Here is a 68,929-nt window from a genome sequence, read left to right as displayed (position 1 = left end):
ATGCTGACCGCAAGGGTACGGAAGTGGGCAGCAACAGGCCTGAGGCAGGGGTGGGAGGCGTGGGCAGGGGAGTTACCCTGGGGGGACCCCAGGGGCCAGGCTTCCCAATCTGTTCTCCGGGGAGGAGGCCTGCCGGGGCGATATGGGCGAGAGGCCGGGCGGGTGGTGCCCTCCAGGTTCAGACCGCGGACGGAGCGCAGGGGCTCTCTGCTGGCGTCAGCAACCTCGGGACGTCCACGGCCAAAGCCGCTCCAGACACACGTGATCTCTCGTTAGGATCAGCAGATTGCGGCCATACCTAATTATCTTAATTAAACCCAAGGTGGCTTCCAGGCATTTTGGATTAAAAAAAAATTAAAGCATGGCCTGCCAGCTCCAGGAGGGCTCGACAGAGGGGCCTTCCGGCTCTCTGCACGAACACCTCCCAGCCTCCAGCTCTGCACACAGCAGATGCCCCATAAGTGCACAAGCTCTTAGGCTCCTTTGGGGCCAATAACCCAGCTGAGGTCAGCTCAGAGTGAGGGACATTCCAAACGCTATCCTCTGAAAACAGAATGTCACCACGAGAAGCCAGCACGGCCTTCTGGAACAAGGGGGACAACATGGAGGCCTCCGGGCTGGACGGGCCTCCGGCTCTCCAGGACCACGGAGGCCGGAAGGCCCTGCAGACCGGACTTGCCACAGAACACAGGCACCCACCGTGCACCCCATCCTCCCCGTGGCAGGAGCCATGGAACGAAAGTCAGCCAGACGGCTCAAGGAAAGCTTGCGGAATCGAATTCGCTTCGGCAATCCTACAAGGGAGACTTAAGCTCGTGGCCTGGTTTCCCCTCTTCTGACCTGCGTGACCTGAGGCCACCGGATCTGAGCGTCAGCGGCCTGATCTATGAACAGGAGCGGCGCGGCCTCCCCAGGATCCTCCCCAGTGAGAGACGGAAGCCTGGACTGTCCTTGGGATCCGAGCATCGGGGACCAACAGGACACCTTTCGTCCCCCGCTCTAGGGATGGTGAGCTTCCTGAATCACAAAGACCAGCCACACAGAGAGGCCCCCGGGCTCTTCCCCCAAACCGGCACGGCCAGACCTGCCAAACAGAATGATTTCCTTAACTGTGAATATACAGACGGAGCCAAGGCGTAGACCCAACGAATACAGGTTCTCACGGCGACAGAAAAACAAAGATGGGGTGACCCACCCCAACCCCTCCAAGATGACCGGTGGGCTGAGGTCAGGGAGAGCAGCCCTCAGCCTCAGCCAAGACAGTGGTCCCTGCCAGTGTCCAGAAGACCCCCCTAGAATCACTAACATCAGCTCTGCGCTGCACTGAGGACGTTTCCGCCCTAACCTCGGGGAAACCTCAGCAGGCAGCTCTAAGGCGCCTACTATTGCTGTTCCCATTAAACAGATGGGGAAACTGAGGCCCCAAAGGTGGTCACCTACCTAGAAGGCGACGGTGCCAGGCTTCAGCGAGCACACGTCCACGAAGACACACAGACGCTCGCCCGGCTGCTTCTCCCTAGCACCGAGTCCCCCTGATACCCTTCACCCAGGCTGTGACACGAGGGGCTCAAAGGGACTGTGCTGCTGTCAGGGTTGCTGTCCCATCGACAGCTCTAGGGACCCTAGGATGTCTCTGTACTTCCAGCACAGCAGCTGAGCCAAGCCACCTGCGCAGCCGCGGTGCCCCCACTTCCCCCGCCCTGCCCAAACCCCAGCTGGGAAAGGGCAGCCTGGGGACCCAGAGGCCAGCCAGGCCCGGCCTCCGTTGTGTGGACCCGCCCACCCCAGGCTGTGTCCCGTGCCCCAGCCTCCCTGCCAACCCACCAGGAAGCCCGCCAGGAGCCAGCAAGCCTGGGCAGCCCCTGTCGTTGACAGCGAAAGGCAGACACTCCCGCCCGTGGCCGGCTCTGCCCTCTGCAGTCCTTCCTGTCCTCAGTTTCTCTGGCCCAGCCCCTTCCCCACCCCCAGCAGAGGACAGAGGGGAGGAAGGGATTGACAGACTGACGGACTGATGACAGCACCATGCAGCAGGACGTCTGGCCCGGGGAACTCTGGGTTCCTTGGCATGAGAGAGCCTAAGGACAGCGCCGGCGTCGGGGGAGCCCTAAGACTGCACCCCGGCACCGCAGAGGCTCCCTCAATAGGCTGCCTGCCTCCGGGGTCCTGGGTCGTTATCGCTGGGTGGGACAGCAGCCCCCTACCCTCTCAGGGTTCCTCTTTGTCAGCAGCCACCCCCCTTCCTCCCTGGAGGAGGGGATGCCCTCATCTCCTTGGAAACGCAGTCCCAGCCAAAGGGCAGAGGCCGTGCAGCCCAGCCTGGAAAAGCCGTGACTCACTCCTTCCCCCGTTCTCCCTGGCGGGTTTTCCAATGTCACACAGGAATCGCTGCTGTCCACGAGGACTTGCCGTGGGCCACAGAGGAAGGGACTACAGGGCTAACAGGAAGGTCGATCCTGGACAGGGCTGGCCCCCCTTGGGCGCCCAGGACCCCTTCAAATGGAGCTGGGCCGAGCGATCTGTGTGACTGGAGGAGGGCAGGACCCGAGCTTCATTCTGCTCAAGTCTTAGCCAAGTTCCCTTTAAGGGGACAGCCAAGCAGCTCCTGCCGGCTGCGCAGACATCTTCCTGCCCGCCGGCTGCCACACGCCTCGGCCACGACAAAGGCCACACTCCACGGTGCTGCCGAAGCCACGGGAGGCTGCTGCCGCCCGCACCAAGTGGCCCGGCCCTATCCAAGGGGAGGCGGCCAGCCAAGCCCTCCCGCTCCCTCCGCCCTCGGGCGACCGCTCCTCGCCCCGCCGGCTCCCCCGGCCGCGCCCCGCGGGTCCCCCACGGGTCCGCCACCAGGCCATCAGGCGCGAAGCCGGGGGACCCGACGCCCGATGAGGCCCCCGGGCGTGGCGGGCCCCCCGGGCGCGGAAGGGATGGGAGAGGGGGCGGCAGCGGCGGGTCTCCCCTCACCCGGGCGCCGCAGCCCCGCGCGGGGCGCTTCCCGGCGGTGCCCACGGGCGGCGGCGGCGCGCCCCGGGCTGGGGGGACTTTGGTCAACTTCGCGCCTCCCGGGGCGCGCCCCTCCGTCCCCGCGGCCGCCGCGCGCCCGGACCCTCACCTGGGACATCTGCGGCCGGAAGTTGATGTCCTTGAGGTCGATGGAGCCGGGGGCGAGGTTGTGCAGCAGCTGGCAGAGCAGGACGCCGTCGCGCAGCGCCTGCGCCAGGTCGAACGCCACCGCCGAGGGCCACACGACCCGGTGGTTGGGCGGCAGGACCTTGCAGTCGATGAGCCAGCGGCCGCACTGCCGCCACTGCTCCATGGCGCCCGCGGCGGCCGCTCCGCCGGCCCCGCTCAGGGCAGCGCTCGAGCCCAAGTGCGGCGGCCGCGGGGCATCCCGCCCGCGCGCGCGGGGCTCGGGGCCGGGGCGGGGCTTCGCGCGGGCGGCCCGGGGTCCCCGCTGCGCCGCCGCGCGTCCCCTCCTCTTCCTCCGGCTCCGGCTCCTCGCGGGCCGCCGCTCCCGCCCACGTGCGGCCGCGGGGTGGGCGCCGCGCAGCACGCGGGACCTCCTCACACGCGCGGGCGCCCCCGGGCCCCGGGCCGGGCCGCACGCCGCCCGCCGCCGCAGCGCCCCGCCGCCCGCCCCTCCCGGCGCCGCATGCTGCGCTCCGGGCGCCCCGCGGCCGCCGCCGCTCCGGCCCCGCCCGAGACAAAGGGCCGCTGGGTCGCTCGCTCCGCGCGTCCGGGGCCTGGGCCGGCCTCGCCGCCGCCGCTTTGTTCGCCCCGCCCGCGGGCTCCGCGCTCTGCGCCCGGCGCTCGGACTCGGCGGCGCGGCGGCTCCGGGGCTGCGGGGGCGCGGGGGGCGCGGGGGCGCGGCCAGGGGCGGGGCGGGGCGGGGGCGGGGCCGGCGCGCGGGCCTGGCGCCGCCTCCCCCCACTTCCTGCCCCGCCGCCCGCCAAAGTTGCGGAGGGCGGGGGCTGCGGCGCTGCCCCGGGCCCGCCCACTCTGTCCGCGGGGCGCGGGGACTTTCGGGGAGCGCTGCGCCCGGGGCCAGCGACCTCGCGGGGGGAGGGAGGGCCGGGTCTCGGTCGCTGCGTTGGCGCTGCGTTCCGCCCGCTGGCGATCGGGCGCTGGCCCCTGTCGCGCTGGGCCCCTCCGCAGGGCCCTTCTTCGGAAAGGGCAGATCCAGGAGGGGGCACCGACTGGGCCGAGGGCCCCCGCGTCCCCTCCGTCCATCAAGCCGTCCCGGAGGGATAACTCGAGGCACACACGGGCGGGGGGTGAGCCCGGAACCCCCATCCCATCCTCTGCTCTGGCAACGGACCCGAAAGCAGCCCCCTACCCACCCAGACCCCGGACCTCCGCACAAAGGCCGGGATTCCCCTCCTTTGTGACCCAGAGGCCTGGCCACTTGCAGCTGCCCAGCGTCTGAGATGGATGGAATATGTGAGATTAGTAAGTGAGAGAGAGGGCTGGTCAGGAGGCCAGAGCTGCCTGGGCCCTGGGTCCTGGCAGGCCACTGGCTGACTGCAGGGTCCACTGACCCCGCCCTGAACTCCTTCCTGAGCCGCGCCCTGGGGTGGGGGCCGTGTTTTCAGCAGCTGGCCTCCCCCGCGACAGTGGCACGGCTTCAAGGACATGAAGAGCCAATCTGGCAATGAAATGATGTGGATCCTGGCTCAGCTCGGGACCTGTGGGTTCCCATCATGGGTGTGCTGGGCCACCCTGGGCAAGGCACAGCCCCTCTCTGAGACTCTAGGCCACCGCTGGGGGGGGGGGGTGAGGCCACCCACCTGGACAATCGTGGTTGGGTTCTGGACCTGTGTGTGCTGGGGTGCCTAGCCCCCTCCTCCGCTGAGTGCCACCCCCACCTCGTTCTGAGCGCAGAGAGGATCCCCCAGGCCATCTGCAGAGCTCAAACCTGCCCCTTCCCCAACTGAGGAGGAAGCCTGGCAGTGGGGGGCAGTCCAGGGTCCGGCCCACGGAGAGAAGCAGGAGAGGAGCTGGCCTCCCGGACACCCCCCAGGTCACCCCCCATGAGTGGTCACAGCCGGAGTCAAATCAGGCCAAGTGGTCAGGGAGCTCCAAGCCGCGGTGCAGGTGTCGTTCCTTTGAGGAGGACACCCCTCCGCGGGGTGCACTGAGCCTGCAAGCCTGCGTGACCTGAGGCAGGAGCAGGTAACTCCCCCCCAGCGTCACCCCAAGAAATTGAACCACGGGACATAACGGGAACCCCGGCTGCTGCGGCCCCGCTCCGAGAGCCGGGCAGGCACCTTCCCCTCAGGCCGCCCCCTCCCTCCGCGGAGAGGGGAGCCCGGAACTCCACAGAATTGTCTGTGGGGGTCAACAGCTCCTCGCAGGGCCTGGGGCGCAACGGGGCGCCCGCAGCCCTCCACCTGGGGTGCCCTAGTCACGGCGCCCCCTTAATGCCCATGTCTCTCTCCCACAGGTAAGTGCCTCCGCAGAAAAGGGTCTCTGTCCTCACCGCCCTTCGTGACCTTTCTGGCTGGGCAGAGACCCAACCAAGATGATGAGCCCAGACCCCGGCGCAGGCTGACCCCGCAGACAGTCGCCTGCTGCCCCCTGGTGGGCACAGAGGGCACTGTCGCCACCTGCCTGCCCTGCTGCCGGGGAAGCTGGGGTTTAGCCTTGAGAAGGGTCCCCTCTGGAGGCTCCGACCTGGTTGCCGCGTGGTCCTGAGCCAGTCCCTGTCTAGCATCCCCAGTTTCCCATCTGGACTGGGGACGTGTGTATCTCACAGCGTCCTTGCTCTCAACAGGAATGGATGGATGGATGGATGGATGGAAACTTGGTGGAGACTGTCTCCCCGTCTTGGTATGGGTGTGATGAGCAGGTCCAGACTGCCAACTCGAAGCATGGATCAGAAAGAGGGGACACTCCTCCAGAAAACGCTGCTGCCATCCTCATGCCCTGGGACCCAGAGCCGTTGGCCAAGACTGCCTGTGGCACACCTCCGGAGGGCGGGGGACGGGGAGCACAGCTCCCATCACATCCTGTGGACATGGTGCCCTGGAGACGCGCTCACAGACAAGGAAATGGTTCCCTCGGGGCTGCACCTCAGCATGGCCTGCCTTTCGCACAGCCAGTGATGGCTTCAGTGGGAAGGAGAAGTTCCGTGCTGAGTGTGAGGGCAGCCCACAGGAGAGGCGGGGAGCTGGGCCCCCAGTCCAGAGGGCGGGGAATGCCAATACCAGCCATGTACCCCAAAGTAGAAGAGGAGGGTCAGAGCCCCTCTCCCTGCCTCACCCACCCACCGTTGCCCGCTTCCATCCATCCTTGGCAGACAGCAGGGACCCAGTGGAACTTGGGTGAGACCCTGTCGCTCTCCTGGCCAAAGAGGTGAAAGCGAACTCCTTCCCTAGAAAATCCCCCGTAATGTGCCCCCTCCCTGGATGGCTTCATTTCCTGCATGAAGGAAGGGAGCAGCCACACCCGGCACGCTCCTACCTCAGGCCTTTCCACTGGCCATGTCTCTGCCTGGGACTCTTGCCCGCAGAGCTCACACCCACAGATCCTCTGCGACCGTCTCCCCCATCCTGACTCGATGAGCCTCATGCCTCTAGACAGTGAGCTCTGGGGCCACAGGGACCCTTCTGCCCTGTCCCCAGTTCACACCCGGCACAGCAGACTGGGCTCCGCCCGTGGTAGGGGCTCAGAAAGCACTCATCGAACGAAACACCAAATGAATAAAGCGACAATTTGGCAGAGCACGGCAGCTCGGTTTTTAGAAGCCCCACAGATTCTCTCCCGGAAGTCACAGACGTGCGCGAAGTGGTTGCCAAGGTTTACAAACCAGGCGGTGCCATCCATGCTCGGCCGCCTGTTCTAGCAAGGTCTATGAGGATCTTTAACATCAACACGTGCGTGTGTAACAGCATGCGACGGGCGTAGCACTCTCAGCCGGGTTGGTCCCGACCACACTGGTGATCGTAACAGATGCCCCGTGTCCTGAGAGCCAAGTGGCCGGCCGGGTCCCAGCACCAGGCCCCCCCCCCACCCCCGTGCCGGGCGGCTGCTGCCGGGAGGGGTTTCCATGCCGGGACTATCCACCGTTCCTCGGCTGACTGATTCGGGCGGGTGGGGGAGGAGGGAGGAGGGAAAGTGCTGCGGTGTCTGCGACACCCAGATACTGACTCAGCAACGGAAGGCAGGGCTTGAAGACGCACACACACGCACACATGCACACACACACACGCACACACCCCATTGCAGAAATGGGGCGGTGGTCTGGCAAGAGCATCAGGTTGACCGGAAAGTAGCTGCTGGGAGACGCCCGGGCTGAAGTGGGGGGAGCGGGTGGGGAGCACCTCCCGGGAGCCTGGTGGCTGTCAAGTCCCTGGGCGTCCCGGAGAGGAGGGCTGCGGAGGCTTTGGGGCAGCTGAGCCGGGCTTCTGGCTCCCGGGGCTCTCCCAGGACAGTGAGTCGTGCGGGGAAGGGCGGCCCAGCTGCGGTGGGGTGGGGGGGACACCCCGCAGGCACGGCAGGCTCTGCACTGAGGCTCGTCCGCCCTAGCAGGGGGGCCCTCAGACCAGACCCGCCCTGGAGGTGAAGTCGCAGGGCTGAGGGACTTGCCGGGCTCGGATCCCCGTCTGAACCAGGAATCTGTCTCCTGCGACGCCTCTAGCCAAGGACTTTGCTTGCCCTCTGGTTGATTCGGTGGCCCCCCGTGGCAGCGCAGGGGGAGGCTACCCTCACGAAGCCCCCCAGGCTCGCACCTCGGCTGGAGCTCGGAAGGGGAGCAGCGCATCTTCCTACGCCGCACACGGGGTGCGCCGGGCCCTGGAAGGGGCCGGGGGACTCTCTGCCCGTCTGAACACCCGGGCGCTCTCCCTTCCACACAAGCCTCCTCGGGGAGCCACACGCGACCCAACCGGGGGCTCTCTCAGCCTGACCGCCCGGCCAGCGCCCGGAGCCGCTGCGGGGTCCCCGTGCTTCTCCTCAACGGGACCAAGGCCCAGGGGCTACTCCATAAGGCGGGGTCCCAGACACATGCAAGGCTTGTTCCGCAAAGGCCTCCACAGAAGCCGGGGTCTGCCTACCCGCACTCAGCCATCCACCCATCCCTGCTTCCCTCCCTCCCCGCCTCTGCCTATCCCTCCCTCCATCCATCTCTCCTTCCTCCATCCCTCCACCCCTCTACCCCCCCATCCCTCCAACATCCTCTTTCCAGGAGGTTGTGTCCATGGGGGAAGGGGAAGTGGATGTTTTGACTCTCCCCAGCACGACTGGGTGAGGGACTTATTCTCGTGTCCAGAACCACATGAACACACATTTTGCAAATTCCATTTGTAGTTACATCATGCAAATTCAGCTGTCACAATTTCCTGGGAAAGTATAGGTGTAGAAAAAGACCATCTGGCCCGCCGTGGACTCAGATTATGCCCCACTGGGTTGTTGGGTGTGGGTTTTCTTACATTACATTTAAAAAGGCACAACACAGACTTTACACGGCTTGTCGTTTCGACGATCACAATTAAGTGTAAGGCCATGGATTGGACCCCAGACTGCCTGCCAGATGGCCCTTGTCTGGGCACCACCTGAGACCGGTCCAGGAACTTGCTGGAGGCCCTCCCAAGAGGGGCTGTGAGCTCCGGGGGCAAGCTGCCACTCCAGGCTCTCCGCAACGAGGAAGGGTCTCCAGGACTTCCTCCGTTTGTAGGCATGAAGCCAAGAAGGAGGGATTTGGGGGAGATTCCGGATTTCTGCAGGAGCCCTCACCGGGGCACTCATGGCCACCTGCAGGAAGCACGGAGGTGGACACCCAGGCCGTGGCGGGGAAGATGCGGGCCCCGTGCAGCTGCGTTATGGGACCTAAGGGCTGACCCAGGGTGCCCGGGGCCACTGAACGTGCTTCTCGGCAGGCTCGGCTGTGACACTCTGGCCCCGGGCAAGGTCTGCTGCCAATACTGATGTTCATGCTGCCCTTGGACCTGGGCCGCTCTGGCCCTCCTGCAGCCCTACCCCCTCACGGGAAACTAAGACGGCAAGGGGAGGTGCCTGCTAGACCCCACCGTAGACCACAGCACAAGTGTTCTGAATCTAGAACAATCCCCATAAGGCGTCCTGTACCCGTTAGCTGTCATCCCCAATATACCGCCTAGCCCAGACCTGGACGGTTCTTATCCATGGAACCACGATGTGCCGCCCTCCGACCTGGCTTCTCTCGGCCAGCAGGATGCCAAGGTTCCCCGAGCTGTGGCCGGGGTGGGGGAGCCCTTCACGCCTCCCTACACCTGAGTATTGGCCCACTGTGCATGGAATCCATGTTAATAATTCGTTGTATTTAATCCAATATATCTGAAATATTATCACTTCAGCATGGAATCAACCTAAAAACATGTGTGAAGGCGATGTTTTACATCCCCGTTTCCCTGCCAAAGTCTTCCAGCGGGGGCGTGTCCTTGACCCTGGCCGCCTGCGTCCGCTTGACCACACCCACCGTCCTGGTGAAACTCCTCTTGAGAAAGCAGATTTGATATCCAGTCGTCTCGAATATACTTAGAAGTTTGCCGAAAACAGGGGCGCCCGGGGGGATCCGTCGTTGGGCGTCTGCCTTCGGCTCAGGTCATGATCCCGGAGTCCTTGGATCGAGCCCCGCATCGGGCTCCCTGCTCAACAGGGAGCCTGCTTCTCCCTCTCCCACTCCCCCTGCTTGTGTTCCCTCTCTCGTTTGTCTCTCTCGGGCAAATTTTTTAAGAAGAAGAAGTTTGCCGAAAACGAAACTGAGTATCGAATTGTAAGTTGATTACGAGGACCACAAGTAAAAGTTCCATCCCTCGGTGGGAGGAGCCGCAGTGAAGCCACAGAGGCCACGCGTGGCTCGTGCACGGGTCTGTGCGGAGCCCGGCCCTGCTCCCGCGCGGTGGGACACTGCAGGAGGCAGGAAGCTACCGCTCCCGCCCCCACGCGATGGGCTTCGTGAGATGCCCTGGGGCTCTCCCGGACGCGGGCCTGGCTCCACCCCGTCAGTGTGTGCAGGGAGACTCTCGGTCATCTTAGAACCAGGCAGACTGGCCTGTCCCTGGGAGACTTGTCACAAGAGCCAGGCTCCGGGGCGTGTGCTAGGAGCTGAGCGCAGCTGTGCCTCACACCTCCCCGAGGCTTGACCACGTCTTCCCGGTCTGTCTTTGGCACCTGACCCCTGCACCCGACCCCAGCGGGAGGGACCCTTCGAACCCGAGAGGATCCCCGCTGCTCAAAACCCACCCTGTGCCCCCACGAAAACTTGCACACCTGTGTGCATAGCAGCACTAGTCCCAGTCGCCAAAGGGTGGACACAGCCCGCACGTCCCCCGACAGATGAGTGGCTAGCACGTGTGTGCATCCACACCACAGGACGTTTCTCAGCCGTCAAAAGGGGCGCCGTTCTGGCACACGCTACAGCAGGGATCAACTTCTAGAACCTCACGCCGAGTGGAAAAAGCCAGACACCAAAGGTTACATGCTGTAGGACTCCATTCGTACGAGGTGCCCTGTATCTGTAAATCCGTGGACAGGAATGAGCACAGTGGGCGCCAGGGGATGAGGGAGGGGACGGGGGGTCTGTGTGCAAGATGAGAAAGTTCGGGAGACGGCAGCAGGAACATGCTCCATACCCCTGCGCTGAGCACTCACGTGTCACACCCAGTGGTTTAAATTATGTCACGTATACAGCACCACACGCACGGCTAGAGGACAGAGGTCCCCGCATGTGCCCCAGCGAGGATGAAGCTAGGACACATCGTGCTCCGTGGGAGAAGCCAGACCTGAAAGCCACGTGTTACATGATCCCACGTACAGGAAATGTCTGCCGTGGCCAAGTCCAGAGACAGTGGGGGTTGGTCAGTGGTGGTCTGGGGCTGGGGCCATGGGAAATGCCAAGTGACCGCCTGTGGCTACAGGGGTCCTTGAAGGGGTGATGAGAATGTTCTAAAATTGACTGACGGTGGTGGTCCGACTCTGCGAGTGGACTAAAAGCTATGACCCTGTGCCCTTTAAATGGGGGTGGGGGGTGTTGCACAGAATTATGTCTCAATAAAGCTATTATTCCTAAAAACAAACAAAACCCCCCTTGGCTGCCCCTGCCTTCTGTGCACAACCAGCCTCCCGGGCACGCTTTCCAAAGCCCTCTGTCCCCATTAGAGCCCCTCGGTCTAATCTGTGCCCGCCTCCTAACCACCGGCCCAAACCCCAGCCACAGACTTAGGCGTCTGTAATTTTGAACTGCCCCACCCCCCGCCCACCATGAGCGTCTCCAGCCGTGGGCCCCCGGGAGCCTGGTCGGCTCATGACACGCGTGCTTCCTAGAACCCGTCTCCACCCTCCCCTCCCTCAGGGATCATCTCCCGCCTCCTCAGCCCCCTTCGTTTGGAGATGTCCTCCTGGGCGTGGGTGGACTGTGGGCTCCTCTGGGTCTGGCTTGTGGGCTCCCCTCCTTCGTGCTCCTACCAGTACCCAGCACAGCACCCGGCATGAACTCATCCCTTCATCCAGCCACCACCCGCCATCCACCCACCCACTCACCCACCCGCCATCCACCCACCACTCACCCACTCACCCACTCACGCACCCACCCACTCACCATCATCCATTCGTCCACCATCTACCCACCCATCTCTCCATCCCCCCACCCACCATCCACCCACCCATCCGGCAAACAGTTCCCGAGCACCCACCCAGCACGTGCCTTGTCCCCAGGGGGAGGATGTACTTGGCCCGGGATTAACACCCTCGGGAGGGAGGTCTCAGAAAGACTCACCTTCTCTCCCGCCCCTGGCCTGATGCCTCCTCTCTGCCCACCCTCCAGAGTCGAGACACAGGTCAAAGTCTTCACTGTCCATGCCGTCTGGGCAGCCTGTGACATCATGACCCGCGCTCACCTCGGCTCCCGGGGCCCAGACCCTTGATTTTCCTTGTTGTCCCCATCGTGATAGGTCCTTGCACCCACAGGTGCCAGCCAGGTGGGCCCAGCTGTGCCCGGCTCCTCCCGCCATGGCCGGAGAGACACAATAGCATCTCCGAGCCCGGGGCCAGGAGTGGCCTGACGACTTCCTAGCCACCCCCACCTGCCTTTCATTTCAAGCAAAACAGACCCCGCTGTCCACTGTGCTCCCCCCACACCTGGGGCTTTCCTTCTTCCCGCCCCCGCACCCATCCTTGGGGCCTGGAGGTGTCCCAGGAAGCAGACTCTAGCGTGCTCGTACGGATGGGATCACCCCAGCCATCAGAGCCCCCCGCTGCTGGCACTGAGTGCTGTACTGAGAGTTCCTGGCACAGGGGAGCGAGCTCTAGAACTTTCTCTGGTCGTGAACCGGGATGGGACAGACACCTATGGGAAGAAAATGTCCTGGGGGTGCAGGAGCTCAGCTGCTCCAAAGCTGGGGTGAGAGCCACGACCAGAACCCCGGGAGTGGATGTAGGCGGCTGGGAAGGAGCTGGAGGAAGTCAACGGACCGTGGAGCAGGTCAGCCGCCCACTCAAGGCCACGGCCGGAGCCGCGATTCAAAGCCCAGATAAGGAGGCCGGCGGCCCTGTCGCTGTAAGGCAGAGAGAGAGGAGGGCCTCCAGGGAAGGCTGAGTTCTCCCACAGTTCTCCCATGTCAGGAGGGGCCCTGACTGGGAGGACTGGGGCCAAGCGCCTTGGGGGTGGGACAGCTGGGGCAACCTGCTGCAAACTCGCCCCCGGTCCCCGGGCTCCCTCTGGAACCTCTGGGCTGGCAGAAGTGGCCACGCTCCATGCCAAAGGCCAGCCAGCTTCTCCCCTGTCTCTCCAGAGACCTCACACGTCTGTTTCCAGCCGACACATCCGGTAGCCTCGGGCTAGCAGTCTCTGTCTTGGACTAAAATGGAGGAATCTTAGCTTTTTATTCTCTTCCTTGAAAAGCCACTTTGGAAGTGTCATGCACCATGGCCATTCACGGCTTTGGGGCACGGTCCCTTGGTCCTCCAAAGCCTTTCCCAGAGCCCGGCACCCCGGACGGCCGCAGGAGCTGGCGTGCGTAGCTGTGGCCTCTTCTGTCCTGTTCGCTAAGACAAGCCGTATCCGCGTTGCTTTGAGCCACAGCCTGACCAAATAGCCCATCCCACATCGCCTCCATTTTTCCTGCGCCGATTTCCGGGTTAGGGTTTAGAGCAGGCTGTAGGGTGGACCCCCAAAAGATATGTCCACATCCAGTCCCTGAGGCCCCTGACCTTATTCAGAACGGGGGCCTTTGAGCGCTGAGTGGCTCCATCGGTTACGTGTCTGGCTCTTGGTTCCAGCTCAGGTCACGATCTCGGGGTCGTGAGATCGAGCCCCACGTCAGGCTCAGCACTGGGTGTGGAGCCTGCTTGAGATTCTCTCTCTCCCTCTGCCCCTCCCCTGCCCCCGCTGGCGCGCTCTGTCTCTCTCTCTCTCTCTCTCTCTCTCTCGCTGGCTCTCTCTCTCCAAAAAGGTGGGGGAGGGATCTTTGGTGTAACTAACTGACAATCTGGACATGAGGAGATCATCCTGGATTAACTGGGACCGAAATCTGGTGGCAAGCGTCCTTATTAGAGACACACAGGAGGGAGAGGCCATGTGAAGGCTGAGGCGGCCATCCGGGTGATACGGCCACGGCCACGGCCATGGAAGGCAGAGTATACTGGGGGCCGCCGGATGCTTGGAACAGACTCTTGCCCCCAGAGCTTCTAGGCAGAGTGGGGTCCTGCCAGCAGCTGGGTTTCCTCCTGCTCACATGGGGGAAATCTTTTTTTTTTTTTTTTAAGATTTTATTTATTTATTTGACAGAAAGAGAGATCACAAGCAGGCAGAGAGGCAGGCAGAGAGAGAGAGGAAGCAGGCTCCCCACTCAGCAGAAAGCCCGATGCGGGGCTCGATCCCAGGACCCTGAGATCATGACCTGAGCCGAAGGCAGAGGCTTTAACCCACTGAGCCACCCAGGTGCCCCATTTTTTTTTTTTAAGATTTTATTTATTTGACAGAGAGAAAGAGAGCGAGAGAGGAAACATAAGCAGGGGGAGTGGGAGAGGGAGAAGCAGGCTTCCCACTCAGCAGGGAGCCTGATGCGGGGCTCGATCCCAGGACCCTGGGATCATGACCTGAGCCGAAGGCAGACACCTAAGGACTGAGCCAGCCGGGCGCCCCACGCGTGGGAAAGCTTGAGCCTCAAACCCAGTATGGGTGCAACTGGCTGAAAGATATTGAATACACTGAAATTCATGAAGTCATACTGCTATTTTAAAAAACCCCAAACCCTGCTTTTTAAAAATTCCCTTTGGAGGCTGGTAGAGCATCACCCCCATTCTTCTGAAAGCTGCCAGGTAAAGAGAACGAAGAAAAGAAGAGGGCGTTTATTCGGCATTTCCCACATGAACCATATTTCAAGACAGCCAAACAGTTGAGGAAGAAAGTTCGTTCCTGTGGAAGAATTCCAGAAGCAAAGTTAGAATCAGAGAATCACCGATTTCCAACCTTAATGATCCATGGTGGCAGGTTACCATTATCCTGTGCGCGAGGGATGGGGAAATCTGGGAGGGGCAGCCCAGGCTGCTGAGACTCCAAGCCCCTGGTCCCTCTTGATACTAAAAGACAGGGGCACCTGGGAGGCTCGTTGGTTAAGCGTCTGACCGTGGATCTCAGCCCGGGTCTTGTTCTCAGGGTCAGCGGAATCCAGAACCCGGACTCGCCTACAGAACATGGGACCTGGCTTCTTCCACGGTTACAGGGCAAGGAGACAAACGCCGCAGGGAAGACGTTATGGAGGAAGAGAGAAGTTAAGAGACATGCAGCCAAATTAATGCAGCCAAATGTTCGGATCTTGTTTCAAACAGATTAAATACGTCATGGCACTTTTCGGATCACCTGGGAACTGTATGACCACGGAGCAAACGTCCGGTAGCGATGAGTGATTGCTACCGGAGATGTGATCTGCCACCGCGGTGACAGATGAAAACACCAGCGAGTTTGTCGGTGGGAGAATGTGACATCTGGCCTTAGCTGGTGTCTGTTTCCTCACCATCTATAATTAGCTTCCTTCGAAAAATCCTCTCTGAGATACGACATGCGGGGCTGTGCTCACAGCCAACGTGCGGCTTAGGGCGGCGTTACAATGGAAGACCGTGAGTAACCAGCCCCCGGTCAAGAGAGAGCGCTTCAAGGCGACCCCGTGGTCCTCAGCCTTTGCCCCGTGCTCTCCTCTCCCTCCCCCTCCAAGCTGGCATCTGCGCGGCTCACTCACTTTTTTTTTTTTTTTGTACTTTTACCATCGAAATATGCAACCCGAAAGGCTATAATTAGTGCCTCTTTCTGAATGTTGCATAAGTGGAATCATTCAGTAGAGTGTTTTAGGGTGTGGGCTGGCTTCTTTGCCCTCCGTGGTTACGCTTCTGGGACTCGTTCGTGGGTCCGCATGGACTACGGCTCATTCATTGTCAGGGTTGCGTAGTACAGGACTCCTCGGTGTCTAAGGAGTCTTTCCCTGTGTCTGAGAGCACGGACGCCGGACGGGTTCTAGTTTTAAGCTCTGAAGGCTCAGGGCTGCTGTGTGCAAGCTTCCCCGTGGGCACAGATGCCCGCGGCTCCCCCGGGTGGGCCCCTGGGAGCGTAACGGCTGGATCGCAGTTACCGGACCCCAGAGTTGTATCGGTGCACACAGGCAGTGCAGACCACTAGCATCGTCCACACTGCAGGCATCACTGGCATGTGAATGGGTCAATCTCATTTGCTTTTAGACATTCCCGTGGATACGGGTGGTTTCACGCTATGATCTTAATTTGGATTTTTTTTTCTTTTTTTAAAGATTTTATTTTTGAGTCATCTCTCCACCCAACGTGGGCCTTGAACTCACAACCCGGGGTCAGGAGTCGCACGCTCCACGGACTGAGCCAGTCGGGCGCCCCTTAGTTTGGATTTTCTTAATTACTTTTTTTTTTTTCTAACTGTTGGCTCATCTCCTTTTCTTATTAAATTGCAGGAACTCGTTCCATACCCTGGACGTGAGATGTGCACCAGCGGGAGGGATGGAGGTGCAGCTCAGACCACTCCACCGACCTCCACCACCAGGGCTGATCTGCGTAGTGCCGCTGCGGGTGGGGGGGTGCTCATCCGCCCACAGCCAAGGCCAGTGCTGGACCCTCCTTATGATGCCATTACACAGGGGCCAGCCAGCCAAGCGGTGACAGGCTTACTACACTGGACCGGTCTGTCGTGGAGGGGACAGGAGTTCCATCCGTCTCGCTGGAATGGATACGGAGTCTCGATGTGGACTGGCTTTTCCTGCCCTTCATTCTCCCGCCAGCACAACTGTCTATATCCACGGAGCTGGGCAGGGCCTTGCTGGCCATCATGTTTCCCATACAACAGCGCTCCTGAGCTCATTCCTGAACAGAAGAAGCCAAATAGTGGGCTCGTGCTCATGGAATTCACTGGTCTTACCTGCACCCCATCCCCCAGAAGTGCCCACCTACTAATGAGTGGGGTGGCCCACCGAGGACACGGTTAGGGCACCACTTGGGAGCAACGCCGTGGAAGTCTGAGGTCCTCGTTCACAGATTCAGGTGTGTGCTTTGAACCGGAGACGGACACAAGGTGCTGTCCCCCCACGGCCACACTGCTGGTCTCCAGGACCCAAAGGGCACAAAGGGCAGTGCTCCTCTGACCTCTAATAAGGCTCCACAGTGCTTTTTTTTTTTTTTTTTAAGATTTTATTTATTTATTTGGCAGACAGAGATCACAAGTAGGCAGAGAGGCAGGCAGAGAGAGAGAGAGAGAAGAAGAAGCAGGCTCCCCACTGAGCAGAGAACCCCGATGTGGGGCTCGATCCCAGGACCCTGAGACCATGAGCTGAGCCGAAGGCAGAGGCTTAACCCACTGAGCCCCCCAGGCGCCCCAGCAGTTTAGCATTTCTGCCACCTGAAGTAAAAGTTAATAGAAAGCTACCACAAAATAAATAAATAAGAGCATTAAAGGTTCATGCCCTTTGGGAAGGAAGGTATAAGTCGCCCGGTAGTTAAAGAAACCTCGCCTAGCTGAGATGCTGCTGAGGGCAGAGCGCCTTGGACAAAGACGGAGCAGCAGCAAGCACGTGACAGCTCTGCACGCTTCTCTCCCCTCCCCCTAACCCGCTAAGCATGTATATGTTTCTATTTCCTCATGCCCCTTACTATTTTCAGGACCTATTGTTGGAAGTGAACTTTGCAACTTAGTTTCAGGGAGGATATTCAGAGGGAAGGAGACCCCAACGGGAAAGGTCTGTGGGGAGGCTGCATCTCCTCCAAATGGGGAGGGGCCAGACTGTCTCACTCTAGTATGAAAGAGAGTGGCATCATCTCAGGGTCTTAGCAGAGCTAGGTTTTGGGGTTTTGTTTCTGTTGTATGGAGTTCCACTACGCACAGAGTGTGTGTAGGGCAGCTGAAGGAACAAAGGGCGGGACTACGCCCGCCTGGAAGTTTTGGCCTGTCACCCGCAGCCTTGACATTAAACGTGACCCAAACATCCTTTCCACTCTGCTTTGTGACGCTCCGACCAGGACTCTGCAAACCTCCTTTCCCCCTTTGCCAGCGTCTTCCGGGTGAGCTCTGGGAGACAGACCGGGAACGCGAGGAGGGGGCAAGCGGGCTCCTTGCCAACGCGCCCGCCCCCAGCAGAGATCGTGCATGGGTTTGTTTTGTGTTTCCTGAAGCAGCTGCCGCATCCAGTCTTGGTTTTCCCAACAAGCACAAAATCCACTTTACCACGTTGCCGCCGCTCTGAGGCAGCAGCTGGCCGGCGTCCCTTCCCTGGGGCCTGGGCCCCGGGCCCCGGCTGCTGGGGCGGTCAGCGCGGACCCCCGCTCAAGCTGCGGGCGCCCCCTCCCCGGAAGTCTGCGTCTCGGCCCCGCGCCCCGCCTCCTGCGGGCTCCCGAGCTCTCCCGGAGTCTCCGCGTCTCTTTCAGTAACAGGAGCCCCCCTTGCTCCTTGCGCTTTGAGGCCCTCGTTGCTTCCGGCGGTTGGAACTTGCGGGACCGTCCCGACGCTACCTCGCTGACCACTCTGTGCCGCCCAACGACCCCTTCTGTGGACTCCTCCCCGGGCCGCTCTGCGGTGGGACTTCTGTCTTCCACCTGGGTCCCTGATCCATGACACCCGGACTGCCAGTTTCCTCTCGTCTCTGTGACTCTCCTTTTCATGTTTATTTTTTAATTCCAGTTCGTTAACGTTTCGTCCACTTTGAAAATAAACGTTTAATTCAGGAAAGTCTGAGCGTGGCCGAGCGGCCGCCAACAGCCGGGAGTTTCCGCACGCGGGTGTGCGCGCCGCCCCGTGCGCCCTCGCTCGTGCCGGGCGGAGCTCCCCGCCGGCCTCCGGGCGCGACTTCGGCAGCGCCCACGCGCTCTTGCGTTTTCATCCGCGGTCCGTTAAGTCCCTCGTCAGTCGTGAGTCCCTCCTTGGCCCATGAGAAACCTAGAAACACGTCTCTTCGTGATGACCAGCGGCCGCGTTCCTGCGGTCACTCCTCCCCGCCGCGCGCGGGCCTTCCCGGGGTCTGACTCCCGGACCCGCGCTGAACCCGCGCCGGTGTTTGCTGGACGTCCGCGCCCGTGCGGGCCGTGCTGGCGGGGGGCGGGGGGCAGCGCGGGCGGGGGCGGCGCGGGGGGCAGCGCGGGCGGGGGCGGCGCGGGGGGCAGCGCGGGCGGGGGCGGCGCCCGTGGACGCGCTTCCCGACCGTCTTCCGCGTCGGCGCATCAGCCGGCGAGGGCAGCGCGGAGGCCCGGGGAGGGCGCTCCTGGCGACCTCCTGGCGAGCGGCACCCTCGGGGGCAGCGGGGGGACAGGGGGCCCAAGACGTAATCTCGAGAGGGCCCGAAGGGACGAACGTAGAAGTTCCAGTTAACAGTGTCGGCCTCGGGAGGACTCGGTGACGCCCCGCGGCCCGCGACCCCGGTGCCCGTCCCGCGTGCCCCCCGACACCCCGCCCGTCGGCCCCTCCCCCACCATCGTGTTTCGAGACCTGCGGGTTACGGGGACTGCGGACGCGGGGAGCAGAAGCTGCAGCGCGGCCGAAGCCGCCCGCGGGAGGGCGACCCCGCGGCGGGGGCGGGACGGGGACGCGGCCGCTCCGGCGCCCTGGGATCGTGTCGCCGGCCTGCCGCGGCTCGGCGCTCGGCTGCGCGTGCCTGCGGCGCTGCCATGGAAACGCGGCCCCGGCCAGCCGGCCCCGCCCCCGCCCCACGCCGCGCCCCGCCCCGCGCCCCGCCCGGCCGCCGGCGCGTCCCCGAGGCCCCCCCGAGGCCCCTCCGCGCGGGTGACTGGGCGCGGGCCTGCGGCTGGGGCGGGGGCGGGGGCGGAGGCGATGGGGGCAACGGGGATGAGGGGGCGGGTGACAGGAGAGGGCGGTGGGGCGCGGTGGGGGGCGGTGGGGGGCGGCGGCGGAAGGCCCTGGAGCGCGGGAGGCGACGGCGGTGGGGGGAGTGGGCCTGGGATGGGGTCTCGGGGACTGGGGCGGGAGGCTATGGGCGCAGGTGGCGATGGGAGACGTGCGCAGGGTGACAGGGAGAGCGCGGGCACGAGGCAGCCGTAGGTGGAGGACCCAGAGGGGCCCCGACGGGCTCCTGGGCTCAGGGGACCTGGGGAGAACCTGTGGCAGCCACCGGGTGCTGCGTGACCAGGGCACGGGGCCTGCAGAAATCCTGCAGCCTGGGAGAGCATGGGGGGCGGTTAGGGGATGCTTCGTGCTTGGTTTCCACATCATTTCCTGTCCGTTCCCCCTGTCCGCCCAGGGGCCCGCAGCTGCCTGAAGCAGAAAGGGCCCTGGTGGCCGGGTGAGGCCGAGCCCCCTTCAGCAGCCTGAGCAAACCCCCTCTCAGGCCGGGCCCTTGCTGGGCTGGTCCCGAAACCTGCGCCCGCCGTGATTCTTGGGACTTCATTTCCCAGATCTGGACACTGGCGCGCCCACAGACGGCTCCCCCAGGACCCCGGTTCCTTCATAAAGGCACTGGGAGGGGTCACAGGTCTGCCTCTTTAAACGTAGCCTCACAGTCTGGGTCGCGGGACAGCAGGTGAGGTCGTTCCAGGTGCCAGTAGCTTGGCTGGAGGCTGTGATCCCCAAAGAGCTGAGACCCGGTGCTGCAAAGCCTCCCCTCGACGCTGGGCCGTCCCCCCGCACCTGACAGCGTGTTCATTTCTTTGTAGCGTCGGCCGGGGGAGAGCTGAGGACGCAGGACTGAACGGACACTGGCTCCATCAGAGCGGCCCTGTGGTGCTAGAAGCCGACCGAGGCTCGGATCGGGGTGGGCAGTTATGGAGACGGAGGTCAACATCTGTCCAGCTGTGCGATGTCCTCGCATGCAGGGCACGAGATACATCTGTTCCAGTTGAGTGGGCCGGGCCGTGGTGTCGGAATCGCAGTCCACGCCCAGCCAGGGCCCCCCAGGTGGGAATCTCGCCCCTGGCAGCCGCACGTCTGATAAAGCGGGGCCAGGGTGCCACTGCACTGCTCACGGGTCCTTGGATGTCTCTACGGCGCCCCAGGCCCCTCTCCAGTTCCCTCTCCAGCTCCCTCAAGATGCCGCGCTCCTGAAGGTGTTGCCTACGCCTGGCCTGAGTCCGTGGTTTTTACCACTGAGTTAAATAAGGAATCCTCAGCCGCGGCAGCTCACAAGGCGGCTGATGAGTGTCCATAGTGTAAAGCAGTGGGCGGGTGTCCACGCCGACGACTGGCTCAGAGAGGCCTGGCGCGCAGGCACCCGGGAGTGGGGAGCTACCGACCAGTGATGAGTGGCCGTGTGCCGCTAGCAGAGAAAGCTCTGTCCGAAAGCTACGCCCGGCTGCGGTACCGGGACGCGTCCTTGCTTATCTGGCAGCAGCAGCAGCAGCAGCTGGAATCAGGGCCCCCCGGGACCTACCTAAGCAGGAGCCGCAGCATGTGGTACTCGCAGTACGGAAACGAAGCCATCCTCGTCCGGGACAGACACAAGCTCGGAGTCTCTCGGGACACAGGCCGATCCAAGTTCTGTACCATCATGTAGTTCCTGTGGGACACCCTGGGCCCAGGCGCTGAGCTGGGCAGAGATCAGGCCACGCTGCACTCAGTGAGTGGCCCTTGTGGTCCCCAGGCCTTACTGGGAGACTCTGGACAGTGAACAGGGAGACCCACCTGTGCTTCCAGAACCCAAGAATGCTTGTAGGGGCTCCTGAGGCCTCTCCACATACCACGTGAGCAGCGGACCTGGCTCCCGGGCTCGGTGGCAGCCCTGCCAGCGCTGGGGACAAGGCCCAGGTGGGGACACAGCTAGATGTGGCTTTTCTCTTATGTCTCCAAGAGGCCCAAGCAAGAGGGACAACCCTGGCTCCAGACCTTTTCAGAACTTTCTAGGTTGTCTCCAGGATTGCCTTCTGCCTGGTAAAGAACAGGACAGACCTAAAAAATATGAAGGAACCAGCGTCAGGTATGGCCAAGCGTGGCGTGCGGGGCCAGGTGGGAGTAAGGGGCCAGCAGCAGCCTCGCAGCGGGGTCTTCGACGACGAAAACAGGCATTGTGTGCGATGCGCTGCAGTAGCTTCTAGAAGCTTCTACGCCAGCTTCCACATACCTGGGGGCGAGCATGCGAGGGCATCCAAAACCAGTACGGAAACCGAGACGTATTTTCAAGCTTCACATCAGCTGCTTACAGAAATTCCCGACGGAATCTCCTGGCCCCGTGCACAGAGGCAGCAGCCGGTCATCCCTGCGGCGCCCCCACATGGACCGTTTGGCGAGGCATTTGCGATGGACGTGCCTTCGGCTGCAAGGGACGTCTGCGCGGCTCTGCAAATGTGGGGATATCTTTTGTCAAAGCTGATTTTTCTAAATAAATATGCTTTGGGGGAGTCCCTCCTTCTTCACTCTTATCTGTCCACTCGTAATACCTTAAGTTGGCTTCAGGTTAGTTTTTTGCAATAACAGCAGTCTCACGATTGCTACAAACCCCACTACGGAAATCCATAAAGAACAAAAGCGTCCTCCGCAGGCAACCGTGAGCAGCAGCTCTGCGCGTGCCGTCGTGCAGGGTTCTAAAGGCACGGCCTGCACTGCGCATCTCGTCCTGCGGGTTTCTTCTTGCCCAGCTGTCCAGACGGACATCTACATCGTGCTTTGAATGTCTGACTGGCAGCACTCCCGTGAGCCCACGAGACGCTCCCGTGGCTGCCCTGCACACAGCATGTCCCAAGCTTCGTCGGACCTGGTTTTTTGTGGGTGTGCAAGTTCCTTAGCAAGCCTCCTGGAAGCGGAACTGCTGGGTCGGAGCACGCTCCCCGAACGTCCAGCCAGAGGCCTGGTCTTAGCCTTGGACCCTAGGCTTGCCTGCAGCGTGGGTCAGGAGGTTTGAAGTCACGTTTCCCGAATCTCCTCCTGGTGTTGAAGAGGAAAGCTTGCCGCGTCTGTGTGTCCGGTAGCCCTGACACTGGGATCACCCAGGAGACCGTTCGCGCGACATCCTTACAGTTCAGTAAAGTCCTGCTCGGGCAGAAAGCAAACTGCAGAGACGCGTCTGGAATGCCCCTGCCGCATGCTGGTGCACACCTCAGATCACCCTGAGAATAGGTGATGGTTACTCTGACCCCAGGCATGGAGAGCACCTGGGAAGACGGCCCTAGCCACGGCCGGTGTCTGCACAGATCAGGGTGTGCAGGGGACCGACGTGCAGCGGCGCCCGTAGGACAGCAGGCGCTAAGCTGCTTAGAGTGTAGGAAGCCACCATCTGCTGGCGGGAAGCCCTGGCGGCTGGTTTCCCCAGCCGGGGCTAGGGCCACAGAGGTGGACACAGCCAAGTCCCCATCCTTGGGGAGGTCAGCCTGGATGAAAGGGGGGTAAGAGTCCGGACAAGGATGACACGGGCTAAGAGGATGCTGAAAGGGTACGCCTGCCGACAGTCGGCGGGGTGCTGTCGAGACAGGCAGGAACAGCCACGACTGCTCAAAAAACAGCATCAGAGCACGCATCTGCCGTCCATTCCTCGCAGGAGATTCTCCTCTGCCCGGGCTCTACGGAGTGCTGGAAAACTCCAGCAGATAGGCAACTGTGCCCGCAGGACAGTGTCTGCTGCCTGCCGCCCGCAACCCGCCCTGGAACCAGTCCCCCTGCAGCCGGAGCGCCCGGGAGGCATCTGCGCAGAGAGGAGGGAACAGCGAGTGAGGACCCAGTGTGACCGAGGCCGTGCTTCTGCAAAGACGGCTGCTTGTTCTAGAGAAAGGCTACAGTGATGTCTCCCAAATCCTGGTGCCCTCCTGCCCAGGCTGAGGAGCGGGGCTGCTTCGGCGGCTGAACGTTCCAGGGTGTGAGCCACAAGGAGCTCCTGAGGGCGGCGGGCGGCCTTCGGGACACTTACACGCCCGCGTCTGCGAGGCTGGGAGCCGCCAGAAAGCACAAGCGAAGGCACACACAGGCACCTTTTTTTTTCTTTTTTTGGTTTTATTATGAAAACAAAACAAATGCCCCAGGAGAAGGGTCCATGATTACCAGAAACATCAAAGAGTACTTTCTACCATTTTTATTCTGTTGTGTTGAGGCCAGCATTGCAATAAACGAGCTAAAACTACTTACATTGGACTCAATTTTCAGTAACTGACATTTACAGGAATATACTAGAAACGGCACTAAAAAGTAAGAAAAGTTACCGTAAACTTGCATGCACATCATACAGAAAAGTAACATTTTAAATATAAAAAAGAAAAAACTTCTGGAAGCGTGATGTCAGTATTGAGGGACAGGCTACACTTGGGGGGACGCATCCTTTCTCCGGGGGGTGTTTTCCCCAGAGAGCTGTCACAGACGTGATGTTGCTTAACAACAAAAAGAAACGAAAAGAAAACATATCTTACAGTTTGTACGCGATGACACCGCCCATCGCGAGCAGGGGTCTCTGTCCCCTGGGCCTCCAGGGCTCCCATGAGACCAGCCTGCTAACCGCACGGTTCCTTCTCCCTCGGGAAGAGGCCATGAAAGCCGCCCTCGGGTTCTCCGTGCCTCAAGAGCCCGGCCTGTCCGACTGCGGTCTCCCCAGCACAGAGACGTGGAGATGGCAAACGCCCACAGGCTGACCTCGAGGGGACTGAGGACGTTCACCTGAACTCGGAAGAGACATCGGCTTTGAAGTCTGCACAGAAAGCCCTAAGGAACCAGCACCATCGAACTACACTGCTCCGCCAGCCGGTAGCCCTCTGTGCCGTGGTGGCCGGCGGCCTCACCGGGGGCGGGGGGAGGGGCAGAGTTGTTCCGGAACCCATGTCTCCCGCAGAGCCAGTGGACACTGAAGTGATCTGAAATGCTTCCACTGTGCCGGGCTCACGTAGGTGACTGCCCCCACTACGCTCGCAGCCGGACACGTGCTCCCCAGGAGCCCCCACGCACCGCCCGGCACCCCCTGCTTGGGGAGGCATGCTTGCTGCCCGGGGCCAGCGAGAGCCTGCTTTGAGATCGTCCATCGTGTCACGTATTAAAGTCCTAAATATTCCCTTACAGATCTGCTTAGAGAAACATCTTTGAAACACAAGGGTAACTCTAAAAAATGGCAAGTTGAAAAATCCACATATATTTTTATTATAAACAAAACTTAAAGTTTAACAAACTGGCTCAAAACTCACCAAGCGTCAGAATCACCAGCAGATAAGAAACATGGTAACCCACCACCCACTGCCTCATCAGCTCCATGTCCGACAAGGGCACCTGTGACCGTTAAGGGCCGGGGGAACCTGATTTCATTTTAAGAATTTGTAAAGACTGCGCCCCCTACTCGGATACCGATGACCAGTTCCCCCCCCCGTCCACCTGGAAACTCACCACCAGACCCAAGGCCAGCTCCGCCCCCAGCACCCACCTCCGGGAAGTCCTCCCAGGAAGGTCTGGGAGAAGACCCTGTCTCAGTCACTTCTGTGCTTACGGGAAAATGCTTGAGCAGGGAGCCCGGACTGGTCTTCGGGGAGCAAAGCCTCCTGTTGCTGAGGGAGGGCCAGAGGCTCCTCCCGCCCTTGGGAAGAGCCTGGCCAGGCCACTGCTCCTGCCCTCGGGGCTGGGAGGTGAGGGGCGCCCCATGGCGGGGGGGGGGGAAACTGGCCGGCCGGCCCCCGGCACTCGCGGCCGAAGCCACAATGCTCTGAGTTCAGGCGGGCAGTGTGGGGTGTCCCTGTACCCAAAGGCCGCGGGGCAGCCTCTGGAAAAAAACAAAACCAAAACATAACCTTCTGTTAAACTCTGTATATTATTATTATTATTTTTTTACAATAGAAAGTTAAAAATCAAGACTTAGATTTACTATACATTTTTTTCTTTCAGATTACAAAGTTTATATTATATAACTGGGGTTCCCTAAATTGATTTCTTTTAAAACAGTCCTAAAGAGACCAGAAGTGAGTACAAAAGAACTCGACACACAAAACGAAGACTGAGCATGTGCTGCGGCTGGAAGTTGTCTGTGCCTGTGCGTCCAGACCCCGCGCGCACACGGAGACAGACACGGGCCGCGGGGCCGGCGGGGAAGGGCGAGCGCGCAGACGCGATTGAGCACCGGCACAGGTGGCGGGACGCCAGCACCTGGAGGTCACAGTCCGCCATCCGGGCAGGGTCTGGGGCTCTCCTTCCAACCACATAAAAGGCCTGCGTGTGCGCGTCTGCTTTTTTTTTTTTTTTTAATGCATTTCTTTTGCAGTTTTGTTTTTCTTTTTTTAAAAAAAACGACCAATGATGTTAATAAATAAAGTGTTCCTATATACACGAAACCGGGGAAAGGTCTCCCGAGTGTGCGGCACCGGCAGCTCGCGGGTTGGGGACACACATGGGGCTGGACTTTCGTAGAAAATTGAACCTTACAAAAAAAGTCTCCTTTTGTTTTTGTATTTTTTTAATCTTTTCTTTTTTTTTCTTTTTTTTCCTTTTTTTTTAAGTTGAGGTAAAAGTTTCAGTGTATGGAAAGCTGCACGTGGCACAGGCGGCCCCCGTGTTCCCTCCCGGGAGCTCCTGATGCCCCTCCCTCTGCGCCCACCTGCCTCTCCCCAACCCTCCCCTGCAGAAGCCTGGACTGGAGCCCACGGGCCCCGCCCCCCAGCCTTCGGCCCCCCGCAGCAAGAGGCGAGCCTGACCGGCCGCAGGGCTGAGCGCGGGGCGTCGAAGGGCAGAGACAACACCTATTCGCAAAGCTGACGGCCTTCAGTGTGGCACCGTCTCAGAGAAACTTCCTTTCCAACAATTCTTTCTGGAGCTACAGACCAGGTCGGGCCTAAGAAAGGGGTTTTTGCAAGAAACTTCAGATCCCATCCGACATGGTTTTCTACGGTCATCAGGTCAGCGTTGGAAGTTGCCATCTCCAAGCAACTGAACTCAGTTACGAAGAAAGGACTTTACGCGGTCTCACCCCTGCTCATAAAGCCTCACGGACACACGAGAAAGATCTTTGACCTATTAAAGCAAAAACTGGAAGATACCATAACACTGAGTTAAAAAGAAAACCTGCACACCGTGGAACGAAAGTAGTATATTAACCAGAGAAGGGAACACTGCAGAGTTTCGGCGTGTGCGACGTCGCTGGTTTTGTTCTGTTCTGTTCTGTGAGTCCAGAGCTCATTCCGAGTCGCTGCTGTCCGAGCTGGATCCGCTGGAACTGCTGCTCCCGGACCCGGAGGAGCTGCTGCTGCTGAGCCGGGACGGCCCTCCCGAGGGCGCGGAGCCCGCTTTCTCTGGGGGAGACGCAGCAGGTGAGAGGCGCGCCCCCACGCACCCCCGCGCTTGCCGGCCAAGCTCTTCCAGAGCACCCCCCGGCTTCACACCGACACGTCGCGAGCCTCGGCCCCCCCGTTTCCGCACCCAGTCGCTCCGCCAGCATTAACAGAGGTTCGGTGGGATGCAGGCCTGCATTCATGAGGGTACTGGACGGTTAAGAAATGCGTCTGGCCTTTGTCCGGGCTCCAGGCACAGCGCTCCGAGAACCCCTGGCATCCCCGGAGTGAGCGGAATGTCTGCTTATTTACAAGGAGCCCCCCGTGGCTCACACCTGAGTTTAGGCTCACGAGTGACTCGGGACAGCCGGTCACCAGGAAAACCGCGCGGGACTGGGGCTGGGAGCTGCGGGCAGAGAGGCTGCGGGAGACGGAGCACCAGGACACTCTCGATGCTGAGCTTCTGGGCTCAGGGGCATGTGGACGTGCGGGGAGGGTGGCATGCCAGAGAGGGGAGGAAGCTGTGCGCCCCACCACGCCTCTCCCTGCGCCCCTTCCATTTGCTGCTCCTGACAACGCAGTACGCGGCAAGTACGAGAGCTTCCTAGCAAGCTGTCAGGTCCGAGCAGAGGGTCACGGGAGCCCCCGAGCACAGCCTGCTGGTCAGTGGGAAGGCAGGCCCCGGACTTGCAGCTGGCGTCTGGGAGAAGGGTGGTCTTGTGGGGGTGACCCCCCACCTGTGGGCTCTGGGCTAACCCTAAGCCAACAGCGTCCGAAAGGAACTGAATCACCGACCCCACCTGGAGTTGGGACCGCAGAGCTGGCGTGAGCAAAAGCCCAAACATCTGGTGTCGGAAGGGTGGGTAAAAACAGCACAGAGGCTCACAAACTATCGAAATACACCAGAGTCTAGAAGACACGAAAGTAGTCCACCACGAGGAACTGATGCGGCATGGGGGAGGTCAGCAGTTTGAAGACAGTGCCTACTCTGCCCTTCCCAGGGGAAACCAGAGGGGACCCTCCCTGCTTGGAGCAGGCAGGGCCGCAGCATCCGGCTGCCCCGTGGCCGTGGACTCGACCACTCACTAACTGGGGCCGGGAAAATGGGATCTGCCCTTTCTCGTGGCTCCAGAGGAAAGAGAGGAGTCGTCAAACCACCTGCTCCCCTAAAGTAAGAGCCCTCCGTCCACAAAGCACAGGGCCCAGGGGCAGGGAGTTGGAACGTCTCTCCTGCCTGGGGACAGCCAGAAAGCCTGATGCCAGGGGTCAGGACCCCAGTCCCTCTCAAGCCACGGGCTCCACCCGCAAAGACCACAGCTAGGCCCTTCCAGAAAGTCCTCTGCGGGGGTGCTGGGCAGTTCCGGCAGGGGGACTCTCACACACGCCTCCCATGGGCTCAACCTCCCTGCAGGAGGGAGACCCAAAGGACTTGGGGTTTCAGGGTGTCAAGAGCGTCATCTAAGGGCACGCGGCTATCCAGCTGAAGCCCCAGACTGAAGGCTGGGGCTGCAGCCCATGCCCCGCCCCCACCCCACCCCACCTGTCAGCCCCGCCCTCTGCCACGGCCAAGCCCCACCCACGGCCACGCCCACTCCGCCCCGCCCCTCGGAGCAGAGGGACGCGGGGCCCGCGGCGCCGCCTGCCCGCAGGTACCTTTCTTGGCCGGCTTCTTGTTGCTCAGCTGCCCGCTTACGTCCTGCAGCCGCTTCTCCAACTCCTTCTTCTTTTCCTGAGCTAACTCCTCCTTCGACTTGGCCGCCTGCTTCTTCCCGCCCGTGGCTGCAGAGGAGCACAGAGCTGAGCCGGCCGGCGGGCACCCCAGGAGCTCGGCAGGGCAGCCTCAGGGGCCACCAGCCCTCCCGGGGGCTCACCCGGCCCCGCAGGGCTGCCACCCGAGCTCGCAGGTGCGAAACCTCTCCCGCGACCCTCACGCCTTCCCTACTCCACGCAGTGCACAGGGGGGCACACGCCGCTTGGCGACACTGTGCCCCATGTGGAGGGCGGAGGCGAGACCCGAGGCCACCTCTGCGACTCCGCTCTCCTCCGCACGGATGCGGCTCTCCCTCAGCCTCAGCAGGGAGGCCACCACCTCTGCGTCCCAGGAGAACTTACCAAGGGTCAGCACAGCTGACTGCGGGGGTCCCGGGACATCCAGGAGGAAGCAACTGACCCCTCCGAGGAGGCGAGAAAGCCCACTGAGAGGGCCACACGCAGGCCTAGGTGCACCCTGGCTGTCTCCTGGGGCCGCTGCCCAGCTCTCCTGCAGCTGGGGACTGCCTCGGGCCTGCCCCTCTTCTCACTCCCCAGGACGCACTGCCCCAGGCAGTGCCTGGTGCCCACACAGTGAAGTCACCGACTTCCAGAACAAGCCTGGGCCAGTGCGGATGTCTGTCCTGGGAGTCTCTGGACCCTCAACTCCAGGCAAAGGGGAACTGGTCTGCCCTGGCAGTGGACCATCCAGAGGTCACCTGCAAGCCCTGGTGCCAAACGCAGCCTCGGGAAGGCTCGTGGCGAAGGCCGGGCTGGGGGCTGACCCAGGGCTCCCGCCTGTCCTCAGGCCGGCCAAGGCACGCGAGCACCGCCCGCCCGCCCAAGAGCAGGGAAGAAGGGCCCGGCTGAACAGGTGTCTCTGGGGCACATGAACGGGCAAGGGCAGAGACCCGCCCCATGGCCTGGCTTTCCCCCAGGCCTTCAGGAGAGGGGAGGAGGGGAGGCAGGGGAGAGGGTAGGGACAGCGAGCTCGGTGTTCCGCCCCCACGACTTACAGAATGGCTTCCTTTGCTTTTTCTGTAAACAAGACTTGACGTATCTCTCTAGCTCCCGCAAAGTGGTGGGTTTCAGAGTCTCAAAGTCAATCTCTATCTCGTCGGGATTGGAGTCCCTGAGCGAGGGCTCCCGGGACTGGATGATGTGCACCACCCGGCCCAGCTTCTCCCCGGGCAGCCGGTTGATGTCCAGGCTGAGCTGGCGTTTCTCGTCGTAGCTCATGGGCAGGCCCTCTTCCTCCTCCTCCGAGTCGTAGGAGGCTGATGCCTGCTTGCCACCCTTCTTCGGCTGCCTGAGGCACAAGGCAAAGAACACCATGACATAGAGCCCCTGTCCCTGTCCCCCCAACCCCTGTAGAGTCCCTGCCCCTGCACCCCCAGCCCCCGTGGAGCTGCCAGTCCATGTCCCCCCAGCCCCCGTGGAGCTGCCCCTCGCTCCTGTTCTGTCTGGCCTTCCACCTCTCCAGAGCGAGGCTCTTTTACCAAGAGGCAAGCCCTAAGTAGTGCCCCAGGCAGAGAAGCCAGGTGGACTGTCTGAGGGCTGCATATGTGTCTGCAGGGACATAGAAGACCCTGTTTCAGAGGTCAGAGCAGAAGCTGCTCCCCACTTGGGGGTCTCTAAGCCTCAGCCAGGAAAGACTGTAGTGGTCAGCTCCCCTCAACACTCCACAGGCATCTCAGATACAGCAGGTCAAAACTGATCTCCATATTCAAACAATCCAAAAGGAGGCAGAAAAGGGGGACACAGGAATAAAGCCTACAGGGAAGACAGAAATAACAGAACGGCAGACCGAAATGCAATTGCATCAGTCATTACATTAAATATAAATGGTCTAAACACACCAACTAAAAGACATAGTTGGATTGGAGAAGAAATAAGAGCTGACTCACATGTGGTCCACCAGCCCTATGTTAAACACAATGACAGAAAGTTAAAGTAAAGCAATGGGTGGGGGGACTGTACCACGCAAACACTAATGGAAAGAAAGCTGCAGCGGCCGTGTTGAGAAAGTGGAGACTTCGGAAAAAGGAACAGTGTCAGGAAGCAGAGGGACATGGCATAGTGAGAAAAGGATCGAATGACCGAGAAGACACGAGAGCCCTCAACCTGTGTGAACCTAAAATCCAAGCTTTAGAGTGTATGAAGCAAAACTGAGACCCGAAGGGCGGTGGAAACATCCACAGTATCCGCTGCAGACCTGGCGACTCTCTCCCAGTGATTGGTAAAGCCCATCAGCGAGAAGAGAAGACCCCAGCCACGCCATCCTCTGAATTAAGCTAACTGACACGTTTCTGGTTTGTTTTTTCCCTGACATTTCAGTTAACATTCTCAACCCAAGAGCACAAAAACACACGTGCAAGTCCACATGGGACATTCCCCAGTTCCCAGCCATAAAATAAATCTTAACAAAAGTACTGTGATCACACAAGGTATGTTTTCTGACCCTACCAGAATTAAGCCAGGAACCAATAACGGAACCATGTCCAGAAAAAAAAAAAATCTCCAGATACTTGGAAATTAAACAACGTACTTCTAGACGACCCGTGGTCCAAGAGGAAGGCTGAAGGGAAATTAGAAAATATTTTGAACTAAATGAAATCACACATACCAAATTTGTGGAGTACACCTAAAGTAGTGTGCAGACAGAAATAGTACTAAACGTTTACGTTAGAAAAGAAGGTCTCAAATCAATAATCTAAGTTTGTACGTTAAGAAAGCAAATTAAGTCCAAAACAAGCAACAGGAAGTAATAAAAATAAGGCCATGAACAAAAAGAAGTGAAAGCAGCTAAAACCCAATGACATCACATGCTGGTTGTTTTAACAACCAATAAAACTCCATCTCTCTCCAGATTCACTCCAAAAAAAGACAGAGTCCCCCAAAAAGGACGCATCACTAGAGGCCCTACCGATGTTAGACAGTAAAGGTACACGGCACACAAACCAATGTCCCCAGATTCCACAGTTCAGGGGAAATGGAGCAATGTCTCGAAAGCACAAATCCCCAAAACTCACTCAAGATGAAACTGAAAAACCTCACTAGTCCTGTATCTACCAAAATAACTGAATTCATCATGAAAACTCCAGGCCCAGATGCTTTCACTGGGGAATGCTACTTACTAGTCAAGAATTAATACCAGCTCTATAAACTGACCCAGGAAATAGGAGAGAACACATCCCAACTCATTTTCAAGGCCGGTGTTACACAGACCCCAAATCCAGGCAGATGTTACAAGAAACCTGATTCCTGTCCCCCCCTGAAAAGGGAGGGAGGACAAAACACCCCCACCCCTCGCTAATGCCGCTGACCACCCAGCAGCCAAGGCCCAAACCGCCGGTTCCCCATCCCGTCCTCCCGCTTCCGGGCCCCGAGGACTGTCCTTCCCGCCTCTCCCCTCTCTCCTCCATGGCCACCCTGGCCTCTCTTGCCTGCAGAACCAGAAAACCTCCCGAGGCTGTCCCTTCTCCCGTTCCTGCATCCCACTGCATTCCCCACACTGACCAGGATCTGACCACTTCCAGCTCAAACACCTCATGACCTCCCTTCACTTGCTCCGGGGGTAAAGCGAGAGGCCTCAACAGAGCTGGCCGACCTCAGCAGCCTCTCCCAAGCCCTCTTCCCAAACCAGTCTCCACTCCTCAGTGGAACCAACCTTGTCCCAATTCCCACTAAGTCCCACCACACTGCTGGCGTCCATGGCTCTGTCCCCGCTGCTCCTGCCTCTTGGAACCCTATCCCGACTGCTGCAGGGCTCCCTCCGGCACAGCTGTCACCCTGCTCTGGGAAGCCCTTCGTCTACCTTGCGGGCGAGGCGCGCTGGCCCTGAGCACCAGCCCCCCGTCCTCCTCTCCCTGTCGTCCTGTCCGTGGCAGGCATTCCTCACGGTAGGGCCTGACCCAGGAGGAGTGGGGACAAAAGGCAGGTAGACCAGGAAGTAGAACCCGGGTTAAGATGCAACGCCTCTAGGGATGCCTGGGTGGCTCGGTTGGTTAAGCGGCTGCCTTCAGCTCTGGTCATGATCCCAGCGTCCTGGGATTGAGTCCCGCGTCTGGCTCCCGCGTCTGGCTCCTTGCTCAGCGGGGAGCCTGCTTCTCCCTCTGCCTCTGCTGCCACTCTGCCTGCCTGTGCGCTCGCTCTCGCTCTCTCTCTCTCTCTCTCTCTCTGACAAATAAAATAAATAAATAAAATCTTAAAAAAAAAAAAAAAAAAAAAAAGATGCAACGCCTCTAGAACTTCTTGGCCCAAAGCAGGAAAACAGCCCCACGGACTTGAGATGCCGAAGTCTGTGGCAGAGAGTGCGACCACTCCAGGGCCCAAGACCGAGAGGCTCACCCCACGGAGAGCTGTGGGATACTCTCCAGAGCTCAGTCTTGCCCCCAGAGGCCTCATGTTGTCCCAAAAGATGGGAGAGACAAGGACCACCCAGCCCCCAGCCCCTTCTTCCACGTATCAGCCCCGTGTCCGTGTCACCGGGGTTCGCAGCCAAGCGTGAAGGCCCAAACCCGGACCCTCCCACCACGCGAGACACATGACCCTGGGCTCGCCGCGGCCCACCTGCTGGCCGCGGCCGTGCTGCCGGCCCTCTTGGCAGGAGGCTTCTTCGGCTGGGCCTGCTTGGCCGGCGGGGCTGCCTTGGCCTTCTTCTCGTCCTCGGGCCTCGCCTTGTGCCTCTCCCGGTCCCGGTCCCGGTCCCGGTCCTTCTTCTTCTTCTCCTTCTCCTTCTTCTCCTTCTTCCGCTTCGGCTTGTTCACGGGGGCCTGCGACAGGGCGGCCAGCTGCTCGTGCACAGCCTTCAGCTGGAAAACAGCGCGCGGCTGAGCAGGGCGCCCTGGGGCCGGCCCAAGGGGGCTTTGGGGTGCCCTCGAAGCCACCTCGAACACGTGGGAAGGCTGAGCCGGGAGCACGGGGCCACGCTCCACGGTCGAAAGCCAGACGGGTCCAGGAGCAGTGGGCATCGCAGCCCCGTCTGCCCTCACGAGAGCTCCCGGGCCCCACCGTCCGGGCCCCACCGTCCTCGCCGGAAACATGGCGCGTGGGTGGCTGAGAGGCCGACCTGGGAGCCTGGTGGCACGCTCAGGCCAGCACAGGGGGCACGGTCGCTTTTTCTCCCCACTTAGGATTCTTCCGACAAAGACAACCCCACATGGAGGTTCATACGTCTGTACGAAGGTTTCCGACCGCTCCGTTTAGAAGCCACTGCCACGTCACATGGCAGACAAACCAGGTTAAAACAATCCGGGCCGGCAGCTAATGCGCACCGCGCGCCAGTGCCTACCTGGCCGCGTGCGAAGCGCCCACGCACTTCCCATCTCAGCGACCCCTGAGCGGGCCGTGAGGGGCTACCGTGAGCTGCACCTCCCAGGGGAGGAAACGGCGTCACAGGGCCTGCGCTGCCGGGCGGCTATGCCCCGGGCCACCCTCCCTGCAGCGCCACCTCTAACGAGGCCCAGCCCCCAGTCAAACACCAGCCCCCCCCCACCCCGCCGCTGGTGACCGCGGGCCGCTCGTCTGTTCTCTCCTCCCCATTGGAGGCCAGAGTGGGGCCGCCTCCTCCCTGCGGCAGCCTCAGAGCCGGTGCCCACTAGACACGACGGCGACCACCTCGGCTGAGGTTCCGCCCCGCAGGCTGGCCCGCCCCCCGCCCTGCAGCGCTGCACGCGCCCCCCCCCCCAGCGGCCCCCTCCCCCGGTCCCCGGCCCCATGGCACACCTGCTCCTGCAGCTCGGCCAGCCGGGTGGCCCGCTCCTCCTCCGAGTCGGAGCTGCCCGAGTCCGAGGAGCTCTCCTCACTGCTGCGGCTGCTCTCGGCGCCCTTGCTCAGCACGGGGGCCGCAGGGGCGGGCAGCGCCGGCGCCTCCACTGGCTCGTCCGGCATCTTGGCAAACCGCATCTCAAACACGTCCTGGGGGGAAGCAGGGGCCGCCTGAGGTCCTGGACGCCCACGGGGGCAGCCCTGGGGGCGGGGGACCCAGAACTTAGCATCCGTGAGTGGCTTGCTCTCCTGCTCTCCCTCCCTCCTTCCCTGTCCAGGCGCTGAGTGCCGGTCCAGGGGCAGGGGCCACGGGGCCACTAGCCACAGATGCAGCCTTCTAGGACTGGTCCGCGAGCCCTTTTTATTAAGCACACGAGCCTCCTGCGGGAGATCTGCGTGTCCTCTGGGCCTCAGGGTCAGAGACCCTACAGGCTGCCGCCTACTGCAAAGCAGCCAGAGTGCCTGTGTGTCACCTGTGACCTTTGTGGGGCCCCCAGCGGCCGCGTATGGAGGCCCGTGGACGCTCTCTCCCGCTCCTCGCCCAGAGCTTTCCCACAGCATCACCTCTCATTCCAAGTTATGCCCAGAAGTCGGCTCCGAAAGCAAGAGACCGGTCCCGTCCAAGCTGGCGTTGGAAAGCCCCTTGCCAGCTCGCACAGAGCAGGACCCAGGCCCACAGGGGCACCTCCCAGCCAAGGTCCCCTCTCCTGGAAGCCCAGGTTCATTTCAGATGGGGGCACACAGCCACGTGGGAGCTCCCTCCCTGCTAGGCTCCTACCCCCGTGAGCTCCAGCTCACACTTGTGAGATGCCAGCCCCCTGGTCCCAGACTCTCCTCCTGGGGTGAAGACACCCCCAGAGGCACAGATGTGCACGGCGGGCCGGTCTGCCCTTGGCCCATGGCTGGAGGAGCACTGACAACAGAGGCTACCCCGTGCGGGCTCCAACCCCGGAGCGGGACTGCCATGCCTGCTCAGTGCACTGGGAATCGTGACTCACAGCCTCCGTGGCCAAACTGCTGAGAGCCAACCCGCGGGAACAGAGCCAGAGCCGCTGGCCGCCACACGCTGCCGGCACCCCTGATCAGCACCAGCGCCGCCTGGCTTCCTCCTTGAGCTACAGCAGGCTCAGGCGTGGCACAGAGCCAACGCGGAGCCGAACTGGGCAAAGCCCTCTTGCTCCCAGACACAGTGGGGCGTGGTCTCAGCGTGAAACCACAGCTCCTGCCGGCTTCTGGGCATACTGGGACCCCTGGGCCTACTGCGCCAGACTCCGCCGGGGGAGCCGGTCCGCGGAGGGTGCGGCCCGCAACAGCAAAGCCTGGGAAGGGCCCACATGACACAGGAGGACCAGCGGCACGAAGAGCGCTTCTCCCTCCTCCCTGCTCTGGGCGCTGGGTGGACACCGCGAGCCGCCTCACCGGGTCTTCAAAATGGTTTGCAGCGAAAGACCGGGAGCATCTCACGCGACAAACAACCCGTGTTCTGGGGAAAAAAACTGCTGGAAGGGTACAGAGATCCACAATTTTTACTCTTTCCTCCAAAATTAAATCCCCCAATTATGTAACATTTAAAATTTTGGTGCTGCTGGGGCACCAGGGTGGTCCAGTCAGTGAAGTGGCCCACGCTTGGTTTCGGCCCAGGTCATGACCTCCGGGGGGGCATCGAGCCCCGTGCCGTACTCCGTGCCCAGCGGCGAGTCGGCTTGGGGTTCTCTCCCTCTCCCTTCCCCCTCCCTCAACTTGTGCTCACTCTCTCTCTAGGATTGACAAAAATATCTTTAATATTTCGGTGCCGTTATTAATAAAGGCAACAACACCCATCATGAAGAGAGCACAGCGACCCACCCAGGGACAGGCGGGCAGCACCCAGACTTTGGCAGGTCACGGGACCCGGGCTCCAGCAGCCTCACTGGGAGGCTGGTGACAAAGACCCCCTCGCACAGAGACCGCAGCTGTGGGAAGAGGGACACCCGCCTTCTTGGCCTCCCCTCTCCCTGCAGGAACGTGCGCCTGCAGCTCCCGAAGGGCAGAGGCTGGCCCGTCTGCCACTGTGTGCCCGGGAAGCAGGCCTAGAGCCTGGCCAGCGCTGGGCGCTGCTCCGGAGAAAGGCTGTTGTGCGGGGCAGACTCTCCCATGGCCATCAGGGCCCCACGTTCTCCAGGAGGCCTGCATCTTTCCTGGGGGCCTGCCCCGGGATGCTGGTCACCGCCCCCGCCCCCGCCCAGTGCCCAGAAGGCCCCTCCGCCTGATAGCACCTCGGTTACCTGGAGCTTCCTGGCCATGGCCACCACCTCGTGGTCTGGGGGGTTGTATTTGTAACAGTTGGAGAACATTAACCGGATGTCGGCGGCAAAGCCCTGAGCGTCTGGGTACTCGCGGCTGTCCATCTTCTTCTGTAACACACGAATGACAGGGGTGAGGGGCGCTGCCCGGCACCGCAGGGAGACCCACCACACGGCCGCCACGCACGGCCAGCCTCACACCACGTCCCCCGGAGCCCAGAGGCAAGTGTGGGAGCGGGACTTGAGGGCTCGGAAGGGACGCTCCGGGACCCCCAGAATCCTGGCTCCTGCAGCCGCCACGAAGCTCTCCTCGCCCTGCCAGCTCTACGCGCTGCTAACTTTCTGCACAGCGAAGGCCCTGACAGGAGGAGCTCCGGGGGACGAGGAGCTTCCGGCTCCGGGTGGGGGCTGGGTTTGGTCTCCCCAGTTCACGGGTCGAGACGCTGACTTCCCGTCTGTGAGAGTTCAGGCGTTGTTGGCCAGCCTGCCCCTCACAGCCCAGCAGGGGAGGTGGGCTTGGCGCGGGTGAGACAACGGCAACGCCCCCGGGGAGGACAGAAGTGCGACCACTGACGGTCACTGTGGGGTGGCACTTACAACGAGCTGCCAGCCAGAGCCGGTGGAGGGGAGCGGCTCGCTGAGGCAGCGAACTCCCCGTGTCCGCACGGGTTCGAGCAGAAACTGTCCGTCAGGGGCCCCCTGGCTCTCCTGGGGGCCGTGTGCCACTGGACCCCGACAGCACAGGCGGGAGCCTGACCGCTTGTCTCGCTTGCACCTACAGGGACACTATCGTGGAGCTGGGGGTGGAACGCAGCCCGACACCAGAGCCTGCAGCCTTTCTTGTGCCTTGGGGACGCACCCCTGCCGATCACAGACCGTCGGTCAGCTCCCGGGCTGCATGGCTCCGGCCCTCAGCACAGCCTCCCTACCCTGGGGAGGCCCAGCTCGGGAAGACAAAAAAGCACGTGAGACCCTCTCAACCTCTGCCAGAGTTCCAGGCTCTGGCCCCAACGTGACCGCTGGCCACTCTCCCGGGGGAGCAAAGGGCCCAGGGGCTGGGAACACACAGGCTAAGGTGCTTGAGGGGCCCGAGGACAGGCGGTCAGCTGTGTGTCGTTCCTCACTGCTTCCCAGATGATGGGTGTTTCCAAAAGGTAGCACCAGAGCAAACTGCCTGCGTGCAAGCAGCCCCCCCGCCAGGTCCCCCAGCGGGACACAAGCTCAGCCTGCGGGGACACCGGCACACCAGGGCCGCCCCCACCCCTCCAGTCTGCCACTCCCTGGCTGTGGGGCGCGGACAAGTCACTGGCCTCTCAGAGGGGCAGCACTGTTAACAGCGCCCTCGTCTGGGTGACGGGAGCTCTGCCGTCTCAGCGGGAGGTTCGGGGAGTCAAAGATGATGGATCCGAGACTGGTTCCTCCAGCCGCTCCCGCGGGCCCTCACTCCCTCCAGCCTCAGCTTCCCCATCCCCAAACAGCAGGGGTCCGTGCGGATGACAGGCCCTGCCCCTGTAACCCCTACCCCAAGTCCCAGCCAGGACACGTGTGGGGAGCCCCTATCTGGGGCTGAGGGGGCGGGCCACCCGCTGCTGCCCAGAGCCCGGAGCCCACAGACCCACAGCAGGGAGAGCTCGGCCTCGGACACGCACCTGGGAGCCCCGTTCCTGCTGCCCCAGAGTCAAGACCGGCCAGGAGAGCCGCCTTGGCTGAGAGCAAATCCAAACCACGGTTAGGAACCCCCCGGAGAGAGGGCGGCGCTGTACTCTGCCCTCTACCCGCCTCTGCCTCTCTGGAGTCTTCGCACTTGCTCTCAGCTGGTGCCAAGTCCCGGGGACAAGGCACCGTCCAAAGGAAAGGATGTTACCAGGCTCCCAGCGGGGGGCAGGACGGAAGGTATCGGTCCCCGGCGCAGTTCCCCAGGCACCAGCGCCCCACACAGCCAGGTCTGCCCTCCCGAAACCCCCAAGCGCCACAGGGAAGGCTCCCGGAAGGAGATTCTGCCCCAGCTGGCATCACGGGGAAACCAGGTAGAATGACAGAGACCAGCTGTTCAAGGGCCAGACCCTCTCGATGGACAGAGGCAACCGCCCCCTTCTGGGAGCACCTTCCGGGGCTCCACAGGCAGCTCCCAGAGGCGGCGGGCTACTGTCCCCAGTGGCCAGGGACCAACACCAGCTCGGAATGCCCCCCGAAGGAGGGCAGGTGGACTGGGGCCCCGGCCAATCGGGGGGTCAGGAACCCCACCTACGTGGGCCCAGTGTTTAGTTCGCTGCCGCCAGGCTCTCTGTTCCTCATGGCCCAGCACAAGCCCACTCTCTGCTGTACACAGCCAGCCGGACCCAGAACAAAGCCCACTATAAAGCCTAGGGAGGAGCCCCGGGCACAGGAGGCCGGGCTCTGGGCCTCAAGTCCGCTACCCCCCCTGCTCCAGGGCCCCTCTCTGGCCGGGGCAGCGGAGGGGGCGGGTCGCCGGAAAGCCCATCCTTGCGGACGGTATGGAACCCACCCACCGAGACAGGACACAGGCTCCCACGGGGCAGAGGGTGGCGAAGCCCCAGGTTCCGTGAGGGTGGGCGGGACGCACGCACCTTCGTCCCAGCCCCATCTGGACCCGTGTGCCCACACCCTGCTGAGAGCCCCCGGCAGGCACCGTGCGGTACCTTGACGGTGCTGAGGTCCATCGGGTGCTTGATGATGTCGTGATAGTCGTGCAACTCCAGAGCCTCGGCGTCCACCGGCTTGTAGAAGGGCCAGGCGTAGGCCGCGTGCTTCTTGGACAGCATCTCCTTGAGGATGCTGTCACAGTGCCGCAGGTGCTCCGACAGCTTGCCTCTCTTGCCCGCATGCTGCGGCACCTCGCCGTCCTCCAGGTCCTTCTTGGGTGGCTTGATGGGGCGGCCCCCACTCTCCCGCCGTGCCACCACCTTGGCCTGCTTGGGGTCTGACAGCGGCGGGGGCGACTCGCTCCGGCTGGCGGTGATGGCGGACGTCGTGGGCGTCGTGGTGTCTGCTTTCCGCTTCACGCCCTTTTTCTGCGACGGCGACACGACCGGTGAGCCCCAGGACGGAGCACGGGGCCCGGGAGCGCGAATGCTCGCAGCCGGTGCTCCCAGAGCACCAGCCGCCAGGTACCGAGCCAAGCGATGACGTGCACAGCCTCACTCGGCCCCGGGTGGCACCCCGCGCTCTGTGGGACGCCGAGGCTCAGAGGGGCCACATCTCAGGCCCAAGGTCACACAGCTGGTGGTGGGAAGGCTGGACTCAGAACCCACCCCCCGCCCCAGAGCCGCCCCTCCAGGGACCCCTCTGCTCGACCCCAGGCCTCCAAAAGCACGCCTGAGCGGCGTGACGGGGGGGCATGCAAGTCACCTGCCCGAACCCCATGCGGGGGTTCCAGAGACAACACAACCGAGGTGGACCTGGCGCTGGGATCGTCCCCAAGCGGGACTCAGGCTAAGGGACAGCAGGGACAGACGGAAATCCCTGCTTAGAACGGCCAGTGGGAAAGGCCAGAGGCCTCCAAGCTGGAGCACCAAGGACAGCTGTTGTGCCGCAGGCCGAGGCCAGGAGGGGGGCCAGCATGCGGGGCAGGGCTGGGCAGCAGCGGCGGGTTGGGGACCAAGGACTCCCGGGAGCTGACTGGGCAGGTCTGGTCCTGAACCCCAAAGGCAGTGGGAGCCACAGAGAGCTGTTGTCCGTAACAGGAGGGAATGTTAAAAGGTCCACAGAGCCTTCTGTGGGTGTGTGCAGGGCACACACTCGCACGGGCTGTGCCCTGAGCACGAGGGTCCCTTCAGGCACCGCAGCTGGGGCCAGAGGCATCATGGCGCGCCCCGCAGGCAGGGCGTCCCCGAGACCAGCTCAGCCAGCTCCCCGCCTCTCAGACTGGCAGAGGGGCCCCTCGGAGCCACGACACCCAGGCTGACGGCCTGACAGTGACCTGCTCTCTGGGGCGCCACCGCGGTCTCTGCCCCAGCAAAGCCGCCGCCCCCAGGCTGGCAGGGGCACGGCTATCCACAAACACGTGTGGGCACCCACAGGACACCAAGCGTGCGCCACAGAGGCCCGGGGGAGCTCACCCGGCCATGGCAAACAGGACATGCTCCAAAAACAGCTGGGCACGGTGTAAGGCGGCCGGGCCGGGCGCCGCCCACAGGTGCAGGCAGTGAAGGCCATGGGGGAGGGAAAGCAGCGGCGGGGCGTTACCTTGGGGGGGGCCACTTAACCCCCCCGAGCGCCTGCTTCCTCATCTGTAACCTGGGGGAAATACTGTCTGCCCCACAGGGCCGCTGTGAGGGGCAAACGGAAGACAGACGTCAGCGCCCGGCCCGGGGCTGCCCTGGGTCTCACAAGGAGCCCGGGCTCCGAGCCCAGACCCAGCCAGGACAGCCCCTCCATGAAAGCTTCCGGCCAGACCCGGGAGGCAGACGGGCTGGAGCTCATACTACCGGGGCGCACAGGGCAGGCCGCGGCTGCTGGCTCCTCACCACGCACCCGGGCCACTGCCCTAAGTCCACGTGTGAGCCAGGGGGCTCCGGGACCCGTCCACCCTCCCCTCCCACGCCTTCCCACAGTGACCCATGCACTGCAAAGGCCAGGGCTTCAGGGCCAGAGAAACGGGGGTTCAGCGCAGCCCGCCCTCACCAGCTGTGTGACCTGCAGCTCCCTGAGCCTCCGTCTCCCCATCCGCGTCAGGGGCGACGGCCCGACCTCGGGCACAGAGAGCACCACTCCAGAGCCACGTGTACCAAACACCCACTAAGGAGGAGGTGCCCAGGGACAGGTGGCAGATGGCTCCTCTGCCTGCCCCACACCTGCCCGAATCCAGGAACCCCGGCCTGGCAGTCCGACGGCCAGCTGACCTTGTCCCCAGGGACACTCACCTTGACTACAGGCGGTGTGGGAGGGACCACGGGGATGATGGGCGTCGAGGGAGGAGGCGGGGCAGCGGCCGGGGGAACGGGGACCGACGTGATGTTTGCGGTGATGGTTGGCACTGGGGTGGCAGCGATGACAGGCGTCTGGGAGACAGTGGGGGGGACGCTCTGGAAGGGGGTTGCTGGGGAGACGGAGGACACGGCCGCCACTTGCTGCGTACCTTGAAGAGAGCGGAAGGACGTTGAACATGCTGGGCTCTAGTTGCCAGCTAGCTTCCAAAAGCTTCTTGGACCAGCCCCTCCAGCCAGAGCACATCAGTGCCAGGGAGTCCCCCCTCCTGAGACCCCTGCCCCTGTACCATGGCTGCCCCCACGGAACCGGCCTCCACCGGCGCGCACCCAGACCAGAGTCTGAACGAGGACACCTGGAGCAGGCCCAGACCGGGAGGAAGAGCCAGGCCTGGGCCCAAGAAACCCGGGGCTGACTCAGACTCCGCCAGTAACCAGCTGGACGACCCGGCAGACCTACTTAACCACCCGCAGTCCCATCTGCAAAGTGGGATGGCTGGCACTGGTGGGGACCCACCCCGGCCTCCAAGCGCTGGGGTGCCTAGCCAGTCTCTCCATCGGGGCACACCTCTGTTCCCCGTTACTGGACCAGGTAAGACCCCCAGGGCTCCTAGGGCTCATTCTCATCCCACACCCCCAGCCCTCCCCAAAAGGTGACACGGCCCCTCTCCTGTCCCAGAGCATACAACACCTGCTAGAAAGGCAACGTCCTAGGGGGACAAAGGGACCTCCTGTCCAGACTTCTGGAAGAGGTGGCCTCAGCATGGGGGTATGGCAAGACCAGTCTCCCCAGAAGAACAGGCTCAAAGGCAGATGGCCAGCTGCGTTGCCCCAACTTCACAGACGGGGACGCTGAGCTCAGAGGGGCTGAGGGACTCGCACAAGAAATGCTGGTGTCATACTCCAGGTGGGAGGGGGGGTGTCAGGACAGAAGGACGGCACCGTCCACCCCATTACCTGCACTCTGGGTTCCTGCAGCCGGTTTCCGGCCTTTGCCCTTCGGAGCAGGGGGTAATAATTCAACTTCCTCCTGGGGCATCTGGGCCACTTTCTGCAGAAAAATTTTCTCTAAGGCTTGGGCCATTAGCACTATGTCATCTGTGGGCTGAAGACACAGGGAGAGCCAAGGTCACTGGTTGGGCAAGGGGCCACGTGCTTGTAAAGACATCACTGGTTGTGGCTCAAGAAAACATTTGTTCAAAAATCCCTTCAGAGATTTGGTAGGGCAGGCGGTGGGGGAGGCGACAGGAGCGGATTTCACCGTGGAGACTCTTGAAAGAATCCCGAAAACCAAGAGGAACAAGAACCACCCTTCAGCCGACCCCACGCGGAAAACAGAACCTTCCGCTCAGTTCAACTCCACCTGTCCGTGCTGCGGCCCGTCGCGATCGAAAACAACGCACCCCCCCCCCCCAAGTCAGGACCGCATGGGCTTTCCCTCATCTCCTCTCCTCCCCGAAAGCCGTCGTGACCACGCGCTCCCTGGTCCTGCAGTGGCCTGGCCACGTGGGGTGGCTGCACGTGGATATCACGGCGCCCGTGAGCGTCCCAACAGCTGGGCTTTCGAGGTCCGAGGGCATGAACAGTGTGAAGTGTTTGGTCTGTAAGCTCCCCCCGCAAAAGGCCGCTCCAGGCTTCACTCCCCCCTTGGGGGGAGAAGGGCATGGGCAGCACCTGAGACCCCCAAGTGGGGACTGAGGCCCGGGGGTGGCACGGCCCCCACCCGCCGTCTGAGAGCTGCTCAGGAACCAGAGCTGCCCGCCCCCCCACCCCAGCCAGCAGTGGGGAGCCGCGAGCCTTCTTACCTTGTTATAAATGTAACAATTTGTAAACATGGTGTTGAAGTCCTGCATACACTCACTCGCGCTCCAGTAATAATTATTCTCTAGTCTCTTCTTAATAGTCCCCATATCCATCGGGTTTTTTATGATTTTATGATAATCCTGGGAAAGAGATGTTCAGAGGGACCGTCAGCAGACTCTGCGGCGCAGGGTTCGCCATCCCCGAGGGGGCGACCGCACACGGAGCATCTTCTCGGGTGAGCTGGGCACCAGGGTCAGGCCAGGGGACTGCCCTGACCTGTCTGGTCAGCTGAGGGCCAGTGCGGGGTCTGGGGCGAGCACCCGGGCCCACATGCACCCCCCGCCACACCTCTCGCCCAACAGTTCCACCTGGATGGGTGGTTCTGAGAGACGCTCGGAACCGGGCAGCCGGGGCCGGAGCGGATCGGCATCATGGAGAAGGGGCCGAGACCCCTCCCAGACTCCAAATCCAGGGCCCACCGGTGACCGGTGTGCCGAGCTGGGCCCAGAACCCAGGCCACCAACGAGCGGCCCAGGCATTCCCTGGACCATGCTCGGGGTTTTCTCTATTTGGGTCCAAAGAAGAAACCCATCAGATGACCTGGCCTACCCCCGAAAGGGGGCCACAACCCGCACTGAGTACCTGACCGGGGGGGGGGGGGGCAGAGGCAGGGTTCTACAGGAGGGTACAGGGGGACAGCAGAGAGGCGGGTTCCCCCTGCTCCCTACACTTAGGGACCACCGCCTTCCACACGCCCACACCCCTGAGCAGCCCCTTCGCTCCTCTGTCACCACGGGCCCTGGGCTGTGCCTGGCCCCAGAGGCAGTCCTTCCAGGACGGGGGCGACAGAGGGGAAGGGATGCCGGTGGGTGGGGGAGGGGAGGGCGCTCACGGGCAGGTTCAGCTTGATTGCATCCACGGGCTGGTAGAAGGGCCAGGCGAACTGGTGTTTCCAGAGCGTCTTCACCACCACATTCTGCATGTACTGTAGCTGGTTGGTCTTGCGGCCGGGCTTGGCGGGGTTGGAGACCTCCGGCGGGGGCGGGTTGACTGGGCCCGGGGCCGCCGAGATCCCCGTGGGGGCGACTGTCGTCGTGGTGGACATCCTCCGCGGCGCACTCACTGGCCGTCACAGCAGCGGCTCGGGGAGGCCCTGGCTTCCACTGTGCTCCTTTTGGAGGCCTGACATCCCATTTCTGGGCCCGAGCGGGCAGCACCTACAGGGAGGGGGTTGGCAGACACAGGCCGGTCACCCAGGTCCCACCGCCCTGCCCAGCCTCGCAGGCTCCCGAGTACGCCCGAGTGGTCACGGTGAGGCCAGCTCTCATCACTCGTGCCGCTCGCCATGCTCAGCCCAGCCCTCACCTGTCACAGACCCACAGTCCAATCACTGCTCTCAGGCTGGGGCAGGGACGTGACGTGGACACGGGCTGCCTGGGCGGAGGGGGGGGGACAACGCAAGGGCGGGAAGGTGGCGGTCCAGGCACACAGCCAGCAGTGGGAGGTGGCGGCCTGGGATGTGGCCTCTCCTGGCTCCCTGCCCACCAACGGCCTGCCTGCTGGGGGCTGACTCGGACTGTTCTTGATCGTGGCAATTTTGGGGGAATGATCCACACGTAGAGAGCGCTCCGGCATCGACCCCACACAGCTAAGCCAGCCAGGCAGAGCGTTTGCGGACCCTTGCGCAGCGTGCGGAGCCGGGCCCTTCGGGGCGAGGTTCCGACATCACCACGAGAACCAGAGCTGGTTTGTGATGGCAGGCGGAGTGTGACACGCCCAGCCCCAGGGAGAGGGGGCGGGCGGGAGGACACGCACCTCACGCTGCCCTCTCAGCGAGTGGGGGGGGCTGCTCCCCTCCCCCACCAGCTTTCAGGAGTGCTGGCCGGGCTCAGGCTGGGAAGGAAGACAAGCAACAGGCCAGTCCCAACACCAGAAGCCCTGCTGTTTCCCGGATGGGAGCTGCCGGCCTCGCTCTTAGCTGTAGGGCCCAGAGCAGACTGGGGGTCACACATGGAAGGGGAACACCGGGCCATGTTGGTATGCCCTGCCACACTCTGGGTTCTCATGCCCGTGTCATGATATCCAGACAGGCTGGGGCTGAGCGGCACCCCCACCACGCGCGGGGCCCGATGGGACCAGGGGAGAGAGCAGCACCCTTCCCGCAACTTGCAGAAGCGGCTCCGTCTGGGGAGCTGGTTAATATCCTCGCTGGTGGCTCGCCACCTGCCACGTGGGCGTGTGTACACCCAAGTAATTGGCACCTGCTACAAAGCACTCCCACCAGAGTGAAAGGGTTCACCAGGACAGCAGGTGCGTCTTGCCCACCAAGGAGACCTGCTCTGCATTCAAGGGACACCCTGGAGCCCCTGCGAGGTGCCACGCCCATCATGCCACGCCCATCATCCCGGGGAAGCCACGGCCCCTCCGCTCCTCCACACCTTCTCCTGCTTCTCCCTCCAGCCCAGCTGGGGCCTTGGCACTGTGAGCACGGTGCCCGCGGCTCCCACCAGCTGTGGCGCTGGGCCGGCTCGTGCTAATGGCAACGAGGGTGGGTCTTCACTACCAGGAAGCGTGGGAGGCTGGAGCAAACCCGGGTCATCCCTCCCGCCCCGCCGGCCCGCCCCCGCCCCCAGCAGATCAGCAAGTGCAAACCTGGCCTGAGCACCAGCACCACCTGCTGCCCCCCCCCCCCGGGCCTGCTCCCCCCCACGGGGCCTGCTCCCCCCCCACGGGGCCTGCTCCCCGCCCCCGGCCCTGCTCCCCCCCCCACGGGGCCTGCTCCCCCCCCAGCCCTGCTTCCCCCCCGCACCCCGGCCTGCTCCCCCTACCCGGGCCTGCCCTCCCTACGTGTCCAGCGGGAACACAGAAAGCCAGGGAACACTTAGAGTGCAGCCAGGGCCCAGACAAACACAGGGTGGGGGGAGGGGTCACGGGCCAAGGTACAGGCCGGCCTCCTCCAGGCACGAGGTCGGACAGGCAAGCTCAGTGCAGGGACAGGCTCGGGTGGCCACCAGGACTCGAGGCGGCCTCAGGGCCTCCCTCCTCCAGCTCCGGCCACACACAGGAGCACCTCCCCCAACCCCGCTGTGAGGTACGTGCCCGGGGCAACACAGCAGCTGCCAGGCCCCGAGCCAGGCGCCTGGAGGGGCCTCCTGGACTCCGCCGCACACCAGGCCTCCCCGCACCCCCCCACTGCCCAGCACTGCCAGGGGCTCCCAGACCCCACTGCCGGAGCTCCAAGCAGAGTGCCCGGCGTGGGCACGTGCTCCCTGGAGGCACAGGCCCAGGAGTCCTTCCACAGTGGCCCGAAGGGCAGCCTGGCTCCGGCCCGACATCACCCTCCCCAGTGGAGTCCGTGAGGCCCAGAGGGGACACGTGCAGAACGGGCCGAGCACCCTCCAGCACCCACGTGCCCACACCCTGCGGGCCTGCGCACCACGAGGAGCCTGCGCTCCTCCTGCGAACGCTCCACTGACACAGGGCAGGACACCCTCCACCCTCGACCTCCTGCAGCCACCTGAGGACGGCCGCGCGGCTCGTGGTGTCCCCTTGGGGTGGTGGCGTCCAGTCCTCTGCCTCTCACAGCGCTCGGCACCCCAGGTACCAGCTCCACGGCGGGGAGGAAGGGCAGCCAGAGCGTAAGAGGTTGCCGGCCCCCCACAAGCCCTGCCACCCCTGGTGCCAGGATCCACCTCTCAGGTGGAGACCAGCAAGGGGACAGTCCGAGAGCTGGGGCCGAATGCCCCCAGAGCCTGACCCCTGCGAGCCGCCCCGGCGAGAGAGGAGGACTCAGCGAGGCTCCCCAGGGCAGAAAATGGCACAGGTCACCCTGTCCCCTCTAGGGTGTCAGGCAGAGTGAGTGAGTGGTCATGTCCGGGTGGGAGCACACACACCATCACCCTTCTTAGGGGTCCAGGCCTGGGGGTCAGTCCCTTCTGCCCCAAGGACAGCGGGAGGGCAGGTCCCCGCAAGCAGAGCAACGGCGAAAGCCTGGCTTTGCCTTTTTCCCCTGGGCGCTTCTCCAGGCCGGACACTGGTGTCACAGATGCTGCCGAGCACACGGGAGAGCCACGGGAGAGCCACGGGCCGCCTTGGGAAGCCCCGGGGGAGGCAGAGGACGGAAAAGGGCCTCGTGGGGGCCTGCAGGCATCAAGCCCACCGCCACGCACGCCGGCCCGTGAGGACAGGGGCTCTCCCCTCCGCGTGCATTTCTGAAGATGCACGTCGTGTTCAGAACAGGCTTTTTTCGAGACAGGAAGAGTGCAAAGTTACTCCTACTTTGAAAACCAGCTGGGGCGCCTGGGTGGCTCAGTGGGTTCAAGCCTCTGCCTTCGGCTCGGGTCATGATCCCAGGGTCCCAGGATCGAGCCCCGCATCGGGCTCTCTGCTCAGCGGGGAGCCTGCTTCCTCCTCTCTCCCTCTCTCTCTCTGCCTGTCGCTCTGCCTACTTGTGATCTCTCTCTCTCTGTCAAATAAAAAATAATAAAGTAGAATGAAATAAAAAAAGAAAACCGGCTGAAGCACAGATCAAGCCCGCCCGACCGCGCACTTGCCCAAGGGCTTCTGCTCCTCCTCCTCCAGGGTCTGGGGATCGGGGGACGGCCGAGCAGCCCAGTGTGCTCCCTGGAGGGGAAATCCTAGGACCACCATGAGCCTGAAGGAGGGACTTGCAGTCAGCAGCGCTGCCCGCCCCAGGGGTCCAGTTGGCCAAGGCCGGATGGCCCGGACAGAGCCCACCTGTCAGCGCAAAGCACAGAGACAAGACGGGAGTAAGGCGGGCCAGCCACGGCTCCGGGCCCGGCGGCACGCAGGTTCACATGGCTGCCCCTCAGCCTCCCTTGTCCAGGTCGGCTCAGGGCTGCACTCTGAGACCGGGAAGTAAATGCCGTTCCAGAAAGAAATTAGAACTTGAGAGACCACTAGCCAGCCCTCCCACAGGGTCAGCTATGGACTGAAAGTCAGGGACGGAGTGCAAAGCGATATGGGGTTCAAAACGGTGTGAGGTATAGCTGCATGGAGTCATGCAACACCAGGTCTCAGGGGTCCACTCGTCCCCCCAGGTGCCCAGAGTGCCCCAGGATCCTTTGGTGTCCTCAGGAACAGCCTCTCCCTGCAGTGTGCCCGGCACCCATCTCACGCCCCGCCCTGTGTAATCGCCCCAACATCCTCGGCCCAGCCCAATCTGCTGCCCTCCGGGGTCAGGCTGGAGGGAGCAGACAACAACAAAAACAAGAAGCACGTTGAGCAGTTGGCCACGGCCACGTTGAGTGGTTGGCCACGGCCAAAAAAGAAGTACATTGAGCGGTTGGCCACGGCCACGCTGAGTGGTTGGTCACGGCCACGAGCCCGTCACCCCTGCTGGTGCTGAGACGCTCATGTGACCTGAGGTCAGAGTGACCGAGCCCACTCACACGACAACGCCAAGGCTCCTCCCCTCTTGGGGTACTTCCTGAGCCCACCCACACAGGCGCTGGGGGACATAAGCCACGGTGCCGGAGAGGGAGGCACGGAGCTGAAGAAGGGAGACGGTTCTGCTGTCGCCACACCAACATCAAGGACACCTGGCAAGGAGGGCCGTACAGAGGGCGGCCAGGAGCACCCATGGGGCCTGCCACGGCAGGGTTCTGAACTCAGCTCCCCTCACTGTTTACCTCCGGCACTGCTGTCACCCACTGAGTGCTCCCAGCCCAACCCTAAGGACAGAGAGGCGGATGCCGTGGCTTTGCAGCCCCAAGCATATATAGGCCAGGGAGCTGGGTGAAACCAGCATGCCGGGCTGGAAGGAAGGGAGCTGTCCTGGTTCCCAAGTCACCTAGGGAGGGGACACGGCACAGCCACGGGTCTGGGACCAGAACCTGAGGGTCTCTCCACGCCCACATGCAGGCACTCTGCAGGCACGGTGAGGTCACACGTGGGACAGGTCATTAACGCAGGTCCACCTCCGATAAACTCAGCCTTCCTCCTCGCCTCCGTGTCCTAGCGGAGCAGGACCAGCCCCTCAGTGTCCTCCCAACTGCACGTGAAGGCCAGCCATGCAGGGCAGCGTCCCGCAGGAGAGGCAGGCAGGCCCCTGCAGCACCCGCCGCTCGCGCCTGGGCCTGCGTCTCCAGGTGGGCACTGGCCCCCTTCAGCCCACCAGGCTTGGGTCCTGTGCGGGAACATGGAACCCCTACCCTGCCCCTTGGCCACGGCAGGCTGGGGAGAAACGGCCGGGCAGAAGCCTGGTCCCACTGACGGGCCAGCTGCACTGGCTGGGGACAAACAGGAGGACAGACAGAAAGCTACCACAGGGGCCAGCTTGGCCAGCTCCTGCGTCTACCGGCAAGGACCTCCAGAACCCACTCTTTGAGAGAGTCCCTAGTGGGACACCCCAGGGCCCCCAAATCATGAGGAAAGTAAAGGCATTCTGGGGCCCCGAAAGGGTCTGGCCCCATCTTGTGGCCCAACCCTGTTGTGGCTGGATGGGGGACACCAACAGGGGGGTCACGAAGGAAGAGAAAAAGCCCAGCTGGGACCCCATTGTCTGGGGCTCCCCCGTCAGCCTATGGCAACACGTATTGCGTACTGGTCACAGAAGGGAAAACTGAGGCCCAGGGCACTCGAGCTAACGGGGGGCAAGGCCAGCTCAGAGCTTCACACCACAGCACGGCCTCTTGGGCAACCAAGGCCCCCAGGGACACCCCTGCCGCTGCAGACAGCCTGAGAGCCCCAGGGACACCTGACCTCGCCTCAGCTCCAGCACCCACCCGGCTCAGGACATAAGCGGGAACACCCGCCACCACCACGCCTCCCTGTGGCCGAGACCTGGCGGGACGGGGCGGTGGCGTCTGACGCTGCTCATCTCCTCTCCTGGGAGCCAGGCGTGTCCGGACTGAGTCTGTCAGATTTCAGAACCGAGGGAGCCCACCGTTCTGGCGGATCTCTCGCACACATACCCCCACCCCCAGAGCCTGGAATGACGTCCCAAATCAAACACACTATTCCGCAAGGAAACACAGGAATTTTCACCCTAAGGATAAATAAAGATCACACCCTTTTGTCTGCGGCCAAGGGTCAGGTTCTGCAGCAGAAGAATCAGGGGGAAAGCTCCATCCTGGGAGTTTCCAGTGTCCGAGGTGGAGCCGATGGTGGCCCCGTGAGAGGATGGCGGCCCGTCCCCGGCCCAGCCTGGGACTCCAGCACGTCTCACAGAGGGGGACAGGCCTGGGCCGCTCCACTGGGTCCGGCAACCACGGGTGAGCGAGGGCCGGTGGGCAGCGGCGGCCCCCCGACCCCAGCGGCTGAGGCAGTCTGCAGAGACGCCCGCAGGGAAAGGGAACGGAGGGACACCGGCCGTGACTGTGCTGGATCTTTCGGAGCCCATGTTAATGCCCCAGCGCGACAGTGGTGCTGCGGTTCTACGTTGTCTGGAGCCGTCACGCTTTAGAGACAGGGACGCAAAGTCTTCTGAAGGAGACAGATCCGGAGCTCGTGTCCCGACAGTGGGGGTGGGGCCTGAAAAGGAGCCGGGGTCTGGAGGAGACAGGACAGGGCAGAGACCGAGCACGCTGGGGGCCGTGCGCGGGACCCCCGCATGCATCTGCACCGAAAGCTCCCACAGCCTCAGAAGGAAGAGGGCGAACCCCGCTTTCCCTTGGGTGTTCGAGGGCCCTACACCCCCTACGCCTCCGCAGTAGCCGTGAGATCAGGGGAACACGACCTTGCTCCCCACTCACCTGGGTGGGAAGGGGAGCCCGTGCCTGGGCCGGGCAAGTGCAGGGGCCAAAGAGACCTCAGCACCTGGAGACCAGACACGGACGGAGAAAACCTGGGAGCTGCAAGGTCTGCCCTGCACCCCCAGCTGCCCCCAGGGGGGCGGGTGCAGGTCATGTCTTCGGGGGTCAACACCCTGGAGCAAAAACGTACAGCTCCGGTTCACTGAGGTCGGAGCCCACCGGCCCGCCTAACGCCAGCTGGCCGGAAGCCATTCTTCTAGCACGGGAGCCTGAAGGTCCGGAGGCCCCCGTAACACGGGAGCGGTTAACGTCACCGTGAAGCCTCCCGGTGGCCAGGGAGCCTCCAGCCTGTGAGCTCGGGACTGTCAGAGCACAGCGCTCGCCACGCACCCGCCGGCTGCCGCTTCACTCCAGAAAGCTATTTACGGCAGACAACACCCCCCTGGGGCGGGCAGCACTCCCGGTCATGGTCACGGAGCCGGGACTCCCAACTCGGCCACGGCCGGCAGGGAAGTGGCGCTCCTTCCAGGGACGGCCAGGAAGCCCTCGCCGAGTGCCCGCTCTGGGCGAGGCACCGCCGGGCAGGGATGGAGCCCAGTTTCTCAGTGGGGAAGACGGAGGCTCAGACAACCTGCCCCATTTCCCGGGGGGACACCCGCCAAGCCAGGAAGGCAGCACGTGCAAACCGGGTGAAGGTCAAAGTGCAGACAAGCCGCCTTTGACACAAGAGGATCTGAAACTGCCCAGAGCGGAAACTCAGACAAACCACAGAAACCCTCAAACACAAGTGAAAGCCAGAGATCCAGAGTCCTGGCAAGACCCCGAGGAGGGTTTCTGAGGTGGGCAGCTGGCAGGCGAGGGCAGGGGACACTGCCTGGCCAACCCAGCCACGGGGCCACCCATGCCCCACAATGAGGGGCTCTGTGCCGTACACTGGGGGGCGGTGGGAGGCAGCCCCCTGGCCCTGCAGGCTGCGGGCCACCTCCCCACCCCATCCCAGGGGCCTGGACTCAGCCTCTGGGACTCCCTCCTCCACGGGGAACTAGAAACCTGGAGAAAATGCAAACATCCACCCGGAGGCTCGCTCGGCCCACGGGGAACATCAGTAAAGACCTTATTCAGGGTCCCTGGACAAATGAGGACTGGGGGCCTCTGCCAAGTGCTACTGTGGAAACACCGCCGTGACGGGGCAGCAGGCGCAGCAGCCCTCCCCGGCGCGGACGGGACATCCTGCCGCCGAGCCCCAGGTGGCACCCACAGGCAGCACCCAAGGCAGGCAGAGCTGGATGCTCCCGGCTGGCCGAGACCGCGACCGAGGCCGTCGCCAGATGTACCTCCGGTCCCCCGGTGGGGGGAGGGGGGCGAGGCTGCGAGGGCGCAGGGCTGACATGGCTGGGGGGCATTTCCAGGCTGGCCTGGCCCAGAGCAAAGAGCCCTTATTTGGGCCTGGGTCGGGGAGCCCCAGCTCTCAAAGGGAGCGTCGAGGGGCCATGGGGAAGGGACAGGGTGAGGCAAGGCTGCACAACTCCGGGGGGGCCGGGGCTGCAGAAGGGCAGGGGTCAGGGGAGGTCCTCAGGAGGCTCCCAGTGTGGGGAGCACCTCAGGGGCGTCTGGAAGGAGACTACAGCACGTCCTAGGGGGAGAGGAGGCCCCTAACCGACGCTGCCACCGAGAGGGGTGATCGGAGGTAGGAGGGAGTCCCCAGTCAGGGCTGGGGAGGGGGACCTGGGGCAGGGCCCGCCTTGTGCCGCTCAGATCCACCGCTCCCCCCGGCACCGAAGGCGTGCCTCAAAAACTCAGCCTCCTGAGGTGGGTGCGGGTGGGCTCACTCTCTCTCTGTGCCCCTGCGGGTGTCCGTGCCTGTGGGGGGCTCCCCCACTGCCACACTCCAGTCCCGGACTCCTTGCAGTCCCCCCCACCGCCCGGCACGGCATTGGTGGGGGGTCCCGTGAGCTCCTTCTTCTAGGTGGGGACAGAGGCTCAGGGGCACAACCTCAACCAGCCGGAAAGAGCAGGGGCGGGCCGTGAACAAGGCCAGGCGCCCCACACCAGACTCCCCGCTACCGCCTCCCAGAACCGTCCTACCCACCCAGTGGACCGCAGGCTGCGTACCGCCCCAGAGCGGGGGCACCTCTGCTCCGGCCGGGCGAGCCCTCCACGGGGCTCATGCTGAGGCGTCCTGGGGCTGGGCGTCCTGCGGCTGGACATCCAGGTCTCGGGAAACAGGATCCGTGAGGCCAGGGTCAGCTTCCGTGACAGACGGAGCCAACTGCCTCCTCCTGTGGGGCCAGGGGAGGGGACCCCCGGGGAACGGACGGGCAGGCTGGGCCCACCACCCGCCTGGCCCATCTGGCCCACCACACCCTGCCCAGGCAGAGAGCCGTGCAGCCCCAGCCGGGGCCCTGAGCCTGAAAGGTCTAGGTCACACCAGCTGCCACCAGGGACCTGCCCCCCGGGGGCCCAGTCCCATCCAACGTGCAGGCCGTGCACCGGGTCTCTGGTCCCCAGGTCACAGGGCCCCAGGTCCAGTGTGCAGATGGTCTCACGCGCCCCTGTGTCCTCTGGGCTCTGCACACACAAAACCTGCGGCGCCCGGGCCCCCAGCCCACCTCACGCTTCCTCGACCCCGTGTTTGCTAACGTCAGAGTCCTCTCCCCACCCGCCGGCCCTCCGTGGGGAAGCCAAACTCTGAAGGCTCCGTTCTTACCCAAACATCCGGCCCAACTCAGACCTGAGACCCCAGTGCAGGAGACGCCTCCGGCCCTGCCAAGCAGGGCTCACGCGTGGGGGGCCAGGCTGTCGCGCCCCCTCACCTCTGCAAGGCTCTGCCCCCCTAGGTGTATTTACCGTGGCCGCCCCCTCCGACCCCAGGAGAGAACACAAACAGGGCTCCAGGGACGCCTCTGAAGGGGCGCGAAGCCCGGGGACTGGGGGAGCTACACCCCTGGACACACCGAGTTCTGGCCTACCGGCTGCCTGGCGGCATTCCTTGGGAGAGTCCCAGCAACACCCACCGGCACCCCTGCAGGGCACCCCCCACGGCCAGGCCACAGGCTGCCCCGAATGACACCTTCCATGGGTGACCCACAGCTCAAAGGAAACGGTCCCCAAGGGACAACGTGAGAAGGCCGGAGGCACTGGCATCCACACCTGGGCCTGGATGGGGGAGGGGAGGCCCAGCCTCTCTGGGTCAGTCCGTCTCCCTGAGGACGCCAGAGGGCAGGGGATCCCGCACACGTGTGGATGCGGGAGGCCTGGCCCCGTGAGCACCGAGGTTCGGCAGGCCCGCGGCTCCGCCCACCCCACAACGGTCTCGAACAAGACTCTGGCAGGTCTAGCTAGTGTGGGGTGCAGGCCTCGGGCTCTGGTGGGATCGATCCCAGGGAGACGGGAACATCTCTCCTCTTCGACGGGCTGACGGGGACCAGGCCATGCTCAGATGGGCGCCACGTGACAAACCAGCACAGTCCTGGGCTCCCGGGGCAGCATTCCGCAGACGACGAAGGGAGCCCAGGGAGTGGACTGCCACACCTGGCGGGTCCTGAACCCGACTTGCCCCAAGCAAACCAGACCTCGGCCCACCACGGCCTGGCCTCTGCCCTGAAATATGTCCGTCAAAACAAAGGGCATGGGGCAGGGACCTCCTGAGTGTCCGCCTCCCCTCATCATAAGATAGGTGTTACTACAGCCCAGACACACCGGAAACACGGCCAAGGTGGTGAAGTCCCTGCAGCCCCAGGGCTCCCCGGATGTCACCGCCCAGGGCTGGTGTCACCACAGTCCTGGCACCCCCCAAAGTCACCACCCAGTACTGCTGTCACCACCCAGTACTGCTGTCACCACAGCCCTGGCGCCGCCACCCAAAGTCACTGCCCACAGTACTGGTGTCACCACAGCCCCGGTGCCCCCCAATGTCACCGCCCAGTGCTGGTGTCACCACAGCCCTGGCGCCGCCACCCAAAGTCACTGCCCACAGTACTGGTGTCACCACAGCCCCGGTGCCCCCCAATGTCACCGCCCAGGGCTGGTGTCACCACAGCCCTGGCACCCCCCAAAGTCACCACCCAGTACTGCTGTCACCACAGCCCTGGCGCCGCCACCCAAAGTCACTGCCCACAGTACTGGTGTCACCACAGCCCCGGTGCCCCCCAATGTCACCGCCCAGTGCTGGTGTCACCACAGCCCTGGCGCCCCCCCCATGTCACTGCCAAGTACTGGTGTCACCATAGCCCTGGCGCCCCCTGATGTCACAGCTCAGTGCTGCTATCACCACAACCTCAGGGCAGCATGTGTCCCAAGCTCCTCCTCCCCCTGGCTGCTTCAGCCCCTCCTGACAGGCCTCTAGGGGCGGGGGCTCTGTCATCCCATCCCTGAGGACAGTCACCTGGTGGTCTGTGTCCCTAACCCCAGCCCCACTACTGGCCTGGCGAGGGCCACCTGGAGGCAGCTAAGACAGGGCCACACAGAGGGGTGCACGCCGCCTTATCTACGGGCCCACAGCCTTCAGAGCCCACGCTTTAACGCCCAGCCCCTGGCACTGGGCTGGCACCGCGAGCGCCCAGTCAACATGAGGGCCGGCGAGGCAAGCAGACGGCTAAAGCTGATCGAGCGCCCCTTCCTGAGGCCCGAACCACTCTCTCTGCCCCTTACGCCCGCACTGCACCCTGTGACGCGCTCCAGTCACAGTCATTGCCCAGGCAAGGCATCACCTCAGCTCTTCGTCACAGACCTGAAATGGGTCCTCCTCCTCCTGGTAACCTGTCCAAGGGTCTGGACGCACGGAACTGCGCACGTGGTCCTGCCTGTGGGCAGCGGCCACTAGGACAACGGCCAGCAGGGAGGATACTCCCACCTCCGAGTCCTGGGGCTCCCCTCGATCAGGGACCCGGAGTCCCAGCTCCTGGGACACGGTACCACCACTCCTGCCACCAAGCCCAACTTCAATCACACGCAGAGAAAATGGATGAGGGACACCCGAACTGTCACTGCCCTCCAGGTGACATTTTTCAAAGAGCCAGAAAAGTACTTCCAAACACCTCGTTAGCTTCGGACGAGGTCCCCCGTAAGTCCTGGGGCCTGTGGCAAGGAGGGAGGGCCCTTCCTCCAAACTGCATTTCTCAGCTGGCTGTCACTGGAGGTCATGGAGGCCCTAAAAAGGAGGTCAATTCTAACTCTAGAATACCTAAAAGCTGGTGAAAGAAATACACACTCACCCACAGCACTGAGCCGGCAGAGCCGAAGGCCTCTGGCCACACGCAGGTCCCCATTACCTCCACTGTGTACATGCATCCAGGAGCCAGACTTCTAATGTAAACCACCACCGTGTGAATGATCCTGAAACGTGACACTCTGCCTTTAAGAGCCCCCAAGCTTCTCAGATGGCAGGAGCACAGGCACCTGGGCAGGAGTGCAAGCGCCAAAGGGCTTCCTGGCCATGCCAGCCACCACCTGGGCACCTGGACCGTGACCGGCGTCCCCTGACCCAAACACACCAGGCAGCCAGGGCCTGCCTGGCCACCCGTCGGTCTCTCCTGCCCAGACAAAAGGGCTAAGCCTCAGATGGGAGGGAAGAAGCGCTCCCAAGAAGACGCAAGTGGCCGGGACCCCCCAGGTTCCCAAACGCAAGTCTGCAGACAGCAGGGTGCCGCTTTCTGCCAGGATGCGCTCACGTTTCCTTGTGAAACAAAGAACACTTCAACTGGCTCCCGGCCTGCTGATGCAAGGGACACAGGGCCTTTGGGGTCCCACTGGGTATAGTTCAAAGGTCAGCTAGGGAGGGAAAAAAGGAGGACCGGGCTACCTGCCCAGCCACACTGCTGAGCCGGCTGCCTGAACCGGCCCCCCAAATCGACGAGCTGCAGAGTGGCTTCCGGCACGTTCCCAGCAGCAGCAGCAGCTGCCTGGTGGGCTTTGGGTCTGGGTGGGCCCCCACCTCTGGCCTGACCCCAGCTTCCTACGGATCCACAGAGGGAATACGGCTCTCCCAAGAAGAGGAGGGCCACCAGGGGTGGACAGAAAGCCAAAGAGACACCGTGGCCGGGCAGAGAGGCAGGGTCCTGTTAGTCCTGTGCCAACCACTCCACTCCGGGGGCCCGTGCGCCCCAAAGAAAGCTCCCGCCACCTAGAACCAGGAAGTGGCCGTGCACCTCACCACTTGCTGGGCACACAGCTCTGGTGTCTGGCAACTCGCCAGCCTGCAGGAAGAGGGCACAGGAAGGAGCCGCTGGCTGCAGCAGTGCACCGGGCTGGGCGGCACACGCCCCCCCCCTCCACTTTCACTTTCTGCCCAGGACTGCCCGTGAGTCAAAGGCGGGAGCAGAGTGTTTACGATTCCATCCTTTATGCAAAGCTCACTTCCAAAGCACGAGTGAGCTGCTGCTGAAGGAAATCAATTACTCTACTTCCTAAAAACAAAACAAAAAATCAAAACGGTGCCGAATGTCCACCCGGAGAAAGCATCATAAGTCCCTCCTCCCCGGATGTCCCCATGGCAGGGCTGGGGCTGGATGGAGGCCTCGGAGGAGCTGCTGGGAGGCCAGCTTCCCGATGCCCAGGGGCGGAGGCATGCCCCCTCCCACCAGGTCTCCAGAAAGGCCAGAGAGACATGCCCCTCGCCTCCAGGCGTCACCTCCTGTCCCTCCCGCCCCACGCAGCGTGTGCCCTATCTTTCCTGATCTGTAACCACCAGCACACATCAAGGCCTCAAGACAGAAAAGGGCAAACACAGAGCTTTATTTGCAAATGAGAGGCCACACTCAGGGCTGCTGGGAAGGGCCCCTGGAAGGAGAGGAGAAGGTCCCTAACTCCTGAGGACTGACCCCCCCTTTGCACAGATTCAGACTTTTTCTTGACTACTTTAGAGGAAAACTACTCCCTCCAAGAAACGCCAGGCCAGGCCACTTTCTGTAGACTCGAGGACCTACCCGGGCCACTCCATGGCCCCAGGAAAAGAACCCCTATCTTAAAAGAAAGAGTAAGGGAGACAGCCGACGAACCTCCCTTCTCCGTCCTCAGCGGGGTTGGGAGCATGACCACCAGCCAGGACGACTTCTTCCCTTGCTTTCCTTCTGCTCCTCCAGCCCGTTAGTCGGCCTACAGATACACAATACCCACCCTCCTAAGTCTGCAACCCACAACCAAGTTGACCAACAAGGGAGGGGCACCAGTTCCCCACCTCTGGGTGGAAAGCTTTCAGCCAAAATGAAGGGTCGAGGGGCACTCAGGGAATGGGCCCAACCGAGGGAACTCCCCGGAGGAACCCGTCCCAATGCCATTCTGTGTCCCAGCCTCCATCTCTCCAAAATTGTCCCTGGGCCCCGACCGAAAGGAGGCCGCCCAAGGCCTCCACGCCAGCCCTGCCCCCATAGGAGCGACCGGTAGAGAGAGGAACCCCCCCCCCCACCGAGGCCCCCGCTTTATTCACCCGGGAAGCCAGCAGGGCCATGGAGACGTTCGAGGTTTGCCTGGCGGGCGTTCCTCCCCGACGGGCTTGGGCCATGGTCCCCCCGTGCCCACCCGAGGGGAAAGGAGGGGAAGCACCCCGCTCCTCCCGCTCCAAGTCGCCCTCGCCTGGATGAAGCGCTTTGCGGGCTGATTTGAAAACGGGAACTGGGTCTCCTCCTGGCCCGGCTGCAACGACCCAGCAACTCGAAGGGGCTCAAAGTCACCGCCGGGGCCCTAACTCTGGGAGGAGGCTGCCCCCGCGCCACTCCGAGTTGGGCCCAGGCCTGGTCTCGCCCCCCGCCCGGCGGCGGCGCCGGGCCCCCAGCGCGAGCCCCGAGGGGCCCGCGGCCAGGGCGGGCGGGCTCCGGGAAAGTGGCGCCGGGGCGCACGGCGGGCCCGGGACGCCGCCGCGCACCTTCCCCTCCGCGTCCTCCCTCGCTCCCCCTCCGAAAGATGGCGGGCAGAGGAAAGGGGGGAAAAAATCCCTTCCGCGAGGGAGGGCGCGGGAGGCCGGGTTGGCGCGGGGCGCGCGGGCCGTGCCAACTCTGGGCTGTGCGCCCCAGCAGCGGCGACGCCCCCAGCCCGGGGCGCGGGAGGGCGCGGGCGAGGGCGAAGGGGAGGGAGCCCGCGCCGCCGCCGCCGCCGCCACCGCCGCCGCCGCGACCCCGGGCGGCCGCCGCGCTTTGTTGCATCGTGGCCGCGCACAAAGGCGGCGGCGGCCCGAGCGCCCGGCTCCCGGGACGCGCCGGCGGCCAGCGCGGGGCGCACGGGGCCGCGCTCCCCGGCCCGCCCGGCCCGCCGCCGCCCGCGCCGCCCGCCGCCCCGCGCGCGCAAGGAAGCAAGAGAAAGGCGTACTTGGCCTCCGCGGCTCCAGCGGCCGTCCCTCCCGGCCCGCGCGGCCGGCTCCTCTTTGGCTCGCCGGCCCCGGCAGCATAATAGACGCGCCGGAGCCGAGCAGGGCTCATGCGCTGCGCCGCGGCGCCTGGCGGGAGTCGTAGTCCGCGGCCGGGCCCGCGCCGGGGCCGCCCAGGGGAGGCCGCGGCGCGCGGACTACATGTCCCGGCCCCGCCGGCGCCGCGCCCCGCCCCGCGCGCCCCCGCCCGCTGCCCGCCCCGCCGACCCGGCCGCGAGCGGGCCCGGCCCGGGGGGCGCGCGGGGCGGGGCGGGGCGGGGACCCCCGGCGGCCGCCCCCAGCCCGGGCCCGCGCGGCCCGCCCTCCGTCCCCGCCGCCCGCCCTCCCGCGCAAGGGGGTTTGCGCCTCCGGGCGAATTTCCTGTGCCCGCGGGAGGCGTGGAAAAGGCAGGAGCGCGGCCAGCGCCGGCCCGCCCGCCGCCACTCCCGCCCGCGGACCCCGGAGCCCGGGGGTGGGGGTCGGGGGCGCCCTCGAGTCCCGGCCGCGCACCGTTGGGGCGGCGCGCACCTGCGGAGCCCCGTGTTTGTAAACAAACCGCGCGCCTAATTAGCCCCGCGGGGGCGCGCGCGGAGGGCGGGGGCGGGGCGTCGACGCGCGCGCAGGGGCGGCCCCGCCCGGGGAGGAGCCGCGCGCGGCCGCGCCCCCCTTATCTACCCAGCTCCGCCTGCGCCCGCCCCCCGGCTCGCGTCCCCCCTGCGCGCGGGTCGAGCGCCCAGTTCCGAGGTGCCAAGAAGGGCGCCAAGCCGCGGGAGCCGGCGAGGAGCAGGGGATGGGCCCAGCCCTGCCCAAAGACCGTGCCCGCCAGCCTCAGTTTCCCCGTCTGCCCAGTGAGAGGCTAGAATGAGATGAAGGTCCCCCGTCCTGGGATTCCAGGAGTGGGCCACAAAGGTAAAAACGAGGAGCCTTGGCCCTTCTGTATTTTGAAAGGCTCAGCTCGCGGGCACGTTTCGGCTCTTGTTTTGGGTAATGTAAGCATGTTGTGTAGGTTGGACCCCTATAAAAACGTCTAAAACAAAAGAAGTCTTCCCCTGTGCTGGCTGAACCTGCCAACTGGAAGGTCGAGTTTCCTTATGTGGTCTGGACCCATCCCAAGCCTCTCGGGTCACTGGGTTTACTTTCAGCCTGAGCAGGAGTTCTGCCGCCGGAAATGCACACATCTTAATAATTCTACAGTGCGTGCGGACTCCATGGGGCCCACTGAGCCACTCTGTGGTCCCGGGCTCACAGGGGAGGGAAGTGAGCCTCTGGGAGAAGCAGTGACCTGCCCAGGGTCAGAGTGTCAGTGAGTGGGAGAGAGCTGAGACGCCACAGCCCCCAGGCCTGGGAAACAGTTTGCAGGAGAGGCTGAAACGTTCCCTGGCCCTCCAGGCTGCCCCTTTGCTGGGAGCCCGGGAGCCTTACACACCCCAGGAGATATTCCGGAGCAAGGTGCTGGCGAGGGCAGGACCCTCCCTTTCTAGTTTACCAAATGGGAGAAGGTGGAGGAGTGGATGGTGAAAATCTGCAGGCCAACACCTCCGATCCAGCCGTGACAGCCCAGGGTGTCAGATCTGGGGTCCTGGTCGCACCCCTCTGGGTGCCCTGATTTAGTACCCCAGGTTTACAGACTCCTGTGCTAGTCACCCCCAAGGCTATGTTCCTTTCTTGCCATCTGGGTCTCATCCTCTAGGACATCCTAGGCCCTCGCCATCAGGGTGACCCCACTTCACTCCTCAGGCCAAAGCAAAGAGCCTTTCCACCTGGTCCTGGCCTTCCAGGGTCTGGCTGGGGTCCACAGAGGGTGCCCCTGACCAGCCTTGCTGTCAGGGCCGCTGATGGAATGCCCGGGGCCCTGAGGAGCCTTCGTGGGCCTTCTTGGGCCCAGGAGTATCCCCATGAGGAATACAGAGGAACCCAGGCCCTCCTTGGGGACCTTGGCTTGGATGGAAGGACCTAGGTCCCCACCTTTCCCTTCCTCGTGCCCACTGGTCGTGCTTGCCGCTTGCATTGTCCAGGTGACTCAGTGGGGTGGCCTTCTGTGAGGCCGGAAGTCTCTAGGAAACAGATCCTGCAAAAGGAATGTGACAGAGACTGTCTTTGGGCATCTCAGGCCCCGGCTAACCACCTGTCAGGGCTAGTGCAGGGGCTCCTCCCTCGGCCCTCCTGAGAGGCAGGGCTGCCTCGGGAAGAAACTCGGGGTGGCCCCGATGCCCATCCCCCCACCAGCCCAGGCTCCTGGAGTTTCATCACCACCAAGGCTGGGCCTCTGGGGACTGCTGAGGGCCCAGAATAGAGTCCTTTAATCTCCGCAAGGCTGGTTTCCTCATCCGTCAGAGGAGTACAAAAATAGGACCTAAGTCTCCCTCTGTGGGAGGCAAAAGAGGTGCGCGCCAGAGGCCTGGCCTATGGCCCCTCCCTCGGTCAGGGCTCCCCTCTCCACCTCTGTCTCTTCCTTACAGGGTTGTTGATTGGCTGACCCGACGCCACGGTGGCGGCCCCGTGAGGGCAGGTCTCCACGCTCAGGGCCTACTCGGGGTCTAGCGCGAATGGACGAATGTCCTCTTCTGCACCCCTGTCCTGTCCTCCAGCCTCCACCTGCAAATTTCAGTGCACCCCGACCTCCTGCAGCTAAGGCAGATGCCCAGCGGGAGGCCTTAAAGCCGTGGCCTTAAAGCTTGCCCTTGGCCTTAAACCCGTGTTTGGGCCAGAACAGGGCCGGGGGCTCAAAGGCCTCAACCCCTTGCACACAGTCTTCACCCAGCACGCCCCTGGAGCCACCGGGCCGTCTGTATTACTGCATTCACAGCTCATACCCAAGTCTCTCGGAGGTTCCGTTATTGTGAGTCCTTCCCAGGAGACTGACCAGCCCTCAGAACAACTTTAAAAAAATTTTTTTTAAAAAGAGGAGTTTCTGTCTCTGCGAACAAAGGCTGGGTTGCAGAGAGCTCCGGGTGGTGAAAAACAGAGGTTTCTAATTACACAGTCTTTTAGTGACCGCTTACTGTGTGCCAGACACGGTGTCATAAGCTTACATGCACAATTCCACTGAATCCCCAAACACTCCTATGACGTAGGGGTGACTCTGCCCACGTTACAGATGGAAATGGTGGCAGAGTGAGGCTGCGTTCCTAGCCTGAGCCTAGTCTGAACCCAGGTGAGGGTTCGCACTTTACCCACAAGGTGTCTTCCGGGAGCCTGCGTTTTGGTAGGAGAGAAGAGGTACGTGTTTGTGGACACGGATGCCCATGGTCACTAACTGAGGGTTCTCTTACAGAAGTGTGGGGAGCCCCCATCGGGGGATGGAGCTTGGAGGTGAGCTTTCTCACTTCCCCATTTTCCCTGGCCCCAAGTGGAAGATCATTTGCATAAAAGCAATAGTAATGTCCTTAAAAGCACCCAGTGCAGAGGTCTTAGGTGTGATCTGGGAGCTTGGGGGGACAGAGGGAGTGGGCTGCGGCCACAGAAGTGCCGTCACAGATGGGCGGCCAGCAGGAGGCAGGGCAGGGAGACGGGGTGGCCTCCAGAGTCTCGGTCTGCTCATCTGTAAAATGGGCATAGTATATGCCTGCCATATAGGCTTGCTGTGAGGACAACTGTGGTAGAAGGACACACGCATAAGACAGCGTCCTGATCCATTCGTTTGTCCACTGCATTGGGACCGGGGGAGGGCAGAGCGCCCTATGTCCCCCTTCCGGGTAGGGCAGATCCAACACGGGAGAAGACAGACAGTGGAGCTGACGTCCTCCTGGGGCGCCCAGAAAGGCATAGATAAGTACAAGATGCCGTGTGCCTCACATCACTCAGAGCCGTGGAGAAAATTCAAGCCGGGAAAGGAGCTGGGAGCTGGCCGGTACGGTCATGGCAGCTACCTATGGGAACTAGAACTGTGAATGATTTCACTTTATTTTTCTCAATGATCATTTCCTTCTTCCACGGCGAACAGGTTTACTATGTACCAAAGCTTGAGTTTTGTTTGAAGAAACGATTGTTGTGATGTAATGGGAGAGGGGGACGGGCCTGGGACGCGCTCCGGTCTCCAGACCCCTGGAATCCTTGCTCAAAGTTTAGGTGCTCCTGGTGTTAGAAGGCGGTGTGCCAACCTCTTGGTTTGGTGACACATGGGAGAGCTCTCTGCACTGACATCCTGCGACATCACGGCCCCTTTGTTTTCCCTCCTCATGTGCCGTCTCTGAGAAAGAATCCCAAGATTACAGGACGAATATGTTCAGAATGATTGAAGATCTACAATAAGTAATTTTTTTTTTTAAAGATTAACAGTGGGCGTCTGGGTGATCTGCCTTTGGCTCAGGTTGTGATCCCAGAGTCCCAGGATGGAGTCCCACGCTGGGCTTCCAGCTCAACCAGTCTGCTTCTCCCTCTGACTGCCCCCTTGTGCTCTCTCCCTCTCTCTCAAGTGAATATATAACATCTGAAAAAAAAAAAAAAAGATATAAAAATTTGAAACTTTGGGGAAAAACCTTAGCAGTTCTAGAAATCAGAGATAGAGACTACAGGGGAATTTGAAACTCAGAGGAAGGGATACTTCGAGACTTAGACAACGTCCAAGAGAGAATTAGTTCCTAAAAGATACATCTGAGGAAATCGATCAGAATGGAATTCAGAGGAGCAAAGATACGGAAAACTGAAAAACTGGAAATTTCGGTGAAGAAACAGGAAAATAGTGTTATGTCATCTTTCTTTCTTTCTCTTCCTCTCTTTCAAGATTTTATTTATTTATTTGACAGAGAGAGACACAGCGAGAGAGGGAACACAAGCAGGGGAGTGGGAGAGGGAGAAGCAGGCTTCCCATCAAGCCGGGAGCCCGATGCAGGGCTTGATCCTGGGGTCCCGGGATCATGACCCGAGCCAGAGGCAGACGCTTAACGACTGAGTCACCCAGGTGTGCCATTATATCATCTTTCTAATAGGAACTCCAGACAGAACCAAATTAGGAATTAAGGGAGAGAAGAAATCTTTGTACAGATAAGAGATGAAACTTCAACAAAACAGATGGGAGAAATGAATCCTTAGATTCAAACACAAGGCACAAGTAGAATAAACAAGAGTGCGTGTACCCCTAAACATATCAAAGAGGAATAAAACAGATCAAAGACAAAGACATCTGACCAGCAATGGGCTGAGATGAAGTCAGCAAAATGGCAGAGCGCAGAACGGCCCGTAACGCCACAGAAACACCAAACACGACCGCCAAAAGATGTCAGAGTAAGCTTTGTCCGAGCTCTGGAAACGAGTTGAAGGCTTATATTAACTGGGAAAACAATCAAGAAGAAGGCAGCTTGATCTCAGCATTTAAAGAAATTCCTGTTGAATGACCAGCTGACCACTGAGCCGATCAAATGGATACTTTACCGGCCACACACAGCACAGAACGCTGGATTTACAAAATAAGCTCAGAAACATCGAGTGACAGCCGCACCAGCATCAGCAAACCTCGGGGAGGGGGGAGAATCGGCTCTCCAGAGTTATCCCATTATAATAATCAAAATGTCCAGTTTTCAACAACAACAACAAAAAGTCATGAGGCGTGCAAAGAAACTAGAAAGTATGGCCTGCACACGGGGTGGGTTGGGGGGGGGGGGGGATGAAAAGAAACGGTTCCGCAGGAAGCAAGCCCAAATGTTGGACTTGTTGGATGGAGACCTTAAATCAGCCCTGTTAATATGATCGACAGCTATGGGAAACCAAGCACAAAGGACAAGGGAACCACAAGCACGACATTTCACCGAACAGATAACACAAGTAGATAGAAATTACTGAAAGGAACCAAATAGAAATTCTGGAGTCGAAAAGACCAGTAGCTGAAAAAAACGCAGTCAAGACCGGGTGCCCTGCCACAAGCTCGAGAAGGTGAAGGAGCGATCAAAGAGCTGGAGATAAGCCTGTTGAGGTGATCCAAACCGAGGAGAAGAAAGAAAAACAAAGAGAACCTAAGAATGCCGTTCAGCATGTTAATATATGCACCGTGGGAGTTCCAGAAGCATGGGGAAGAATGGCTCTTTTAAGAAATACTAGCCAAGGGGCGCCTGGGTGGCTCAGTGTGTTAAAGCCTTTGCCTTCAGCTCAGGTCGTGGTCCCAGGGTCCTGGGATCGAGCCCCGCATCAGTCACTCTGCTCGGCAGGGAGCCTGCTTCCTCCTCTCTCTCTGCCTGCTTCTCTGTGATCTCCGTCTGTCAAATAAATAAGTAAAATCTTAAAAAAAAAAAATAAAAGAAATACTAGCCAAAAACTTCCCAGATTTGATCAACCATAACAGTTTGCATAAGAAGCATGAGAAGTATATCCAAGGTGGGATAAACTCAAAGAGATCTGTATGCTGTAACCAAGATATTGAAAGGTGAAGACAGAGAGAGAATCTTGGAAGCAGCAACAGAGAAGGGAGTCCTCGTGTCTGGGGGTCCTCAGTAAGATCAAGAGCTTACCTGCCGTCAGAAACCACACCGGCCAGGAAGCAGCACGACGACATACGCCAAGTATTGAGAGAAAACCAGAAATCCTGTCAACCGGGAATTCCGTATCCAGCAAAACTGCCTTGCAAAAAAAAACCCAAAAAACAAAAAAACCTGAGAAATCAAGATATTCTGAGATAAACAAAAACTGAAAGGGTTTGGGGCTAGCAAATCTGTCCTTTGAGGAATGAGTGGATAGCAGAGAGTAACCTGAATCCACACAAAGACAGGGCAGGACAGGAAAGGGAACAGCTTCGGTAGAAAGAAAAGTCAGCAGTAATATATTTTGACTACTAACACCTCTTTTTCCTCCTATGTGATTTACTTATTTATTTTTAAAGATTTTATTTATTTATTTAAGAGAGAGAGAGCGAGCGCGTGTGCATGAGTGAGGAGAGGGAGAAGAAGATTCCCTGCTGAGCAGAGAGCCCGATGCGGGGCTTGATCCCAGGACCCTGAGATCATGACCTGAACCAAAGGCAGTTGCTTAACCCACTGAGCCACCCAGGCACCCCTCCACCTACATGATTTAAAAGACACCTGCATAGAACTGTAATTATGTCCCTGGCCAAACAATGTATAAAGGTGTGGTTTGTAACAGTAACAACATGAGGGAGGTATATAGAAACAACCTTTTTGTATGCTATGGAAAGCAATCCAAAGTACCTTTATTATCAGTTAATATGTTGATTGTAATCTCCACGGCAACCAATAAGAAAATAACTAAAAAACATTTATTTTAGAGAGGAAAATGGTACGGTAGCAAACACCTAACACAAAAGAAGGCAGTGCTGGCAGAATTGGCACAGAAAAGGTATAAGACATATAGAAAACACACAGCAAAACAGCAGAAATGCTTCTGTATAGATAATTATATTAAATGTAAATGGGGTGCCTGGTGGCACAGTGGGTTGAACATCCAGTTCTTGGTTTCAGCTCAGGTCATGATCTCAGGATCCTGAGATGGAACAATGCGCTGGGCTCCGTGCTCAGCACAGAATCGGCTTAGGGTTCTCCCTACCTCTGACCCTCCCCCTCCCATAAATAAATAAATAAATAAATAAATAAATAAATAAAAATCTGTTTTTTAAAACAGTGAAAGATGGGGCATCTGGGTAGCTCAGTTGGTTAAGTGTCTGCCTTCAGCTCAGGTCATGATCCCAGGGTCCCAGGATGGAGCCCCGCATTGGGCCCCTGCTTGTCAAGGGATCTGCTTCTCCCTCTCCTTCTGCTTCTCACGGCCGACCCCCCATCTCATGTTCTCTCTCTCACTTTCTCTTGCAAATCAATAAATAAAATCTTTAAAAAAAAAAAAAAAAGGAACCATCTCAGGTCAATCACCTGAACTCCCACTTAAAAGAACTAGAAAAGGAATAAACTAAATTCAAAGAAAGCAGAAGGAAGGAACAGTATAGACCAGAGGGGAGATGAATGAAATAAAGAACAGAAAAGCAATAGAGAGGACCAGTTAAACTGAAAGATGTTCAAAAACAGCGATGATGACGACGACAACTCCAGGGACGCCTGGGGGCTCAGTCAGTTGAGTGTCTGCCTTCAGCTCAGATCGTGATCTCAGGGTCCTGGGATCGAGTCCCACATCTGTTAGGCTCCCTGCTCGGTGGGGAGTCTGCTTCTCCCTCTCCCTCTCCCTGCCATGCTCCTTCTCTCCCCATCTCTCTGTCTCTCTCTGTGTGTCTGTCTCAAATAAATAAATAAAATCTTAAAAAAAAAAAATCCACAAAACCGACCAGCGTTTAGGTAAATTGGCCCAGAAAACAAGAGAGAAGCTCATACTACCAGGTTCCTGCTGCCCTTACAGAAGTAAACGGGGCCCTAGGAGAGCCCCTGGAGCAATGCCGGGCCAACAACTCAACAATGGAGAAGAAGTGGACAGACCCTTCGAAATTCACATGCTGCCAAAACAGAGAAGAAACACAAAACCTGAATAAACCTAAAATAGGTAAACAGACGGAACAGGTGTTCAGAAACTTCCAACAGAGGAAAGCCCAGGACCAAATGGCCTCATTGGTGGGTTCTATCAAATGTTTTAAGGAAGAAGGGACACCAATGCTTCTCAGCCCAAACATAGAGAAGGGGGAATGCTTCCCTGCCACGTATGAGACCGCCATGACCCTCAGCCAGACCAACACCCCTTGTGGATGCAGGCACAGAAATCCTCCCCGAGACTAGCAAACAGCAGATGTAATGGATTACACAAGGAATGGGATTTATCCCAGGAATGAAAGAGCAGTTCAACATAGGAAGATCAGTGAATGTAATACCACCGTATTAAAAGAATTAGGGGGGAAAACGAGGATCGTGTTATGGTGTGAATCCTGTCCCCCTTCCCAACTCATATGGTCGTAAGTCATACCCCTCATTAACCTCAGAATGTGACTGTATTTGAAGATTGGGTCTTTAAAGAGGTGATTAAGTTAAAATGAGGTCTTCAGGGTGGGCCCTAATCAAAGGCGACAGATGCCCTTATAAGAAGAAAAAATGTGGACACCGACGTAGACAGAAAGGGCAGTCTTTTCAGCAAATGGTGCTGGGATAACAGGACAGTCATGAGTAAAAGAACGCAATTGGATCCCTTCCTCACACCATATACAAAAATGAACTCCAAGCTGATCAAAGACCTAAAAGTAAATGGTAAAACTATAAAACTCTTAGAAGAAAACATGGGAATAAATCTGCACGACCTTGGATTTGGCCATGAATTCTTAGATATTAAGGCAAAGCACAAGCAACAAAAGAAAAAATAGGTAAATTTGACTTCATCAAAATTAAAAACTTTGGTGTCTCAAAGGACACCATCAAGAAAGTGAAAAGACAACCCAGAAGAATGGGAGAAAACATTTGCAAATCATCGATTTGGTAAGAGTCCTGTATCCAAAATATACAAAGAACTCTTGTAAGTTAGCAGCCCAAAGACCAGCGACCCAAATTAAAAACAGGAGAAAGACTTGAAGAGACCTTCATGCTTGAGACCTTGATAAGGTTTGTATCTCCAAACACTGTCTAGAGACGGCCAAGAAGCACACAAAAAGAGCCTTCAACACCATTAGCCACCAAGACTATAAAGGTCAAAGCTGCAATGAGAGTGTCGCTTCATACCCAGGAGGAAGGCTATTTAAAAAAAAAAGTGGGGGGGGAAGCAAGCAGTGTTGGAAAGGATGTGGAGAAGTTGGAGCCCCTTGTACATTGCTAGAGGGGATGTGAAATGGAG

The 68,929-nt window shown here is 61.3% G+C and overlaps 3 protein-coding genes across 4 annotated transcripts in view; 1 reads left to right on the top strand and 2 right to left on the bottom strand.

Moving 5' to 3' along the window:
* Positions 1-3,468, bottom strand: part of VAV2 (vav guanine nucleotide exchange factor 2) — a 160,317-nt gene extending 156,849 nt beyond the window's left edge. Inside the window, exon 1 of the mRNA XM_080820146.1 lies at positions 3,110-3,468. Within this exon, the coding sequence (XP_080676272.1) occupies positions 3,110-3,313 (204 nt within the window). The 5' untranslated portion in view covers positions 3,314-3,468. The remainder of the gene's footprint in view (positions 1-3,109) is intronic.
* A 17,252-nt stretch (positions 3,469-20,720) lies between these two features.
* On the top strand, positions 20,721-21,811 carry BRD3OS (BRD3 opposite strand; the record flags this gene model as incomplete). Its single annotated transcript, XM_080820490.1, has 1 exon — positions 20,721-21,811. One exon carries the CDS (start codon positions 20,721-20,723, stop codon positions 20,973-20,975), a length of 255 nt encoding a protein of 84 aa, XP_080676616.1. The 3' UTR covers positions 20,976-21,811.
* Positions 21,812-25,649: 3,838 nt separating this feature from the next.
* Positions 25,650-59,325, bottom strand: BRD3 (bromodomain containing 3). Of its 2 annotated transcripts, none has more exons than XM_080819351.1 (12): positions 59,197-59,325; positions 44,076-44,400; positions 43,186-43,323; positions 42,338-42,485; positions 41,318-41,532; positions 39,095-39,466; positions 36,417-36,545; positions 34,111-34,302; positions 32,956-33,197; positions 29,400-29,692; positions 28,288-28,413; positions 25,650-26,655 (listed from the first exon to the last, which is right to left on the bottom strand). In XM_080819351.1, the coding sequence occupies exons 2-12, from the start codon at positions 44,286-44,288 to the stop codon at positions 26,540-26,542; spliced, it is 2,184 nt and encodes a 727-aa protein (XP_080675477.1). In that variant the 5' UTR covers positions 44,289-44,400; positions 59,197-59,325; the 3' UTR covers positions 25,650-26,539. The 2 variants fall into 2 exon arrangements, with proteins under 2 accessions (XP_080675477.1, XP_080675478.1); XM_080819352.1 differs by having other exon boundaries at positions 42,338-42,431; positions 59,197-59,273.
* Positions 59,326-68,929: the final 9,604 nt, after the last annotated feature.

The sequence above is a fragment of the Martes martes genome, assembly GCF_963455335.1.
Source record: "Martes martes genome assembly, chromosome: 12".
NCBI lineage: Eukaryota > Metazoa > Chordata > Mammalia > Carnivora > Mustelidae > Martes > Martes martes.
Note: the sequence above shows the minus strand (reverse complement) of the source record. Positions and strands in the feature narration are given on the sequence as shown.

Coding starts and splice junctions, on each gene's coding strand:
- BRD3 (XM_080819351.1), bottom strand. CDS start 44,288: ATGTCCACCACGACGACAGTCGCCCCCACGGGGATCTCGGCGGCCCCG. Junction 36,546..39,094: donor TGGACCTCAGCACCGTCAAG/GTACCGCACGGT, acceptor CGTGTGTTACAG/AAGAAGATGGACAGCCGCGA. Junction 34,303..36,416: donor CCATGGCCAGGAAGCTCCAG/GTAACCGAGGTG, acceptor GCTTCCCCCCAG/GACGTGTTTGAGATGCGGTT.